Genomic DNA, 70426 nt, shown 5'->3' with positions numbered 1-70426 from the left:
CTCTGAGGCTCGTTCATAGAAAGCCCTGGAACTTCAGCCTCTGTCCCTAGAATTCTCGATCTTGATGCATTCACCTACTAGGTGAGAGGGTTGCTCAGCTTGAAGAAGTCACTTGCTTGGTAGATGGTAGTTCTAAATGAACGTGGCCTTCAAGTCATCTTAATGTGTGCTCTAACATTGGAAGTGGGGAAGACACTAGATCTGCAGGTTTAGCATTTTGATGATGAGCCTAAGGCAGCTAATGAGTACTTGACTGGTGTAGCCTAGATCAAATTTCACTGAGAGTGTGAACTGCATATGCATGGGGTATCAAAGATTTAGTACTTCAAATAAAATGCAAAATATCTCAGTAATTTGGTACATTGATCATAAACTGAAGTGGTGATATTTTGAATACACTACGTTAAATACAATATTATTAAAATGAATTTAATCTGTTTCCTTTAACTTGTTGAACTATAGCTACAGGAGGGCAGAGGATGTGGCTCAATTGGTAGGATGCTTGCCTAACACACAGGAAGCTCTGGGTTTGATACCCAGCATCACATAAAACTGACCTGGTAGTCCATGCCTGTAATGCCAACCCTCAGGAGGTAGAGTTAGGAAGATCAAAAGATGAAGGCTAGCCTCTGCTGTAGATAGTAAGCTCCAGCCATGTCCAGGATTCCTGAGACCTTGTCTCGAAAAACAACAGCAACATCAACAAAACAAACAAATGACAGCAGCAAAAACCTACTAGAAAATTAAAGTTATTTGTGTAACTTGCCTTCAAGTTTTACTCAGCAGCACTGGTGTAGACGATTCCAGCCAATTATTTGAGTAATTTCTTGCTACTTGTGTCTTAAGTAGGGACCCAATAATCATGAAGTAGAGACAAGGTCTCTCCTACCATGCCCCGTGGGAACTCCTTTCCCACAGAAAGGATGAGCACGCACACACAATGAAGCAGGTGCCGTTCGACACCACTGCCCTTTGGGTGGTTTGCTCCAGGGAGAAGGACAGCGAATCTCCCACTTTAATTTCTTCCTATTTCTGGTGTGTGCACACATGGATGTTGGGCACGTTTCTGAAGGTTTATATCTCAGAATCAGAGAAGCCCTGGGACAGGAAGGAAGAGTGAGGAAGTATAGGTTGTTGTGGGGGCATCTCTAGGAGGGTCATCTGAGTCTAAGGAGGCTGAGGCACTGGCTGTGGTATCAATGGGAGGTGATTCATGATTACAACCCGCTCTGCTTCTCTCTGGTAGGCTACCATCTGGAGTATGTCTGATCTTTCCCTAAGCATCCATCAGGTTGGATGAATTAGTTCTGTCAGGTTTGGGGTAACCCAAATCGTGGACTTACCTGTCCATTGCCTCCTACCAAGCCCAGCAATCAAGAACTCTAAGCCAGTAGGGTATAATGTCACTCTTACTTCCCGTGTGTGCCAGCAAATGGAGATATAACACAATATGCCAGAGCATACACTGCATCCTGGACTACAAGCTCCCACTCTGAAACTTTTATTATTACCTAAGTTAGCAACACTCTGTTGCAAGGTACTATCCACCCCCCAGCCGCACTACCACCATCTTTATGAGATCAGCTGTGCCTACTTGCAAGACTTCATTATGATAGAGCTTGTGAATTGTTATCCAATCCTTCCTAGAAGGAATGGGCAGGGAGGATCATTGGACCCTCATCTGAGTATCCGGCCATTTGTATGCAGTTCTGTAGACTAGGGAAAGAGAGTTCCATCTCTGAGGATGTGGAGAAGCCATCATCAATGCTGAGTGAAGACTTGCCAGTGTGGCTGCTTTGGGGTCACCCACACTCCTGACAGTTACCCCTCAGTCCTGCTTTTTGAGTAAACCCAATAAATTCATTGGTTCCCCGGGGTAAATTGTGGTGGAATTGTAATTTGGTTTGTCACTGGCACCTTAGAATCTATGCTGCAGGCCTTGTAGACATCCCACTATGAGTTTTTCTCGTAGTTGTTTGTTTTGTAATGTTGCCTAGCACACCCCACAGCTTCTGCCTTTACAGAAATACCAAATACCCTGTCGACATAGCCTTTACCACATCCCATGACGCAAGCTTGCACAGAAATCCATCTTATAACATTGCATGAGAGTATAGGTCAAGGGTCAGAATATGTGAATGAAAATGTCCCCTCCCAAATGTCCTTCAGTCATACCACAAGGACATGTGCTCAGCTATGTTCATAGCAGCATTATTTGTCATAGCCAGAACCCGGAAACAACCTAAATGGCCCTTGACCAAAGATTGGATAAGGAAAATGTGGTACATTTACACAATGGAGCACTACACAGTGGAAAAAAATGGCATCTTGAATTTACGGGCAAATGGATGGATCTAGAAAACATCATATTGAGTGAGTAACCCAGACCTAGAAAGACAAATAAAATATGTACTTACTCATAGTGGCTTTTAGATATAAAGCAAAGAAAAAACAGCCTACAATTCACAATCCCAGAGAACGTAGAAAACAGAGGACCCTGGGAGAGGTATACATAGATCTAATCTACATGGGAAGTAAAAAAAGACAAGATCTCCTGAGTAAACTGGGAGCATGGGGACCATGGGAGAGTGTAGATGGGGAGGGGAGCAGAAAAAATATACAGTTTAATAAAAACAATTAAAAAAAGAATCTAAAGGCAAAGCAAAGAAAATGTCTCCTCCCTGGGTAGCCTACCTTCAGACATGTAGTTAATATAAAACTTTTCTTCTATTATTTTTTTTAAAAGATTCATTTATGTGTGAGTGTTCTACTTGTGTGTATGTATGTGAACCATGTGTACGCCTGATGCCTGTGGAGGTCAGAAGACATTAGATCTCCTAGAAATGGATTTACAGAGAGTTACGAGCCATAGTGTGGGAGCTGGGAACTGAACCCAGGTCCCTTGCAAGAGCAACAGCTGCTCTTTAGCCCTTTCTATCTTTTCCAATTTCACCTCTCATTCCTTTCTTATTGGTTCATATAATGGGTGTCTGCGCCACCAGTTTGTCCCCAAGTCCCAGAATGACTGTCACAAAGACAGCTCTTCACAAAGGAAAGGAACTGGCTGGCACCAGGTCTGCCTTGGACAGGCTTCTGTTCCTGGAGTTTCCAGGTGGAACTGTTTCAGGTGCCTGAGCTCATCAGGGAACTGGGAATTATATAGTGGCCACTAAAGATGCCCGTGAAAGGTAAGAGTAGGATGTGAGTCAAGCCACACCCTCTGAGATGACGCAGCGAGAACTCTGCCTGCTAGACATTAAAGGTTATAGAGCCACTCTGTGTGACCCTACAGCCCAAACATTCTTTTAGCTGTGAAGTCAAAAATCGTGGTGAAGAAGGTTCCCGTGAGCTCAAGTTTCTTGTCCCAAGACAAGACAAGGAACTCTCTCTCTCTCTCTCTCTCTCTCTTTCTCTCTCTCTCTCTCTCGCTCTGTCTCTGTCTCTGTCTCTATGAGAAAGGAGCCATATGCATGCAGGCTTTGGAACATTGTACAGAAGGACACATAAGGTCTTGGTTCTAAAACCCTTCCTTGCCAACAGGTGAGGAACTCTCATAGACGGAAGGATTAGTCCTTTGCTCCTTCTAAATACTTGCATCATTTGGCACCTGGCCAACCCCACGACCGTGCCTATTACTGATGAGGAAGAATATTTTTATTTTTTTAGACACCCGTTCATTAGCCATGGGGCATCAAAGCTCATTACTGAAGTTGATCCTCCTATTCCTCTTCCTGTGAGTGAAGGGCTGTTCTGTCCAGTGCCTGCATAAGCAATGTTTTTTTTTTTGGACAGTCCCAACAGCTATAAATTCTGCATTAGGTAAACACCCTGAGACTGCAGTTCCAGGCAGGGCCCCATGCGTTAGGGAACTCATCCTATCCAAACACACTGCTAGATAGTATAACAAAGTATCCGAGAAAAGCAACTTAAAGGAGGGAAGGTTCCTGGGCTCACGGTCTCATAGGCTTCAGCCCATGGTCTGCTGGCTCCGTGACTGTGAGCCTGTGGTGAGCCAAGTCATCATGGCTGCTGAAGCGTGTCCCGGTGGAGGCTGCTGGCCTCATGGAGGACGGGAGGTGGAGAGGTTCTGAGAAACGGCCTGAGGATAAAGACAAAGACACCCTAGTGACTTCCTCCAGTGAAGCTCCACCTCTTAACCACCCATTACTCTATGAATTCTTTAATGGCTGATGAAGTTAATGCCTTCACGATCCTGATAGTTTTAATAGCACAACTTGATGTAGACTAAGCTTTCATCACACGAGCTTTTGGGGGGACTCCTCATAGCTTACCCCCGCTCGTGTATAACAAATGTGTCCGGGAGCACAAAGGACCTAGCACTCAGGTCTGTCACAGCGTGACTCAAGGTCCACCTATCCACTCCTGGGATGAACACGGAAATGCTTGCACCAAGACCATCAGTGGAAATGCCCAATGCATGCTGGGAGGGTTTCTGAATGGTGGCAACATACCGCTAAAGGTTGGACTGTAGGGAGGAGCTGAAAACCTGCAGTGGGAAGGCCGTCAAGGAAGCCGCCAAAGTCTCACCTTCCGAAGGCGAGTACACAATCTATCCTGGCATGCTGGGGACTTGTTCCCTCCGGGTGCTCTCTGCCCATTTACCTTCTCTCCGTGTTCCAATCTGTGCAGTGACACTCAAAATCAGCAGCGGACATGCAGTACTTGCCATATTAAGCAATCGTTTTTGCTTTTAAATTGTGTATTAGCTTTATTCAACCAGGGAGACTCTTTGTGGATTCTTGCTCTGGGTCCTGTAGATATGGGAACAGACCCAGCCAGGACCTATAAAGACAGGGTGGTTGGTGAGGAGAATCCTTGGGCCAAACCACTTCCCATCTGTCCTTATCACAAACACTAGTGATTGGAAGTCATCAGATATAACTTCTTTCTTGGTTGTGATCTTAAATGACCTGACTATTGCCTAAGGAAAGCTTTCTTCATCAATAAGGTGAGTCATGAAGCTAACCAAGACATCTTCTTGTCTCTCTTGCTGTCTGTATGTCTGGGCTCAGGTTTTCCTTAGAGAGAAGCAAAACAAATCCAAGCTGAGTGCGGCGGTGCCCACCTTTGATCCCAGCACCCAAGAGGCAGAGACAGGTGGATCTCTGAGTTCGAGACCAGCCTGGTGTAGAGTGAGTTCCAGGACAGCCAGGGCTACATGGAGAAACCCGTCTCAAAAAAACAAAAACTAAGCAAACAACAAACGAATGCAAGCAGACTCTCTGAGCCGCACCACTGAGCTGACCCTGGCTGGCAAGGAGGACAAGCCACCTAATCCACAGAACTTTGACGATAAGAGATGATCATCGCCTGTTAAGCCACCAAATTGCAGGCGAATTGATCACCCTCTTTCGTGGCCATGGAAGATGGATTTGTCTTATCTGTGGGTTGGTGAAAATAATAGTTTCTCATTCAGGAAGTCATGTCCTACTTTAAATGAAGCCAGCACTGGCTGCAGGGGGACAACATTAATGTTAGCAAAGATGCTTTCTTCTAGTTCAGGTGGAGATGGAAAGGAATGACGCATGGAAAAGAGGGGACTGGAACCAGGGGGAGGAGGGAAGAGGGAAAGGGTAGCCTTTGTGCCCACCAACCTGTGTGTGTGTGTGTGTGTGTGTGTGTGTGTGTGTGAAGCGTCCATTTCTTTGGGAGGAATTTCATGTTTAGGAGGCAATCAATCCTTAACATGATCACAATTCTCTAAATCTGTTTTGTGAAGTGGTGGGCATGTGTTTGTTTCTTCCTGCACCCACTTTTCCATGAAGAGATGAGGTTCCCTTCCCTGAGGAAAACATTCCATGCAGTGGTTATTCCCCAAAGCCCTGCAGCCGGTCACGATGCCTACTTCTTTGCTGTGGCATGGACCCACTTCCCGAGTTGGAGGGTAGGGATGCTTTGGGGGCGGTTTTTCAGACTGTCAGGAAGGGAGAGCTGCATTGCCTCTGGCAGTGAAGGACTGGTGACAGCAACTGCATCCTGTCAATCTACAAATGCACAAACAGAGCTGACCTCAGAGTTTCACGGACAGCTTGTCCTGAGCTCCCTGCCTCCCTGCCACCCCTGTCATTCTCAGAGTATAAACCCGTAAACTGTTTTTCCCTTAGTGCATTTTGAGGGTGCTTTATGGGGTGTGAAATGAAAACTCAAGGATTTCCCATTTCCCACTCCTGGACTCTTACCTGGTCCCCGCTCAGGGAAATTTACTGCCTGGGTTGGGACTCTTCGAGAGGATTGTACCCTGATCTCCAGGACCCAGACACACCCAACCCAGTATCCTCCTCTCTTTCTATCTTCCCTCCTCCCCCTGGTTCCAGTTCCTCTCTTTTCTGTGCTGTCTTTATCCAAGATAAAAAGAAGCTGCCCTGCCTGTCACTTTGTCCTCGCCTGACAGGAGTTCACGTCCCTGGAAAGTACCCAAGACTCCCTGCTGTCCCCAGATCTTGTTGTCCCCTTATCAGTTCCTGAGACCAGCAAGAAAGGTCAAATTTGCTTCTCTCTAAAGCCTGTCATTGTCCTGATATCATATCTTGTTCTTGGTGTGGTGGCATTTGAATGTTTGTTGACATTTATTAAGTCCTCATTCTGGGCAGGTCAGAACCAGGGTGTGGTGTGAGTCTGTAGTGTTGGACACCAAAACACAAAACAAAACTAAGTCCACTTGGTAATCAAGATAAGCAATAGTTTATTGCAAAGTGATAATTAAATGCAAAATTTTAAAAATATCAAAATCATCGCTACCAGTCTTTTCTTTCCTGTCTGTTCTGTTACACCAAAGTTTGCAACATACTTCTTGGATCTGGACCCCCAGAAGTCTAAAGAGGAACAGAGCAGAATCCCTGCTTTACCTAGCCTGTCCCTGTTCTGATATTAGTCTTCTCTGACCCATTGGCACCAGGGCCCTTCCAACTAAAGAGAAACAAACTGATCCGTCACAAAGACACAGCTATCGTTTTCTAAAGGGCACAGAGGAGAAGCCTCACCCAAGGGTTTAGAGGCTGAATTTTATGATCTGTACTTTCCCCTTGACAGCCAGGCAGGAAGAGGGCCCTGCTACAGAACATCGTTATCCCTGGAGACCCTGGCTGCACAGAGGAACCCTGCACAACCCTGTGCCTTGTTTAACTTCGTCTGGGGTTGCAATTTAGAAGATGTCATATCGGGCAACCAGAGACAGATGTCAAGTAAGCAACACCCTCCATTCCCTGGCACCCCTGAATCCACCAATTAGTTGGTCCTTTGTAAAGAATGTATTTGAGCTGGGCAGTGGTGGCACATGCCTTTAATTCCAACATTTGGGAGGCAGAGGCAGGTGGATCTCTGTGAGTTCGAGGCCAGCCTGGTCTACAAGAGCTAGTTCCAGGACAGGCTTCAAAGCTACAGAGAAACCCTGTCTCAAAAAACAAAAAACAAAACAAAAAGAAAGAACTGAAATGAAGGACAGAGTAACCTGCACCCATGATTTCTCTGAATGTCTCTAATTAAAAATAGTCTATATGCCAGTGCAGCATATTTTCAAATAGTATATCCTTAACTCCCTCACACCTTGTGAAGCTTATTGACTGTCCACTACAAAAGGATGCGGTGCTTGGTTAAATATGAGTGAAGGATAAAGAAGCTGACACAGAGAGAAAGGGCAGATTCTGGGAGCTGCAAGTCAATACTGGTGTTGCTGTTTTGACTTACTGTTTTATTTGTTCGGCTGATTTTTGGTTTAGACCCATTTCTAATCTGAGACTAAGTCACCTCCAGCCATTTCAGGGAAACAGAGTAGCTTGTTTGAGTTCCTAAGGGAATAGCTTAGCCTGGCTCTTCCCACTTCCACCCAGCTATGAAAAAGGACAGTAGCAATTGCTGCTGTATCTCCTGGAGGATTCCAGAAGGTTCCGGATAGCTAATGCATTGTTTTCTGTCAAATCCAAAAAGCATGGCTCAAGACCACCCTCTGTGAGCCTTGTCACTGGCCTGGTTATGAAGTAGCTGAGAACTGAAGATGGCGTGTCAATTCTGAGGTTCCAAAGTTAATTCCCTGAATTAACATCAAAGGTTCGTTTGTCTATAAAGGTCATAAAACCTTTTCAAATTAGCTTCCATACTTATGAGAAGGTAGCTGATTCATTCTGTCTGCTCTCTCTTTTTCTGGTAGGACAATTGTGGTGCTTAGAAATAAGGCAGTCACTAAGTGTAGTTCTCTGCACTGCAGACATTTTTATTAAGTGATTATCAGAAGTCAAAGGTGATCTTGTGGGAAGGACTTGGATTCTCCACTTGGGCCTGATGGGTAATAACAAGCAGGATAAATCTTGGAGTCTCTGCCCTCATTTTGCATCTGTCTCCACTGTCCTAGAACCTTGGGTTAGATTCCTGCTTGACCCTGCGTGTTGGTGTGTTAATCATTTGAGGGTGTCTGTCTCAACACGAGTGATAAAAGATTGGTTTTTCTCCAAACTGACGTAGCCTTTCTCAACTCACCTCGAGACTGAAGACATCAAAAAAGTGTGACTACAGTGTTTCATTGCTCACTTTTACAACATCCTGTGCCATGATCCCTGGGAAGAAGGCATTGGCCAAACCCCAGGTCATCAGGTGGTATTCCAGGAACAATGAGCTCAGACAGACCAGCACATGGTAAGACTGCCCTCCCACTCAGTGGGGCAACAACCACAGGATAGTAACTGGCACTGTCTCTCCACACAGGAATGATTACTTCATGAGGACAGAGCTGCCTCCTCGAGTGACAGCAGAAGTGACATCTGCTGAGCCACCTCTGTTCACCCAGGCTGTGTCTCAGGCGCAGCTCTTACCCTTTGTGCCAATTCTTCCCCTATGTAAACCTTAGGTTCATGTCAGGACCTGAAGATGCCTAGGATGTCTGGTCTCCTGTCTTTCCAATGTGGCCATACTGGTTGATCCTTTCCTGCTTTCCATCACAAATCTTCCTGTTGGTTTACATATGCCCTTGTTTAGAAATATCATTGTGCACATGCTAACTCAGAAAAAGACATTACATTATTTTTAGTTGGGGGCTAGTTGCAAGTGGGGCCCTCTATGACTCTTTGTATATAGAATTTAAAAAGCAATTAATATTAGCTTTAATAGCTGTTTATTTCTTGATTTACAGAACTAGACCTAAACCGTACAGAAAAAGAGCTGGTCAAAATACCAGAAAAATCTAACTCGCTTCTATTCTAACAATAAAAATAAAACATCAAATGCGAAGACTTTATGAAAAGTATACACATTACTGCTTGGATATTAAACAAGGCAAAACTTAAAAAATGAAATCCAAACAAAAAGCTCATTTTTCCTTCCAAATCATAATTCAGAATAAAATGTTGAGATAGTATTTATTGCCATTTGGCTTATTGATTAGTGGATGGTTGATTAAAACTGGCTCACGGTTATTGAGACCAGAACTAGAAAATTAGAATCTAGAGGTGGATGAAAGGGATATACATTCTCTTGAAAGTTAGATGGCAAAGGAATGGTTATGTGAAACACTTAAATCGCAAACCATGTTGAGTGGCTGGAAGGAAAAGCCCAGGGTGCTTTGCGAGAGGATACCAGAAAACCCTAAAGTGGATTTCAGGGGCAGGGAAGACTTCTCCTGGGACCCACCTTTTAACCTAAGAGCTGCAGAGCGAAAGTAAGTTAGGGTCAGAATAGGAGAGAGCCCCCCAAAAGGAGAGTTGAGAAAAAATGTGAAAGACTTTGAAGGGAGCCCCACCCTCCCCAGAAAAGACCAATGCATGTCCTCGGATTTCCCTTTGGTTTTTCTTGTTCTATGAAGACTTGCCCCTTTATTGTCTTAGAATTATCTTAGGAACTTGTAAATGGGAGAAACTTACAATGAGGTAGAAAGTTTCATCTGGAAAGAACCAATCTGGATCAGTCTGTAAATTTATTTCAGTTTTCCTGATGACTAGTAAAAGTGTGTGTGTGGATTCTCCATTGAGTTATTTTTCTTTTGCATATGAATATCCAAATGTTCCAGCGACATTTGCTCAAGGGATTCTCCTCCTTCCCCACACCCCTGGCTTGGCTTGCATTCTTGTTTAAAACATATGTGCTATATAGAGAGGGAAAATGTGCTCTAAAAGGAAGGGTTTCTAGACTCTTAATTCTGTTCCATTGATCAAAATCTTGGTCCTTATGTCTCAACCATACCATCTCCCTTGCTGTAGTTTTGTGGTAAGTTGCAAAATCAGGAAGGGCGAGTGCTCTGGCCCTAATCTTTGTTAAGTCAGAGAATCTCATGAAAGGTCTGAACCTTCTGGGGAGGCAGTGGCTTTTCTCAGGAGTGGTTCTCTGAGCCAACCTCTGTCTACCCATGCTGCCAGAGAGAAACGAGGATGACTCCAACTGAGCACATCGTAAGTGTGGGCCACTACGAACTGTTACCAGAGGAAGCCAGCGCATAAACGGAGAGTGGGCATTTACAAGTGTGCACAGCCTGGGGCTGGAGAGATCAGTGGTTAGGAGCACTGGTTGCTCTTCCAGAGGACGCAGGTTCAATTTCCATCACCCACATGGTAGCTCAAAACTGTCTACAATTCCAGTCCCAGATGATCCAACACCCTCATACAGATGCACATGCAGGCAAAATACCAATACATATAAAATAAAAGTAATATCTGTGAAAGTGTGCATAGCCATCGGGCAGGAATATCACTCTAGTCCCTGAACAGCAAACCCTTGCCTTGCAAGCGAGTGCCTATCAGGCCAATCATCACCTATTCATGCTCCAAGAAACCAAGCTGAGCACAGTGAGAATCTGAGGCTAGTTTGTCAATTGCAACTATAAGAGATTAATCTTACATTACCTTATCAAGTGTAATCTAAAAATATTAAAACTGGAAACCCTTTTTTAGAGCAAAGATCCTCTAAACTTACCCATAGTTGTGTGAAATAATCTCTGAAACTGGCGGAGGTTTGGTGATGGATTGGAATCTAGTTTTCTAGGACTTTATTTTGGAAAAAAAATTTAAATGCATTTTCTGAGCTGAAACTGCTTTAGCATGCCCATTTCACACTGACTAAAACCAGATACCCTTTCCATTGTCCTCAGCGTCCCTTTGGAAGTTCTCTGGTATGGATGTCACTAAATCAGAATCTCAAACAGCCCAAGTGTACGCCATCCACAGCCCTGAGGTGAGCTACCAGCTATCCCAGCCGCTGGCAGACAGGCCAAATGAGCAGGAAGGAAACCAATCTGCAAGGCAAACTCCACCGACAGAACAGCATGTGTTCACAGCACGCATAAAGACGTTCAACTGGGGTAATCAGTTTGCAGTCTAACATTCTGTCTAGTTATATTGGGAATTGGAAATTAACAAGCACAATAGTGATTTTATGACCGCATGCTTTTAATGAACATGAACAAATTTTATCTTTTTGCATTATATTGTACTACTTCTAACAATATTTACTGAAACATAATTTTATTTGTTGTCTCTAAAATTAACTTTTAAGATTTGGATTGTACTTTATGTGCCTTTTATTTGTTTATTTTTTCTTATAAAAGTATTAAGTTCATGACAGATTGGAAATAAGAAAGATCTATACATGGGTTGGGAAGCAGAAATGCGCTCCCAGCAATCAAGCTAGCTCCTTCCCTGGGGTGAGATGTGCCTAGCTCTAAGGTATGTGAGTCCCTTGTTCTTATTATTTAATTGTATATTGACACAATGCATTTTATATGAAGACATAACATGTTAGTTCAGGAAAATTGATATTTCTATGGGAACGAAGCTGAACACTTGAATGATGATTGAGAATAATTCAATACAACAGAACTATGGAAATAACTACCATTATATTCAGTGTGTGGCAGAGATGGCAGGAACTAAAAGGCAAAACGAAAACCTGGGATTTTGCCATCACGGTATTTCACAAGTGTCTTAGGGTTCTTTTCCTATGATTCAGGAGTTGAACAGGATTTTTCTATTCTTTTTATCTGTCTGTCTGTCTGTCTGTCTGTCTGTCTGTCTGTCTGTCTGTCTGTCTAGAGGCAGGTTCCTTAAACCAGCTACGTAGCCCAGCCTGGCCTGAAACTTACATGTCTACACCTTAGCGTATTAGTGTTCTCATAGAACTTTGAAACAGCGCAAACTGAAAGTGGGCAGACTTCACTTTGCCATTGTTGTGGCTTATGTAAAAATCAACACAGAAAACTCTTACTTGTGCAAAACAGATATGAATGCAACATTTTTTAAAGTATGTATTTGTGTTTGTCTGCATGGATACATGTGCACCACATGCTTGAAGTGTCTGCAAAGGCCAGAAGGGGGCATCAGACCCCTGGAGTTGGAGTTACAGATGGTCATGAGAGCTTCTCAGCAAGAGCAGGTGCTCGGAACAGCCGAGCCACCTCTCCAGCCCTAAAGGCGACATTCTTTACATTTCTCCACTTTGAATAAGAGATCAGCTGTTTGTCCTAACAACCCAGACAAAAGAGTTCATACTGCAAATACAAAATTCCATATAGAATATCCAAGAGATTCTGGCCCCCTGGCTCACACTGAGATATAAATGGTTAGGCGATAAAAGACAAAATACGATGTATGGGGAGAGTTGTACCAATCAAGAAGGCACAAGGAATCCAAAAAGAGATCCTAACCAAAGAAAGACAATTGTTTTCTTTGTGAAACTGCAAACTGGTGTCTCTTTCTCAGTAACCTTCTGTGCACAGCCCTGTGCTGCGGAGGATGTATGTGGTAGCAGGCAGCAACATTAAACAAATCAAAGCAGAGTCCTCGGCGGATGAACACGGCTAACACCACAGAAAAAAAAAAGCATCGTTTTCCAGGCAGGGCCCAAAGGTCAAAAAACAAAAGCAGAATCGAAAAGTAATATATAAAATGTCTCCGATGAAATACCATGAAGCATCTCTCTTACTGTTGCCACAATAAATAAATAAATAAATACAATAAAAGCCAATGGAATCCTGAGCCATAAACCAAATTGATCCAAAGTTGGGGTTTAGCTTCGATTTGACTTTTTGGAGACTTCTACACTGGCCCAGGGTTGAGGATTTAATTTTTAATTTAGTCCTAAGAAAAATAAGTCAAACAAATGGGAAATGCGACGAGAGACAGTAACTATGGAGGCTCATTGCTCACAACATTTTTAATTGGCAAAAACTAAAAGAACAGGAAAACAATATAACTTCTTCCTGTCAATTACAGTGCACTTATGCAATAGAATGGAAACAATAGAAGACAGATATACACATACACATACACACACACACACACACACACACACACACACACACACACACACCCTCCCTCCCTTATCCCTGCCCCACCCACCCCATCTACTCTCTCTACCACTCACAGTAACCAGCTGCAAAGGCTTGAACAAATGGTACAGACACTGGGCGGATGCTCTGGTGCCGCTACCTGTGTTGGTTCTGGACAAGACGGACCCGACCAGTCCAGACTAGTCTAGACCGGACCAGACTGGACTCGACCAGACCAGATGGGTCCAGACTGGTCTCAACCAGACCAGACCGGTTCCAACCAGACCAGACCAGACTAGACCAGTCCAGACCGGACCAGACTGGTCTCAACCAGACCTGACCAGTCCAGATGGGACTTGACCAGTCCAGACTGGACTGAACCCGTCTAGACCAGAGCAGACTGCTCTTGAACGGATTCTACCAGACCAGACCAGTCTTGACCAGACCAGACCAGTATCAAGTGGAACAGACAGGACCAGACTTGTTTTGACTGGTCCAGACAAGACCAGACTGGACCAAACCAGACTGGACCAGTCTAGACTGGACCAGACCAGTCTCAACCAGACCAGACTGGTCTCGACCAGACCACACAGCTGCCTAAAAACCGATAACCATAGCCGGGGCCTTGAGGAGTCTGGACCCCAGAAACCGTACCCTGAACTCCTCTGAGGCACTGGCCCCAGTGCCAAACCAGCCTCGCTGAGTATGTTCCTAGACAAGAACCCAGAATCAAAATTCCCTTGTTGTCTTTCATAGGAGCCTCTGAGAAAGTCTTGGGTCTGTCTGTCTCCCCACAGATTATGCTGAGTGTGTCAATTTCTGGGGGTAGGAAGAAGCTGGGATTTTTATAATAATTGTATTGCTTCTGTAGCATGATTAGGGGAACTCCATCATTTTAATAAGATTGTCTTCAAGTTCATGAATATGGGCTATCATTATATTTACTTAACTTTAATTTCTTTTCATTTCTTTTTTAGTTTTCAGTATCCAAATCTTGTACTTCATTTTAAAATTAATTTTAGAGTCAGCATTCAGAGTAGTGGACTTAGGTATAGCATCTTCGTGCATATGCCTCATTATGACTTGTTCAGAGCCATTTCCTTCTCCTGCTGTCCTTTCCTGTGTCCCCTGCTTCCCCTCTGGTTGCTTCTCCTCCACCCTTCAAGGAGTTCTCACTTCTGCTTTTGTGCCATGTGTATCTGCCACCCTCTTGGTTCTCCTTTTTCATATGTATTTTATTCAATTCGATGTTATTATAAACAAAACTCAATTTCACATTGGAACTTTTGTTGGTATTATGTGAAAATATGTTTGACTTTTGCATATCAGTCTAGAATCCTGTAACCTTGGTGGATCCATTTATTAGGAATAGTAATTTTTAGTGGATTCCTGTGGGTTTTTCTTTGTATAAAGCTGTGTTTGAATTCTTCACTTACCTGGTTATACCAGCCTACTGTTTACCTTATAAATAGCTTAAAAGCAATCTTGCTACTTTTTAAAATGTCCATATGGATATCATTATTTTGATGGGAAGAAGTCATTACCGTTCACCAGGAAGCAGCTCACTGGGGGGATCACAAGAAGAAGCTAATGAATTTAGGAACTAAATCTGAGTTGGTTGGAGAGTTGGAAAACGGGGCAGAGGAGATGGAAGGAAGGGCAAAGGCTGTGCTGCACTAGACACAGGAGACCAGGATAAAAAAAAAAATTGTTTCTCTCCTAAAAGCAAAGACATACAGCTGAAGTGTTTCAAGCCCAGAATTATCTCCAGGGAAAGAACTGGAGACAGAGCCTCATGTAGCTGGAAGCTCTGTGTGGATGCAGATGCTGGCTGGACTACACTAGACACGTCAGGGATGGAGGGGGGGGGGGAGAATTAGAGATGTAGGGTGTTTCAGAAAATAGGTGACTTGAGAATTACTTGTTGAGAATGAAGGCTGAAAGGGTTGACTACTAACTTCTTCTGCTGTTATCTAGCTGAATGAGATGCCTCTGATAGAAATATTTAAGATATTTTTTTTTTTTTTTTGGTTTTTCGAGACAGGGTTTCTCTGTGGCTTTGGAGCCTGTCCTGGAACTAGCTCTTGTAGACCAGGCTGGTCTCGAACTCACAGAGATCCGCCTGCCTCTGCCTCCCGAGTGCTGGGATTAAAGGCGTGCGCCACCACCGCCCGGCCTTAAGATATTTTTAATACCTGAACTATAACAAATATTAATACGGCAGCAAGGAATTCCTTTTCTTGCTAAGCCTAAAGAATAGCACGCAGACTTGTTCCCACCTAAGTATTCGTACCACATAAATGAAGACAAGATTCTTTTGTGTGTTCTAAAGAGTTGCTAAGCATCAACTCACTTAATCCACAAAACAAATCAAGATATGGTGTTATAAGGTTATTAAGGGTCACAGAGTCCATGACAAAGGTGAATCGGAAGCCACTATGTTGGGTGTCACTCTCACACTCGAACACCCACGACTGGGTAAGCCTAGGTAAATATATTATCTTTCCTTAGCTTTGTTTTTCATACCTGTGCAATGAACCAAATAGTATCCACCTTACTGAGTCTCTCTGATGAACAGAGACAATATTTAATTGGGGATCAGCATGAATTCCTAGTATGTAGTTGGTACCAAAAATATACAGAGCTCTTGATAAATTATGATTATGATGGTGATCTTTCAAAGTACCCAGTGGCTTTCTTCCTTGCTGTGAGGTGCTTTTGAGTTTGCAGTGGGTAACTGTGGTCTACTTATAAAACGTCTCTCTTGACCTTTTGCTGCAGGCGTGTGTACTGTTCACTCCACACCACTCTGTCTTCCCACATTACCATTGTACCTCCGGGCTGTAGCTGACGGCACAAAGATAATCCCTACAGAGACATCTTCCCACGCCATTTCACAGTCTTTCTGACCCTCTGGGTCCCTGGACATCACCAGCCGGGAGTAGAAGACTGTAGAGAGAGCATTTCTCAGTGGTGTTTCCACAGTTCAATGCAACGAACAGCTGCCTCTACCACCATTGGCACGGCAGTGCTGACCAAGGGGTTCCTTGTCTTTTTAAAGATTTTATTCTTTTACTGAAAATAAAAGAATCACCAGAGAAGGACGAAACAAGATATTTCATGACAGAACCAGATTTAACCAATACCTAGCCACAAACCCAGCCCTACACAAAGTACTAGAAGGAAAACTACAACCCAAGGAAGTTGGTTACATCAACAAAAACACAGACAATAGATGATCTCACAGCAGCAAATCCCAAAGAAGGGAAAAACACACAAAACATCACCAACAACGAAAACTAAAGTAACAGGAGCTAACAGTCACTAGTCATTAATATTCCTTAATATAAAATGGACTCAATTCACCTATATAAAAAGCAAGCTAACATATTGGATACGAAAACAGAATCCATCCTTCTGCTGCATACAAGAAACACACCTCAACCTCAAAGACAGACATCACCTCTGAGTAAAGGGTTGGGAAAATATTTTTCAATCAAATGGACCTAAGAAACAAGCTGGTGTAGCTATCCTAATATCTAACAAAATAGACTTCAAACTAAAAGATACAAAGAAGGAAATTTCATATTAGTCACAGGAAAAATCTATCAAGAGAAAATATCAATACTGAATATTGAAAGCCTGGATACAAGGCCACCTTTGTATGTAAAAGAAACACTTCTAAAGTTTAAATCATACATTAAACCCACACACTAATAGTGGGAGATTTCAACACTCCCCTCTTACCCCTGGACAGGTCTGTCAGACAAAAAATTGACAGAGAAATAAGGGAACTAACAGATGTTATGACTCAAATGAACTTAACAGACATTTATAGAACATTCCATCCAAACATAAAATAATATACCTTCTTCTCAGCACCTCATGGAACCTTCTCATTTTCTTTTTTCTTTTTTCTTTTTTTTTTTTTGGTTTTTCGAGACAGGGTTTCTCTGCAGCTTTAGAGCCTGTCCTGGAACTAGCTCTTGTAGACCAGGCTGGCCTCGAACTCACAGAGATCCGCTTGTCTCTGCCTCCCGAGTGCTGGGATTAAAGGCGTGGGCCACCACCGCCCGGCTAAGCAACTAACTTGGCTCTTTTTTTTTTTTGTTTTGTTTTGTTTTGTTTTTTTTTTTTTTTGTTTTTCGAGACAGGGTTTCTCTGTAGCTTTGGAGCCTGTCCTGGAACTAGCTCTTGTAGACCAGGCTGGTCTCGAACTCACAGAGATCCGCCTGCCTCTGCCTCCCGAGTGCTGGGATTAAAGGCGTGCGCCACCACCGCCCGGCTAAGCAACTAACTTGGCTCTTTTTTTTTTTGTTTTGTTTTGTTTTGTTTTTTTTTTTTTTTTTTTTTTGTGACAGGGTTTCTCTGTAGCTTTGGAGCCTGTCCTGGAACTAGCTCTTGTAGACCAGGCTGGTCTCGAACTCACAGAGATCCGCCTGCCTCTGCCTCCCGAGTGCTGGGATTAAAGGCGTGCGCCACCGCCGCCCGGGAACCTTCTCAAAAATTGACCACACACTAGGTAACAAAACAAACATCAACAGATATAAAAAACCTGGAATAACCCCATGTATCTTATCAGATCATCATGGCTTACAATTAGAATTCAACAGCAACACTAATTCCAGAAAGTCCACAAACACATGGAAATTAAACAATGCTCACCTGAAGCTTCATTTGGGTCAAGAAAGAAATAAAGGAAGAAATTAAAGACTTCCTACAATTTAATGAAAATGACCACATAACATACCCAAATTTATGGGACACAATGAAAGCAGTGTTAGGAGGAAAATTCATAGCACTAAATGCCTACATAAAGAAGCTGGAAAAATTCCACACTAGTGAATTAACAGAGTATTTGAAAATTCTAGAACAAAAAGAAGCAAACTCACCTAGGAGAACTAGACAGCAGGAAATACAATCAAATTGAAAGAGGATCAACAAAACAGAAACAAAGAAAACAAAACAATCAATGAGGCAAAGAATTGGTTCTTCAAAGAAAATCAGCAAAATAGACAAACCCTTTTCCAAACTAACCACAAGGCAGAGAGAGAATATCCAAATTAACAAAATCAGAAATGAAAAGGGGAACATAACAACAGACATGGAGGAAATCCAGAGAATCATAAGATCATATTTCGAAAACCTGTACTCCACAAAATTGGAAAACTTAAAGGAAATGGGCAACTTTCTGGATAAATATCACTTACCAAAATTAAATCAAACCCAGATAAGCAATAAGTAGACCTATAACTGCTAAAGAAATATAAACAGTCATCAAAAGTCTCCCAACCAAAAAAAGTTCAGGACCAGATGATTTCAGCTCAGAATTCTACAAGATTTTCAAAGAAGAACTAATACCAATACTCCTCAAATTGTTCCACACAATAGAAACAGAAGCAGTATTGCCAAACTCTTTTTATGAGGCTACAATCACCCTGATATCCAAACCACATAAAGAGATTACTAAGAAAGAGAATTAAAGACCAATCTCATTCATGAACATTGATGCAAAAATGCTCAATAAAATACTGGCAAATTGAATCCCAGAACACATCAGAAAAATCATCCACCATGATCAAGTCAGCTTCATCCCAGAGATGCAGGGATGGTTCAACATACAAAAATCTATCAATGTAATCCACCATATAAACAAACAAAAAATAAAAACCTCACGATCATCTCATTAGATGCTGAAAAAGCCTTCGACAAAATACTGTAACATGAGGTCCTGCTTGTTGGGGTTTCTGTCCTCCCACCAGGCTCCACAGCCATCTGGCCCCAAAGAAAATCACACAGAGATCTATATAAGTTATTAACTGATTGGCCCATTAGCTCAGGCTTCTTATCAACTCTTATAACTTATATAGCCCATTATTCTTATCTAAGTTAGCCACATGGCTCGGTACTTTTTTCAGTGGGGCAGGTCACATCTTGTTTCTTAGGTGGTTGAGAGAGGCCTGCAGAATGAGGCTGAAATCTCAGAAATGGGCTAGATCCAGTCAAAGCCACAGCTTTAATCCTACCCATATTGCTTAGTAAATTAAAGACTCATGTAGTCAGAGAGAGAGAGATATATATACAGTAAAGAGAGATTCAAAGAAAATAAACATCTCTAAATGTTTTACTGTGTGTTAAAAATATATGCTGGCTTGGGAGAGAAAAGAAAAAGGTTAAAGTCCTTAAAATAAAAAAGAAAGAGAATAGTTGGGTGTGGTGGTACACACCTTTAATCCCAACACTTGAGAGACAGAGGTAGGCGGACCCCTGTGAGTTCAAGGTGTGGTGGCACACACCTTTAATCCCAATGCCTGGGAGGCAGAGGCAGGTAGATCTCTGAGTTCAACGACAGCCTGGTCTACAGAGGGAGTTCCAGGACAGCCAAAGATACACAGAGAACCTGTCTCAAAAAGTCAAAAATTAAAAGTAAAAATAAAAGAAATAGAGGTTAAAATAAAGCCAAGTAAAGATGAAAAATACACAGAGAATCTTGATACTGCATGTTATTATGCTCTCTTTGAATTGTTTGAATGCTGAGGAAGGAGCAACAGCTGCTAAAAGATACTTGTTTATAAATGCTGCTAAATTAATCCAAGATATGTATTTTGAAAATACCTTGACTTCAAAATTAAAGTAAAAAGATATGTTACTTTGGAGAAGAGATTTTGCTTTCATTTCCACGGGAAATGAGAGGCTGTGGATTCATTCTGAATTAAGAATGACTCAGTTTCTCCTGGCTTCAGAAGTTCTGTGGGTGAGATCAGAACGTTCCGCTCACCACAGAGCATCGGATCTGAGCCCCGTGAGGTTCTTCTTTTGGAAAAAAAAATATTATTTTTAATATATTTTAATATATATATGTGTGTGTGTGTGTGTGTGTGTGTGTTTTGCCTGTGTGTATGTATGTGTACCAGGTGTGTGCCTGGTGTTCATGGTGGCAGAAAAGCGCATCCCAGGGGAATGATCTGGTTAGCTAGAGCCAGGATGCCTCATTGTGGAAACTGGGTAAATTCTGTTCCTAAAATATCAACACTATGGAAATCCAACAAGCTGACATAGAAGAACCAAGCAGGGGCCTGTGCTCTTTAGGTGTCAGGGTTTCTAACTGACCTGTACCAATTAATACGATATGTTATTGATACAAGATAAACCAATGGAACGGGATGCAGAGTCCAGTGACAGATCACACATAGGTCTGTCTGAGGGACTACAGAGCGATGGGAAGTGACACTTAGTGACCGTTAAGTCTACACTTCAACTTGACTGGGCCAGAAAATTCCCAGATGAACGAGTGAGCATTTCTGTGAGGGCATTTTCAGATGAGATTAAGATCTACATCAGCGAGTCAAGTAGAACAGATTGCCATTCTTAACAGGATGGGCCTTGGTCAATCAGTTGATGGTTGGTTTAGAACAAAAAGCCTGACTCTCCTGTCTCCGAGGGGGTTGGTTGTTCTTATTTCTTTGGGCCAAACAATGGGACTACACTATTAGTTGTCAGCTTGCCAATTTACCCCAAAATATTGGGGTTCATCAACTTTCATGATTGCTTGAGACAGCTCCCCAAGTTCATATTAGGGTCCTTGGGGTGGTTCCCTGAACATCCCTGGCTAGTAAAATAAAAGATATTATCAAATAAAAGATGGTAGGTCATTGGATACTAACTGGTGGGTGTCCAAAGGCGTTTTCATCCATTCTTAGTTGTGCTTAGCCCATGCACCACCTTCTCCCCACCCTTACCCTCTTGGCTCATCCACACTTAATCCTTTAAAAGCCATCCCAGTATTCCCCCCTCTTCTTTCTTTCACACACAGTTTATTATCCCTCTAATTAGTTTTTTAGTTGGGCTGTGGGACAATAAGCTTCCTTGTGGGTTTTCATACGCTCTTCCTTTGCATTTTCTGTTAGTCCTCCTTTCCACCCCTGGTTTTCCCCACACTCCCAAATCCCTCCCTACTTATGCCTTTCCACCCACTGCTTTCATTTTGCTAATAACCCTGTGTAACACACACACACACACACACACACACACACACACACACACACACCTGTTTTGATAGCCTTGAACTCCCTCTTCTCCAGCCTCTACCTTCTAAGTCTTTAGACTTGGGATTACAGGTGCGTGCCACTATGGTAAACACAAGGCCTCCGTTTTCCCAATTGAAAATTGGCCCAAGCCCTCCCCTTGCTTTTCAGACCCAGAGACCAGGACAGATAAAGAATCTTTGGTGAGCAGCCCAGAACATGGCTACCTGAAGTGAAGGTCTTTGTTTTCTTCTTGGATAATTCGAACACAGGAATATATATGGTTCAAATATCCGACCAGAGCATAAGAAACAACTTTAAAATGAAGACCAAGCTTAAGAGAGCTTCAAGAGCTGGATGAGACTAAGCCAGTGGGTTGAGAGCCCACAGGGGTCGCATTTAGATATTACATTATGACTCCTACCTAGCAAAATTAAAGTAATGCAATAGCAACAAGATAATTTCGTGGCTGGGGGTCACCGCAGCATGAGGAACTGTGTTAAAGCGTCATAGCGTTAAAGGGTCACAGCATTAGGAAGGCTGAGAACCACCGGACTAAGCTAAAGGCTGCAGCGAGGAGGCTGTCAACAGAAACAGCTGTGTGAAGTCCGGCCCGCAGAGGATTGTGGGTAGGGCCAAGGGGAGGCTCTCAATGCAGACTGCACCCTCCTGGGGCTCCAGCCGTGTTCCCTAGTCAACTATGGACTAGGAGGAGTCGAAAGCTAGGACTGACCAGAGGAATTACGTAGTGCTGCACACGCTGGGATATGGGGAGCACCACGTGGTCAGGATGAACAAGAGGAGCTGAGTTGCTCACTTTTCAAGGCCGAATGTATGGAAACACCGACCACAGCGTGAGGAGGTGGGATGTTGGCTGATAGCAGTAAGTACACAGCGGGTCTACAGATGAATGCTCCCTCCCACAGAGCCAAACTCTGACCCGTGCTGGGATAACACCTCCCTCGCTACAGAGGCTGATGTACGTGGTGATGACATCATGACCTACGCGATAGAAGTAACATTTCCACCACATCCTGGGCGTGAAGGATTGTGGGTCACGTAACTTGGATGCTTCTAAGGAAAAAAATATGTTGACCAGTAAGGGAGCCAGGCTAAAGCCATAAGAACAATGAACTCAGCCTATAACCCCAGCATTCCTGAGGCACAGACAGGAGGATGTTTGGGCAAGTTTGAGGCCAGCTTGAGCTACAGAGCAAGACTCTGTCTCAAAGCAAAGAAAGGAGTGATAAACTCAGCCTTTAAATAACTGCTTATAACTCACCAAAGCAGTCAGTTTCTTATTATAAGCTGTTGTGGGTTTTGACTCTGGTTTATAATTATGAACTTGCATTAGATATGGGGCACACTTATGTTCTTTCGGAAAAGGTCTCTCTAAATACATACACACACACACACACACACACACACACACACACCAGACTGGCCTGGAAATTACTAGGTAGCACATGCTGGCCATGAATTCATGCAGCCCTCCTGCTTCCACCTCCCAAGTGGATTACAGACATGACATACCATACCCGTTGCCACCCTCAACCTTGCTTCACCTGCAGCTGTGGCTTCCCTAGTTCTGCTATCTCCACGCAAGGCGCGGTCTTGGCTTGGGTTGTGCTTTTCAGGACTCTGTGGCATTAGCCTCTGTGGCACATAGCACGCACGGTTGAGATAACTGGAGAGGCTGCCAGGAGGCTCTGTGGAAAGAGCTTGGTATGCAGATCTGCTCTGACGAGAAGTCCCCAGCTACCCAGCAACCCAACATCACACCTCCTCTCTGTGGAAACCATTTCCCCAGTGAGTAATCTGCTGAACTGGGCTTACAGACTGCCCGAGACTTAGCGGTGACCCGAGCCTCTCCTGGTCCATGCAGTGCAGGTGCCAGTAACATAGTTAAAAGTTCCTCTTGATTGCCCCGGTGTTTCATCTTCCAAATCCCGGGGTGCCTATAAAGAGAGTTGATGCCTTAGACCCAGGAGGCATGTTCCTCACTGAAACCCTCTTTTTTCTCACCTGTGCTGTCCCCTGTGAGACCGTCCTTCATGCCTGTGTCTGTCTATGGCTGGGACCACAATGCCCAAGTATGTGCTTGACACCCTCCAAGTGGGGAACCCCAGGGACTTCTAGATCACTTGCCAGAGAATTCTCTTTTGAGAAGGTTTTAGCAATTCTATTCTGTTCTGGGAGCCACAGGGAGTGAACGTCCTAGTTTCCAAATGGGAAATGGAAGCCCAACAGATTTTGTCAAGAAAAACGTTGGGTTCAACTAGCTCCTAGCAATGTGGCAGATCCTTGACTTTCCTGTGAGAGTCAGGCATTTCTCAAGGAGAAGCAGAAGAAATTTGGTCAAAAAACGAAATTCTCTATAGAGAGATGTAGAGTTTCAAACCAAAAAACAAGAAACACCCAAAGAAAGTAAAATAGATAAGTCTAATTAAAATGCCATGCAATAGATGTCAGCTTCCCTTGTCCTCACCATGAGCACTGTTGGCACACACTTCTACCCATTCCTCAAGGCGAGGGCACGGAGTGGCTATCTGATCTCTTCCTCTGCACGGCTCCTTAGGTTTCTTCATTCTGTCTCTCATAGAAAACATCCCTAACACACCCGCCTGCGGCTTCTTGATGAGCTCATGGATGATCCCGCAGAGATTGTGACTGGCGATCATATGACCAGGACGCTGGGAAGGGGAGCTGAGAGGTGCTCTGTGGTTCCCTAAGGCCCATCAGGGAGGCTTCTGGGTGTTCAGACCTGGCCGAGGACCTGCATAATCCCTGGGCATTGAGAAGATGGGATTGAGAAGGAAACTGGCTTTCCAAAGACCTCACCGATGCTTAGAGCAGATCCACAATCCCTAAGATAGGGGGAGATTTGGGGAGCACGAAGTCAGGCCCTGAGATGTATGGGAAGAGAAGGATATAGGGGTCCCCTGTGGATGCCCCTAAGGTTCCACTTTTCTACCCTTCTCTGCAGGTTCCAGGTCCAGAGAGGTTGGCAGATCTGGGTCCAGGAAAACATCACTGACCTGGAACCAAACTCTGGAAGGGTCTGGAGGCTCCAAGGAAGTATAACATCTACGGGTCAAATGAGGAGATGTTTGACTGTGCAGTTCTGAAAGCCATCTCCTCTGTGGCCCCACCCTAAAGCCTACCCATCCTCTAGGTTCCTCTTTGACTTGCTTATGTATCTCATTTTGTGTTTGCGCCATATTTTTGTTTTGAAATGGTATTATGCAATGAACACTGTGTGGATATCTCATGGTTTGCTCTTCATCCTTCCCCCTTTCCTTCAGCTCTTCTCAGATAACCTCTACGAATCAATGAGTGTGACTAGCTTTGTGAGGGAGAAGTTGAACCACATTTATGAAGCAACAAATGCTTATTGAATAGCTTGACTTGGTGTTGCGTTTAACACATTGAAGGTGCTTCAGTAGAATGTCAGAGAGATTTTTCATTATGATTATTTTTGATTTTGTTTTCCTCACAAATCAGAATCACAGATCGACAGGAATACTGCAAGAGGACATGGAAATATGAGCTCCCAACAGCAAGCCATGTTCCCCACGGAATGCTTTCCTGAGAAATTGAAGCTGACACCAGTAGTTTATAAAGCAGATCATAATTGATATGGTCTAGGGCAGCGGCTCTCAACCTGTTGGTTGTTGTAGTAAGGAGCAGCCGGGCTGCATCCAGCCACTCGGCTGCGTTTTTAAATCCGCACGGGTTTTTTCCTGTTACGGCGGCTGAGTGAGGGAAATTTCTCTGTGGCACGCCAGCAAACAGCAAAAAGCTGTGTTAAAGTTTGTCTTTCCTTTATTTAAAGCCCTCTCAGGTTTTTAAGTGGATTTAGTCCATCACGTTGGGTGCCAATCTGTTGAAGGAGCAGACGGGCTGCGTCCAGCCACTCGGCTCCTGGTCACCGGGCTAGCTTTACCCCGAAATAATTACACGGAAACTGTATTCTTTTAAACACTGCCTGGCCCATTATTTTCAGCCTCTTACTCACATCTTGATTAACCCATATCTAAAAATCTGTGTAGCACCACGAATGGTGTCTTACCAGGAAAGATTCAGCACGTCTGACCTGGCTTCTAGCTTCATCGCGCCTCGCGCCTGGTTGTAGAGGCAGGGCAATTGTCTGAGCCATCTACCTCACTTCCTTCTTCCTGTTCTGTCTACTCCACCCACCTATGTTCTAACCTATTAGGCCAAGCAGTTTTCTTTATTAATTAACCAATGCAATCAACAGATTGATAGAAGACCCGCCTCCATCAGGTTGTGACCTCTTAGGTGGGGGGGTCAAATGACCCTTTCACAGGGGTCACCTAAGACCATTGGAAAACACAGATATTTACATTCTAAATTCATAGCCGTAACAAAATTACAGTTATGAAGCAGCATTGAAATAATTTTATAGTTGGGGGGTCACCATGACATGAGGGGCTATGTTAAAGGGTGGCAGCATTAGGAAGGTAGAGGACCACTGGTCTAGAGAAATGCTCCACTGGAATGAATACCAAAATGGTGTATTCTGTGTGTGTACACAAGCATGTTTCCATGAATGAACAACAGCTCATGTTTGTTGAGAACTTGTGAGGTGCGGGGTTCTGTGTCCAGTGCTTGCTAATATTAGTGCCAACCTAGCAAACCCACCTGCAGAAGGGAAGACTCCCTGCTGGTCATTAACCCAGAGGCATAGCAATATCCCCTGCAGTGAACTTTGTTTTCTAGGAGAATGTTTTCCATAGTTGTCTCTGTGGTGAGGCTCAGGTGGCAAACGAAAATACAGAATGAAAACTTTAAGGATAAGTATACCTCATGAATATTCAGAAATATAGAAATTGAGTTTTGTTCGGAATTTGAATATTGCTGGGTCTTTCTGCACTGTCCCCGGCCACCCTCTTTGGAGTGAATACCTCTTATGCAAGCACCTGTTTCCTGATGCAGACACCTGCCCAAAGGGTTGGCTTAACTGTAGAGAGCTAATTCCAAAGTCGGGCTCACATTCAAGTCAGCCAAGACCTTTCTCCAAGTCCAATGCTGGCGCTTACTCTCAAAGTCACAAACTTCATTTGTACCTGGACCAGGTAACTTTAGGTCTCCCCCGGGGATATTAAAGGGAATCAACACTGAGAACCACAACAGGTTTACAATATGGACTGAGTCAGAGGCAAGTCAGGGCAGTCTCTTCTGAGCTTCAGTGCCTGAGACCTGTGGGCTTTGTTAATTCTGCTGCATGGCCAATGAGAGACACAGCCAGCTCCATGCACAGTGTACGTCTCCAGCAGGTTTGGGAGCCTCCCTGAGACCTGCCTATCCTCTAGTCTCTCCTTGTTATTGATTTCTATCCCCACGTTACCCCTGGCTGGTGGAACAGTGTCACGGGCAGGGCAGGCTGATCTGGTTGCTCCCTGACTGTTGTACACCAGCTGCACCTTCACAAAGACCACAATTGTTCGTTGTGACGGTTAGGTCTACTGTGTCAACTTTATAGAGCTAAGTATTACCTACATAAAACATTATTATCCCAGTGCATCTGGGAGGTGTTTCTAGAGGAGATTAGCAATCGAATCAGAGGGCAACCTGAACCTGATCCCTGGAATCCTTCCACAAAGTTGTCCTCTCACCTCCACACATGCAACTTGGCATGCACAAAATGATGATAATTATAACAATAATAATAGTAGTAGTAAAGTTAAATAAATTTTGAGAATGAAACTGTTAATTGGAAGGAAATTTTTGACTGCTTGTGACCAGAAAGTGATGAATATGCCAGAGATGCTCAGGCAGAGCCAATGATAGAAGAAAATTAAGCGCCTTGTAGTCTACTCTACAAGGGTCAGGGGAGGTTAGGCTAGCCCAGGTAGCAGAACCCAGCAGGTTTTTGTTATATATACAAGTTTCCTGTTCACGCATGATCTATGTGGGTTAGGTAATTGGGTTTCAATATTCAGCTACACCAGAATCCTCTTTAGGGTTTATTTCAAAAGAGTCCCAGAATTCTCCCAGGATACCCTGAGTCTACAGGTTGGGGACATGGCTCAAGCTTTTCTGTCTTTCTAGAGAGCACTCAGCGATGCTGCTACAGTGGGACCAAGGACTACTCTGTGTGATCCCCAGCTCATAGCAGCCCTCCTCCCAGTGGTGACTCGGGCCTTCAGGATGCTCTGTCTTCACCTCCAGACTCTGTGAGGGAAAGACTTGAAAGGTGCATGGACTTAACTGTGTTGGTTCAGAAGTGACACATTTCACTTAGGCTTCCAGTTCACAGGTTGGCCATAATTGGTCACGTGAGCTTCTTGGTAGTGAGATGAACCCCCAAATATAGGCCAGGGTAAGCTCCATCTTCAACAAGCTTCCATGCCGCTGAACTACATGCCAGACTGAAGCAAAGCAAGCCTCCCACAGCCAGACAGTGTTTGCTGAGGTCAGCAAAGTACCCCGTCAGGGCAGGGAGAGAGCACACCGAGACACGTAACCGTAACCACAGGGCAGGGAGAGAGCACACCGAGACACGTAACCGTAACCGCTAGAGTCTGGTTTGTCTCAGCCTGTCGTCACCTCTGCAGCTTTAACGCTAGCTCAAAGCTCTGAACCTAGGCTCGCACCAACCCTGCTGCAAAGTCACAGCCATTTAAACTAAGAGCTCAGTAGGTAGGGTAGCTGGTGACTTCAGGAAAATACTGCCATTTCGAGTTTTACACTGCTCTGTAAGAAAGCCCCAAGAAACTCATTTTACTTATCCAGAGGGATTTATACAATGGTGAACATTGAACAGACAAGGTTCTGGGCATTTCTGTGAGGAATTATCTATACATTTAGGTTAATGGAGGCAGGAAGACCCACCCTGCATGTGTTTGGGACCCTGAACTGCACCGAAAGGGGAAGCTTGACCGAGAGCTGGTATCAGTCTCTGCTTCCAGACTGCAGCTGCCATGAGGTCACTCACCTCCCACGCCTGTCACCCGGCCTTCCTCGCTGTGATGGACTGTGTCGCCTCAAACCGTCAGCCAAGACACACCCTTCCTCCCTCATCTGGCTTCTTGTCACAGCAATGAGGAAAGTAACTTGTATAGCGTGAAGAGCCGCTCTTTGTTCTTTCTGTGTGAGAACCTGTTTTGGATGAAACAGACGTTAATTCTTCATCTCCCCGGGCAGTCACTCAACAGTCTTCCAGCCTCCTGAGTAGCCTCTTCTGTTTACTCAATAAAAAGATTTACCAGTGAAAGGGATCCATCCAATGTGAACTCACATGCTAATAGAATCGCTTACTTCCATTTCCCTTCCCCCCTGATTATCACAGGATGTCAGTTTAGTATTCTTGCTGCATATGGATACTTCGTGAAATATTCTTGACTTTGCCCTTTTTATGCATTTTATAAAAAGGATCTTGGCTCTGCCTGATTTTCTTCTACTTAAAAACACAATATAGGCCTTACGTCCTCAAACTTTACCTGTAAATATTTTTACCTTTGCATCCACGTAGTTTCTGTCACAGCTGTTCATTTGTATCTTGCTAGTGAAGAAGTAAACACAACACTGAATGAATAGGCATGACCCTGTTTCAATAAAATATTATATTTACAAATATACAGTGTGCTGGATTTCTTCTGAGGACCAGTGTTGGTGAGCTCTGATCTAGGCAACTGGTTTAATAGAAAATTTGACTGCAGCAAAAGCAGTATTTTTGTGTATTGCTATAGGGTGACTGAGTTTCCCGCAAATGCTCATGGATTAAAGACTAGTCACCAGCCTGTTATGCTATGGGGAAGTGGCTAAGGAATTGCAGTCCTAGTCCGTCTTTGCTTCCTGAGGTAAAAATGTGAGTAGTCAGTATTTTTTGAAATGTGTTCCCACCATGATATACCATGCTGCCACCAGTCCAGAGCTATAGGACTGAATAGCCAGCAACTGAAATCTCTCAATTAGTTCAAAATAAAACTTTCTTTCTTTTAAAGTTGATTATCTTGTGTATTTAGTCACAGCAATGGAAAGTCGACTAACACATAGGTTGTCCAATTGTCCTTTCTTTAATGAAAACCACTGATTTTTGTAGAACATGGATTTTAGGAAAATAATATTGCAAAACATACCCATTTCCAGAAGTACCTTGTTTTCTTTTATATTTAAAAAAAATAGTTAAATCCTGAGTGTTAGTGTCCAGGCTTACCTTGGCCCTGGCCCTTGGGAACCTGGCACAGTGTGTCATGCCCTGTGCCCTGCTTCACACCTGCATTCCTGGCAGACAGTACCCTGTTCCTTTAAGAGACAAGCCCCACCTACTCCCACTCCTCTTTCTTTCTGCCATTTTCTCTGAGGAGGCAGAAAGCTGCCTCCCCGCTTCCTCTCTCTCTCTCTCTCTCTCTCTCTCTCTCTCTCTCTCTCTCTCTCTCCTCTCCTCTCCTTTATCCTTCTATCAATAAACTCCACTCTCAAGCTCTGTCTGTTTGGCATATCTGTCTCCTGCCTGTGGTCCTCACCCTCCATGAGACCTGTTAGGGTCCCACTCGTGCCATGATCGTAACACTTGAGTGATTAAGCCAGTAGTTTTTGGTCTTTGGTCTACATGTAAATCACTTAGGGAACTGGGGGAAAAGTCCTAGATCCAAACTTAAGAAATTCTGTTTAAAATTCAGTATTTTAAATGAGCATTTTACGTGATTCTGAAAGTCACAATCAAGCAATTTAAATATAACGTGTTAGTTTTGTTATTAATGAGCTACACGGTCGTGGATCCTGGACACATTATTTTAACTTCTTAGACAGCATTTAGATTTCCATCAGTTCTGTACTTAGTCATTCATGGACTTGATAGAATTTAAAAACGGAATGAAACTTTTTCTCCTTTTTGAGAGAAGATTTTGCTACACCGTCCAAGCTAGTCTTAAATGTGAGATCCTCCTGTCTCAGCCTCTCAAGTGCTGGGATTACAGGTATGTAGCAATGAACCAAGAAAAGCTGCAGGATTCTTAGAAATGTGAATCTAGAAGAAAAAAAATAAAACTCAAGTTCATAAGATCAAGTTTGAATTTGTCAGGGCTGGAGAGACCACTCAGTGGGTAAGTGGATTTTGAAAACCTGGGTTTGGTTCTTTTGGTCTCCACAGGCACCAAGCTTGTGCCAACACAGTGCACTATCTAGCCATGCACACACATGCAGGCAAAGCACCCATATATGTGAGATTAACAATTTTAAAAGATTGACTTTATCCGGTACAGAAACAACATAGACTAGATGTACAGTATTTTATAAGATAATCATTGTTTCATAGAATGATGTTTTATCTGTTTCATGAATCTGAAACTAGAGGCACTATGGCCATTTCCTGTCACCTACTCCTCCTTCAGATTTTCCCATTCATCCCCGCTCCCCTCCCTCCCATTTTTCCTACCAGTGATGATGAATTTGCAGAACAAAGGCAATAGAATCATCAGTCTTAGGAGTGGGTCATTCAAAAAAAAATAAGTTACTATCTCACACCTCTGGGGTCAGAAATGGTAACTGACAAGCTATAAACGTGTTAGTTGGTGGCTTTGGAATAAGATCTTAGAGAAAAAAGCCAAACAGATACTCAACTATACATAGAGTAGGTGTCAACCACTTTGTTATTGGCAGGACTAGGGGAGGGGTGGCATAGTCAGTTACAGGAATCTCTTCAGCAGGCAGCTAGAACATGCAGACATGCTCTACAAAGATCTTAGACTAACCTGGGCATGCTGATGCAGATCTGTGCTGCACCTAGGGAGGAGTGGCAGGAAGACTGGGGGCTCAAAGCTGATCTAAACTCTATAGTAAGTTTGAGTTTAATCAAGAGCAGTGTTTCTCAGCCTGTGGGTCTCAACCCCTTTGGGGAGTCAAATGACCCATTCACAGAAGTCACTTAAGACCATCAGAAAACAGATATTTACACTGCTATTCATTACAGTAGCAAAATTATAGTTATGAGGTAACCATGAAAATAATTTCATGGTTGGGAGTCATCCCAACATGAAGGACTGTATTAAAGGGTCACAGCATTAGGAAGGTTGAGAACCACTGAATTAGACTACATGAGACCCTTTATAATGTATTTTATATTGGCAGATGGTTGTATACTGTTTAAACTCATTGAAAAGCTGAAATGGAAGGAGGGTTGCCCCCTCCTCTGTGACAGCTAAGAGTGCTTATGGCAAGTGTCCTCCACAACCCTTTGTCTGAGGCTTGGTTGGGCGCCACCTCCTGCCCAAACAGGAGAAGAGGACAGCAAAGCCGTCCCAGATTAAAACCATTGTGCCACTGAGAGCAGCTACAAAGTAAACTATTTCTAACCAATGTAGCTGTTGTTTAACCCATAACGTAAAAGTGCCTAGTGATGGAAAGGGAAGGCAGAGGCTCATCCTGGACCCAGAGCTCTGGATGGGGAACTGCAGTAAGACGGCTTGGAAGGGGTCCCCAGTTGTTTCTGTTCAATGATACTGATGACGCTACCTTTTGTGCGCTTTCTCCATTGAACTACTCCAGCTGTAGAGACAGTTTGCTCTCCGCTGTTTCTGTCTGCTTCCTTTCTGTGCGTTCTTTCACTTTGCTTGTTACATATTTAACAAACTTGTTCAGAATGAGTTTATGCCACAGCTGTTGCAGATCCTTCTTTGGATCTCACAGAACATCTGTCCCAAGGCAATGACAACAAAATTAGTAGTAGCAATAACTAGGCTACACAGAATGGGATAAAACATCTCTGCTGGGCTCTTCATATAACAGAGGATTAGTATCCAGAATAAATAAGGAAGTAAGATTAGTTAACCCAAAAAATTCCCAAATAACTCAGCCAATAAATGAGTAAATAAACTGGACAGACGCTTCTTAAAACAAACACCAGTGGCAGTAAATACAGAAAAAGATGTTCAATATTTAGCTGTCAGCGAGAGACCCCATCTCGGTCCAGTCAGGATGGCTGAAACCACAAAGGTAGGTGAGGAGGTGGAGGCCAAGTCCCTGGTACAGTGCTGGCAGGGCCATGATGGAAACCAATACAGGGATTCTTCAAAAATGAAGGGAACCACTGCACAATTCAGCTGCACTAATTTTGGTATAAGCTCAAAGGTATCTAAGTCAGCATACAGCAGAGGCACCTCAAACCCAGGTCTATCACGACACTATTCACAAAAGCCGAGTTTTGTAATCAGCCTATGTGTATATCAACAGCTAATGAATAAAAAAAATGTTAGCCAGGTGTGGTGACCCACACCTTTAATCCCAGCACTCAGGAGGCAGAGGCAGGCAGATTTCTGACTTTGAGGCCAGCCTGGTCTATACAGTGAGTTCCAGGGCAGTCAGGGCTATACAGAGAAACCTTGTCTCAGAACACCACCCCCAAAAAAAAGGAAGAAAGAAAGAAAGAAAGGAAGGAAGGAAGACAGGAAGAAGAAAGAAAATGTGGTGCATATATATATATATATATATATATATATATATATTTACATGCATAATATTATTCTTCCATAAAGAACAAAGTCACACCATTTGCAGGAAAATGGAACTAAAGATCATCAAAATAAATGAAAAGAGCCAGCCTTTGGAAACAAGGGTCTCATGTTTTCTCTTATATACAGAACATAATGGGAGGGGAAAGACCAAAAGAAAGCAGGTGGGGTCCTATCAGGGAAGAGGCAGGGAAGAGAAGGTAACAGGAGTGTGTATATAATCAAAATAGTCATACACGATGAAAATGTCCCAGTCAAGTTCATAGTTTTGTACAATTAATGTGCACTGATAAATTTTTAGTTAATTTGGCTAAACAAATTAATCTTTGCTAAGTATCCGGAGTGCAGTTTCTTGGCAACCAGCTCATCCTTGGGTCTCTGTTCCCTAACCTGTCTACAGATGTAGCTGGCACTTTTCCTGTTTCCAGGACTCAGGTGTTCAGTTCTGTGTGTCCTTGATTGACAGCAGTGCCAGGTAGAGTTGGTATAGACCTATCAGTTTTGACTAAGAAGCCGTGGAGACTAAGGAATAGGCAAGGGAATTTCTGGTTTCACCTTTCTCTGCACCTCCTCTGGCTTGGGAGGCTAAGCTCAGGTTCATTCCAATGTCTCAGGACTGTCTCCCCAGCCTATCATCCCTAGACCTTCCCAAAATGACCTGGGTGGTGGCGGTGGTTGTCTCATAAGCCAGCCTCTTCTTCTTCTGTCTGAGACAGCTCCTCCCTGACTCCCTGCTGCTCTCAGGCCAGGCCAGAAGACCCCTGGCCTTTCTTTGCACCCTCAAAGGTCAGGATCCCATAAGCCCACCCACAGCCCCCCTGGGGGCCTTTCAGACTCTCCTACCCTCATTCCCAGTGACTTTACATTTCCTGCCTCTTCCACAGATGGACAGGAAGACCTGTTTCTACCTGGCCTTGCCTAGTACTTTCCTAACAACCACCTACCAGCTTGTTAGGAGCCAGCTGGAGGTTGATGTGTGGTCACAGAAAAAGCCACAGATGCTTGAGGGTCTGGGGCAACTCTAAGGGTTGGACCCAAGGCAGTGTTCATTGAAACAAATGAATCACTTCCATTTTTTTAAGTGTACTTTTTTAAACCAAGGATAAAATCAGAAGAAAGTAGACGGAACAATGCCGCTCAAGGGTGAGGACTGGGGAGAACTGGAAGGCAATTGGAGGTTGCTCTTTAATCATCTGGCTGCTCTCATTTCCTTTTCTGCTTTGCAGCTGGTCCACTGCGGGAAAGTGCTGCTGAGTGGATGGATAGCCAGCTTCTTGTTCCAGCTCTTCTGAGGAACTCCAGTCTAAGAAGAGACTCACCCTGCAGATCACACGTGACACGGGCTGAGGAACCTTGTTACTCAGATGGCAGCTGGGAAGCAACTGTCCCAAAGAGGACAAGATTCAACCCTTCTTCTGAGATATAGGAAATAGAAAGCTAAAGTCTTTTGGAAAGGAAACCACCCAAAACCTAGAGCCTAAGGCATTTTGAAAAACCCCTTAGGAAGTTGTTTCACATGGCTACTTTTGTCTATACGATTTTGGCGATGTGGTCTTACCCAAGCTAGAGACATGAATCGCCGTTGAAGGGAGACTTGCCTGAGGAGGCCCAGGAACAGAGATGGGAGGCAAGTGAGCTAGGACCTCAGAGTACAGGCAGGATGAGATGAGGTCTGGGCACTCACTTGCCATCGTCCTTCTCGGAGCCAACTTGCATCCTAGTCTCTTAATAGGTAAACCCTGGGCTGGGGGAGCTGGAAGCTGGGGGGGGAGGTGACAGAGAGGAAGTGTTTTTAGCACAGCTGTGTCCTGTTGACTTGTACATGCAAAGAGGGGTCTTGGGTAACCACGGGGCTCAGAATGGCTGCACACATCGGTCAGGTGCTCGCTCGACTTGGGCTGTTTACAGGGAAGTGGTTTCCACAGGACGAGGAGGTGAAATGGTGGTGCCATCCCATAGTCACACTTTGAGGGCTCCTTCTCGCCAGGGTTCTGCAATCATCGTTTCCCCCACAGAGCAGAAACTTCTCTCATATTCCACAGCTGTTCTAACCACACAGATGTGAATACGCAAAGATGCCCCAACTCTTGGAGAATACAACCCATATGATTTCACCCCGACCTGGTTCCAGCAGTACCTGCGAAGGGCTGAACTAGCAAGCAATGAGAATACAGACAGCCTTTTAGATGACTGTTCCTTCCAGAAAGATTCCCCCAGGAGCCTCCCCTAAACCCATCTTCCACACAAAATACTCTAACCAAATGGCATTAAGCCCTGTCAGATATGGGATTTCATGTTCTCTTAGCCTTTGACCAAGGAAGTCTGAACCTAAGAATTTATCTCAGGACTGTCTCCCCAGCCTATCATCACTAGACCTTCGCAAAATGACCTGGGTGGTGGTGGTGGTTGTCTCATAAGCCAGCCTCTTCTTCCTCTGCCCGAGAGAGCTCCTCCCTGACTCCCTGCTGCTCCGTCTACTTTCTTCTGATTTTATCCTTGGTTTTAAAAAGTACACTTAAAAAATGGAAGTGATTCATTTGTTTCAATGAACACTGCCTTGGGTCCAACCCTTAGAGTTGGCCCAGACCCTCAAGCATCCTTGGCTTTTTCTGTGACCACACATGTTTAATCTCCAGCCATTTGCATCAATTTAATATTGGATGTAATTTCAATCATTTACAACGTAGAAATGGCAAAGAAAAATTCTGTTGTTTGTAAGATAGCCTTTATGACCGGCATGATGACGTGAGAAAAGCTTACATTAGGATAACACATTTGAAAAACCCAAGGTGCAGATTGTAACTCATTTTAAGCAAGACCCATCCACCCAGGATCTGGGGATCTGATGACTCTTATAGAATCCTTTTTTGTAGATGTTGCTCCCACAAAAGAAGGGCACTAGAAGCTGCAGGTATATCCCAATGTGTGTTCACTACTAAAGGACTCCCCTGTGTTCCTCAATACGAGCAATCTTTACCAGTGATTCATTGCTTTAAGTTCTCTTACTTCCCCATCTTCCACCATCTGCCAGTGGAAGTGAGTGGTGCTGGCGACAGACCATCTCTGCCCCCTCTGTGTGTTCCAAAGTGGGCAACACCATTTTCTAGTGGTTACCACACCAGAAAGAGTAGCAATGTCCCTTTAGTCTCAGATTTAGACAGTAGTCTCTTCTGAGGCAATAGGAAGTACACAACTCAACACCTCCGAGATAAAGGGCCCACAATGATTGAGCTTTTCTACTCTACAGCGCAGAACAGAAGAAATAAATACATCACATACAAAATGCCAATGCCCTTCATATGCAAACAAAGAAAATGAACAAGAGCCCACCCCTCAATCTATTCTATATCCTTCCCCCAGAAGAGAGGCCTGCACTTCCTTTGGGAAGATTCCCTTCCTTTTCTTTCTCCAACTTTAAACTGATATGAAATTATGTAGATACATATGTACCTTGATTAACCTCAGCAAACAGCAAAACCCATCACAAGTAATTGGTTAGCAAGTCAAATTTAAAAGACCCTGAAGTTTTGTTTTGTTTTTCTCAACAATAGCACACTCTTCCTTGAGCACCAATCAAAAAAAAAAAAAAAAAAAAAAAAGGATTCCTGTACTGTAAGTGTGTCAGGGTCTGGCTGTCTTCCTAGAAACCCATCTAAGGGAGAAATTCCAAACCAGAAGCTGCATCTGGGTTGCCTGGGGCCACAGCTCACTTTGTACGTGACAGGGTTCATTAGCTCAGGCTTAGGTTGGATTGGCTTCCTCCTCAAAACAATTACCAAGCACCCTGAGAAAGCCAGAGCACTCTACCATATAGACATATGGCCCTGGCTGAAGTCTGGAATGTATAAATAGGAAAAGGCCAGTAAGTGGTTTTAGTGTGCACCAGCATGGCCCAGAGGCTCTTGAAATCACGGCTTGATTGGCCCACTGTCTAAAGGTAGGAAAAGCTTGCAACTTGTGTTTCTGGTTCCCAGGTGATGCTCACCTTTGGAGGGAAAGCCACCATTGCCTTAGCAGTCTGCCTTGTGCCCTTTGGTTCTATTCAGATGGAAGCAACAGAGAGCCACGGGGAGCCCCTCAGGGTCAGGAAGGCTCTGCCTTGAGTGGCTGGCCCAACACCAGCTTAGCAATGATGTTTACAGCTCTGTCAGTCAGCTTCCACCACTTTTGCAGTCTCATGGTTTTCTGAGGCCTCTCTTCGTTCTCTGTGGTCTCTCACCTTCTCTGCACTTCTGCTGTTGTTTGAAGACACAGTTTAAAGGTGCTGCTTCGAGACATGCTCTGAAGCCCTTTGACTCCATTCTAGCTACTGGAGGAGCCTAGAGCTGGTAGCCCTACCCTTGTCTGTGTTTTCTGTTACCAACTCAGTCCACTCTATCAGTGATAATTGATCACAAGCCATGAATAAAACCTGTTGGATGAGACTTTACTGGGTCTTAGCTGCAGGACATTTTGGGGTCTTTTGGATTAGATGTACAAGGAGGGCTGTTTGTTTGACCAGCCATGCAGATGGATGGTCTCCTGTTTGCTAACCACAAATCTTTCGCTAATTGCCCCCAGTCCAACAAGTTGTACTGGTCTTGTCCATTCCAGCTGTCATGAACACATGCTTCTCCCCTTTCTATTAAAGACATCTTAAGATGCACAGAGGCATCAGAACAGCTACAGACAGTGTCATCTGAAGCTGCTGGGCTCTTAGAGGCAAACATAGCTTTTGGGGCTATCTCAGGTTATCTGGAATGATGGTGAGTGAAACAGACACCCACATAATGTCGCTTAGAGCTGATGCAAGAGATTTCCCCAGTGACCTTGACAGCTCTGGCAGTTTCTGCAGGTAAACTGAGGTCTCCTACTGTTTGGGTAACTGGACTAGTGTCTCACTGGACAGCCAGGAGATATTTAAAGCGCTCAAAGCTCTCAGGTCAGCTTCCCTCATTAGAACCATAATAAGGTTGTTTGCAGGTAAAGTAAGTTCCCCATTTGCTGGTGGAACTTCAGGATAGCAACAATGTCACTTACAGCTCTGCCAACTTGGGGACAAGGAGACTTCAGTAATGGTAGCCTTTCCTTTTTAAAGAATACTTTTGATTTGTTCATTTTCTGTGCATGTGGAGATCAGAGGACTATTTGAAGAAGTTGGTTCTCTCTCTACCACAGAGGACCTGGAGCTAAACCATGTCATGAGGCTTGGTGGCAGGTACCTTTATCCATCCTGCCAGCCCCAGGAGTGCTTCTCTATTGGACCGCTGACTTGCCTGATCAGGGGTAGTTGCTTGACTGGGCAGTTGCTGCAGGTCAGTAGAATAGAAGAGTCTGCAAGTAAAAGTTGGGTGTGTTGACTTGGTTGTTTCATTTATGTTCTGATTTTGGCCGAGTAGTTTAAGCTCTCTGAGCCTTGCTTTCCCTTTCTGTCAGGTGGGGATGTTGATTGTGCAGTCTCAGGTGCACTGCCGCACTGGCAGGTGCTTTAGTCTGCTCTCGATCGCCATGACAACACACACGAGGAGCTCAGTTCAATGGAAGAAAGGTTTATTTCCTCTCATGATTTCTGAAGTTGGTCAGGGTATTTTCAGCCAAATGGTGAGGCCTCATCATGGCAGAGGAATGCGAAGAAAAGCAACGAAGAAATAGTTCTTGCCGCTACCACAGAAATCCCACCCAACCCTCTAAACCCATTAAAGTATGACTTCAATACAATCCACGAGTCAGAGCCCTCATCACCAATCACCTCTGAACACTGCTGTACTGGGGACTAATATTTTAATACATAAGCTTTGGGACGGGAAAGGATGTGTGGCATGGTGGTGCCTTTAATCTCAGCAATTAGGAGGCAAAGGCACTCAGATCTCTGAGCTTCGGGCTAGATAGGACTATAGAGTGAGACTTGACTCAAAACAACAACAACAACCACCACAACAACAAAGAGCCAGATCAAATGGACATGGTATAAAACACGCCGAGTTTGGAGCAATCCTCAAAACTGTTCTTAAAAAAGCTTGGTTAAGCCGGGCGGTGGTTGCGCATGCTTTTAATCCCAGCACTTGGGAGGCAGAAGCAGGCAGATCTCTGTGAGTTCGAGGCCAGCCTGGTCTACAAGAGCTAGTTCTAGGACAGGCTCTAAAGGTACAGAGAAACCCTGTCTCGAACCTTCCCTCCACCCTGGGATTCTATTTTACATCTTTTTATTATTTGCTGTTATTCCTCTTCATCTGTAATTCTGATTTTCCAGTAAAAGAAAAAATAAAATAAAACTCAATTCCAGTCACTTATATAAGATCATATTTATTATTCCTTTGTGTAAACAAAGCATCCATTGTTTCTTTGTCACTGTGGGACCTTGTCACTGTATCTACCTAGAACAGGCTGGTGACAGCCACTCCCACTGTCACCAAACACAGTGTGAGCAAGGGGAGGGGGAATGGGTGTTGGAAAGTACCCTGAGGTCGTTCAGAACTAAGAGTCACAAACACAAGTGTGACAATTAAATAAATTAAAAAATTAAATTAGAATTCAAGTTGAGAGTCCCTGTGTGTGGCTACTCGGCAGCAAACAGTTTACAGGAGATGCAGCTGTAGAGGTGACCGGGCTGTTTTGAGGCTTAGATCCCTGCTTCACACAGGGCTTATAGGTTTCTGATTGCCTCACTGACAGGGGCTACTGAGTCCCAGCCTCAGCTCTCCCTCCGGATCCAGAATGATGTCTACAGCAAGTGAAAACTTTCTGGGCAATGGGATCTGAGGGGTAGAACAAACAGAGTCGAGCACGTTTCTTCTGCAGGTTTCTTTATTCCTTGGGCGAGGAAGGAAAAGGATCATTCCCCACAAGACTTTCATTTTTTATATATCATACAGACAAATCAACAATTCGATAGGCAGTTACAATAGTATCAAGCATGCCTTTCACAGACTCTCAGAAAGAGATACAGGAAGCCTCTTTTTACATCTCAGAGGGAGAGGCAGACTATGAAACTCCCCGGCAGATATCGGGAGGACTGATTGAGAATGGGACTTTAAATCATGACAGAATTCTAAGAAGACATTTTCGTGCATTAACTACATTTCTTAAATGTAGCTGGAAGTTTATGGTTAAAAATTGTAGAAAAGCCCAGCACTGCTGCTGTGCTTTCTGAACATTTCTGCTTCCTTCCATGGTGACTGGTAATAAGGCTTTGGTAACCATAGCAACTACTCATGGGCTTGGGAGGAAGGCAAGGTGTTTGATTCTCAACAGCATCTAACTGGCTGAGTTAAAGGGAATCTCTCTCTGGAGACTTCTGGCTCCAGCAGGGTGCCTGCCAACACCCGGGTGAGAACTGATTTCTTTCTGAGGCTGGTATATGGACTCAAGCCTTTCTCCTGTATCTCTAGTGGTAAAGGCATAAACAGTTAATGTCCTTGGCTATGATATTGTGTTAATTGAAACCATGAAGAAGCATAAATACAGAACATTAGTAGCTTGTTGGGTTAGAGCAAAAGGCCAGTAGATTCCACCTTCCTGAGTCTGATGTTAGAGAATTCAGGGCCACCCAGACCTGTTTATCGGTAAGAGCAGACATAGTGTCTCTGTGCTCAGTGCCTCCTGCCTCGGGCTCCATTCTTGGCAATGAACCTTGTCAATAAGGGTAGTTGTGGGGGACTAACTTATGTAGATTACACTATTAGAACAAAGGGTTGGCTGAGTGAATGTTTTCAAACCAGAACTTCACAATGTGGAAAAATGTATCCAGTTACCTGCAGAGGAAAAGTCAGATTATCTCAATGAACGATTTATCCACTCCTCCACAAGACGTCTACAGAATTGACAGTGACTTTCCAAAAGGCAAGTGTCCCCGAAGTGTCCCTGAAGCTCTGCAGTCGGGTTCTCAACTTGGGACACCGCACTGCCTCCAAGCCTCTCAGGCATTCAGCTCCAGGTCAGCGATGTATTCTTGCACCCAGGTTTCTTTGGGGTCAGCGCAGACCTGCCGGTTTCTCTTGGTTATGAAACTGTGGAGAGAGATGAGGGTCAAGAACTAGAACATATATTGGACAGTCTGAGGTCCTCTGTGGAGTCTCCATCCCACCCATCATCAGTGATGTTCTAGAGAGCCTCTCTCACTGGTCCCCCACACCTAAGGCTGTGAAACCTCCTTAATCCTCTTCCACAACCTACAATATCAGAGAAAGCAGGAGAATAGAACTTACATGACACCTGGCTGAGAGCAAAGTGTGCTGGTCTCAAAATAGTCAGCAATGAATTTGCGGTTAATCTGCCGGCTGTAGGAGAAGCAGCAGGAGGTTGGGGTGTCAGCATCATCTGCAGGGGGAAAGGCAGAAAGTGTTCAAGTTACCATTGAGCAGGAAAATCAGCCAACACTACTTCTTGACAGGGTAAGGAAGGTTAGGGCTCTGACCATATTTGGGACCAGAAATGTCCTCTGTATCTGTCTTTGTTTCTGTTTCTGGTCTCTCTCTTGCTCTACACTGTGGGCTTTCTCTTTCTCTGTGGGTTACCCCATGTCCCTTCCACAGCTTTCTCTGATACAAGAAATTAGCAAAGGACACCTGGAGCATGGCCTAAGGCATCAGAGACAGAGCTCCCTAGGCATCCCAGAGACAGAGTTAGGCATCCTAGGGCTGGCTGGTAAGTGATTGACACCACTCCCCTCGCTCACTGTGACTCCAAGTCCCAGGTACCTACAAGAGGTTAGACATCCCCACCCTACAGAGAGAAAAATAAAAATCTTAAAGAGGAAAATCAGTTTCTTCTCTCTTGTAGACTCTGAAGCCACAGAAAAGATTGCTGTGGTCTGCCAAAGACCAGAGTGGGGATACCGGCTGTAGCCATGTGGACTCACATCGAGCTGAGAAGACTTGGTCACAAAGAGCCATGGTGCAGAGAAGGAGAGCAAGGGCAGCTGTGGGGACCTTCATGATGCAGAGCAGTTGATGGAGCTGGGGCTTGTCAGCAGAGACCGGTCCTCACTGCCGCTTGTGTCCTGCTGGCATCTGAAGCCATATGCCCCTTGTCTTTATAGGCAGCCCTGGCAGAAGGGGAAATGAAATCCGGGGGTGTGGAGGGAAAGTTGTCAGCACAGCAATGGTGTCGTGTTGGATATTGCACAACCCAGGGTCCTCGGTGAATACATGGGGCTCAGGATCCCCAAGAATAGAATCCCCAAGATGTAGTCCCAGCTCTCAACTCGTGACCTATTCTTATAGACTTTAAAGCACACAGGCTGTTTCCATTCCTCCTGGTGATTCCTAAAGCTGGTAGCAAGAGGCATAAAGAAAAGTGAAGATCAAGGGCAATGGTGGTTTCACCAGGGATCAGGCATCCAAGTTTCTTCCCATTTGCTATCAATTCTAAAGAAAAGTGTCATAATCGCTAGTTTCATTAGAAACTACATCCCAGGAAAACCAGGAGTGGGGAGACATGTCTGTAATCCCAGCACTCTCAAGCTGGAGGCATCAGAACCAGAAGTTCACGGTCATCCTCAGCTACATCATTGGCTTGAGGCTAACCATGGGTATGTGAGACCCTGTCTCCCAAAACAATACACCTTGACTGCGTCCAGTCTCATCAGGACCTTCTTAACAGTCCATGTTCTTTATCTCCTTACTGTTTCTGCTAGAAACCATCAGACATCCACCCCCATCACTCTCTCACTTCTTAGGAAGCCACGTTCGTACCTACGATTTAGTTTCTGAGAGCTGGGAGAGGAAGTGAAAACTGCCACGTCAGCCACTTTCAGCCCGGGACACTTTCTATTTCCAGCCTAACAACACTTACTGCAGTGGGTCCTCAGTCATCCATGTAAAGTTTTGTTTTAAATTTGAATGATGTCCCATTGGCTTTAAATAAATTCAAACCATGTCTTACTGGTAGAGTCTGGATAACAAATCTTAGCACATGATGAGTCTAACAGGGTGAGTGGATTTCCTGTTCTAGTCTCTAATTTAATTCTTTTGAATGAAGACAATTGATGAAATATACAGTTGTAAGACTTTTCATATGAATCTCTAAACCAGGAAATTGTCTTTCACCATGTGTTTTGACTTGGATTGGAAAATGGCATGCTTACATGCATAGTATGTGTTCTGTACACACATTGGGTGAGTGATGGAAGGGTTGAGTTAGAAGAGTCTTAGAAATGCTTAGATGGCGGATTAATGTTTTTAGGAACAATGGCTTAGAGTCACACATCGAACTGGTCAGCAAGACAGTTCACCGTCAGCAATATTTTCCGCTCAATCTGCAACAAAGCCAGACGGCCTGACACATAGTGAGGCTTAATGCATGTTTGGTAAATGAATAAATCACAGATTGACTAAAATGTATTATGCTTAAAAACTCATCATAGAGCCGGGCGGTGGTGGCGCACGCCTTTAATCCCAGCACTCGGGAGGCAGAGGCAGGCGGATCTCTGAGTTCGAGGCCAGCCTGGTCTAAAAGAGCTAGTTCCAGGACAGGCTCTAGAAACTACAGGGAAACCCTGTCTCGAAAAACAAACAAACAAACAAAACAAAACAAAACAAAACAAAACAAACAAACAAAAAAACTCATCATACAGCTAAATACTGATGGGAAGAGAAGGAAAAGAAAGACCATAGTGGCAAGATCTTAATCTTTACAGGAAACACCAAGCTATTAGGTTGCCATAACAGAAAGCAGCCAGTACTCAACACAATGAACTCCCCTTCACTTAGTATGGAGGGGCTTAATCTGTGTCCTAGCTTTACCGTTCACTCAGCCTTCCCACAGCCCCACCACAGCTCAGCATCCTACTTATGAGTCCAGGGAGTCTGGTGGGGCAACTCCTCTTCTCTGTCCTTCCCTCCGACTGCTCTGCTCGCCTCGTCTCACTTCCCGCACTTCTCATGATCCAGCTCTGTCTATTGATTTCTTTCTAGTTTCTCCACCGTGGTTTCATTTCCCTGAGTATTAGTCTCTGCTCTTGTTTGGCAACAGTGGCCCCATGAATGGGCTAATTGATAATAATACCTTGTTAGTCTACCTCGGGCTGTCCATAGGTCTCGGTAGGCAAGGACCCATCACTCATGAAGGCAGAAACAGCATCCTGGAGTCAGGCTTCCTTCTCACATCCAGAAGATTCCATCCCTTCATTTTGTGGTGAGCCCTTTCTTCATTTCCTTCCTTCTTGCCATTTCCTCTGGTGTATGTGGTGTGTGTGTGTGTGTGTGTTCATCCACTGTAGATCTGATTCTATATCTTGGTACTTGACTCCATCCAGCCATTGAATCATGTATCATCTGTCCTCCAAAAACATCTTGTCTTATCCAGCTTCCAAGTAAGACGTCAGGAAATCACAGTCGCTTTGACCCCTCTCTCTGCTCCCACAACTTCCAACTTCCTACATCTATGTAGTCACCTACCCTAGTCTACATTGGAAACTGAAGCTGGTGTGGGGATGTGCTGGAGAGATGACTCAATGCTTTGGGAACTCCTTCAGCCAATAGCCTTTAAGATACCAGCCCACTATGGGCGTGGTTTCATGTACTATAAATGCAGATGTAAAGTGTAGTGGGCCTCTTGACTGCTGGATTTGAATCCAGTTCCTAGCACATGCAGAGAACTGTAGATCACTACTCTTTCTGTGAGTTTACCCCTTAATCAAGAAACATTTGTTATAGTCTATTACAGGTTAGTGTGAAACTCTTTTGTACTCCAATAAATTGCTACCCAACATAGGGCAACTACATCCACATAAAAACTGAGAGAGCTTGGGAAGGAGTTCTAGACAGAAAAGAACAGAGTTAAGCACAGCTTCTTGGTAACTGCAGTTTTTCAGATAGACTCTCTTGGTTGGCAGCAAGCAGAGGCATGGCTCCTTTAAGAAAAGTCTTCCTGACTGAGACCCTCATGAGTTCCTGATAGCAGGAGAGTGGTTTCTGGTGGGCTTGCAGCTGAAAATTCTCAGGAGCTAGGGCGTGGCTGTTAGTCAAGGAGAGTCCCTATATAAACTACCCTGGAACACAATAAAATTAGCATTCTTGTTTCAAGGATGACACCTCTCTCTCTCTCTCTCTCTCTCTCTCTCTCTCTCTCTCTCTCTCTCTCTCTCTCTCTCTCTCTGTGTGTGTGTGTGTGTGTGTGTGTGTGTGTTTCAATCACCAGCCCCTTACCCGACATGTGAACCATCCCGTAGTGTAGGCATGACACTACATTTTTGGATGATGATTCATCTCCTGTCCTAAAAACAAGATACACACACACACACACACACACACACACACACATATATATATATGATTCAAAATATTAAAGCTGCTCCTCAATGCTTTTATACACAAAAATGTACCTTGCTCTGGCAGTTAAACTTTGTAATTTAGAGTCACCCAGGCAATAACAGCTTTAAAGACATAAAGAGATCATAGGGAACAGCTGAGACTAGAGTCCCAAAGAAAGTCCAGTTGCAAGGATGGACCTTCACAGTGTTAGAAATGCCAGTGCCAGGTGATAGTAACCAGAAGTACCAGCTAAAATGGAAAGCAGCAAGCTAGGGGACTTTTGTGCTTCTTCCCAGGAGCCAGGACAGCTGGCTCCCTACTTGTTCTGTTTTTACTCTCAGAATGGCTAATTTAGGTTCTTTATTACCTTCAATTCAAAAATCATTAATTCATAGTCGGGCATTGGTGGCTCACACCTTTAATCTATAATCCTGTACCTTGGGCGGGGGCAGAGGCACGTGGATCTCCATGCAGATATCCTGACAACAATTTGTGTAGCTTTGTTAGGGTTGTGTGCCCCCCAAAATGACCACTGGTTTCAAAAATCTTCTTTACCCAATCCCAAGATTGGGTACCCACATTACCCAATCCCAAGATGCCATGACGTGTACTCCCCAGTTGTGACAATCCCCCTTTAAAAGCTTGTCTTTTTCTGAACTCGGGCAGCGTCCCTCTTTTCTCTCACCAGTGTGCTGGAGTCTGGTGGCCCGAGCTAACGCTTGCTAAACTAAGACTCTTGTGTATTTGGCATCAGATAACGACCCTGTGAGGTTCATTGATATGGGCATAACAAAGTTTTGAACTCTACAGAGCAAAAGTGAAGAAATATACACATCACATACAAAATGTGAATGCCCTTCATATGCCAACAAAGTAAATCAATGATAGCCCACCCCTCAAACATTTCGAAGTCCTTCCCTAGAACACAGGCTTGTATTTCCTTTGGGAAGACGCGCTTCCTTTTATTTGTCCAACTTTAAATTGATATGAAATTATGTAGATACATATGTACCTTGATTAAGCTCAGCAAACAGCAAAATCAATCACAAGAAATTAGATAGAAAGTCAAATTTAAAGGAATCTGAAAGTTTGGGTTTTTTTCACAGTGAAAACACACTCTTCCCTTAGTACTAACAAAAAAAATGGATTCCTGTACGTCTGTCAGGGTGTGCCTGTCTTCCTAGAAACCAATCTAAGGGAGAGATTCCATCCTGGGCATCTGGGTTGCCTGGGGCCACAGCTCACTTTGTACGTGACAGGGTTCATTAGCTCAGGCTTAGGTTGGATTGGCTTCCTCCTCAAAACAGTTACCAAGCACCCTGAGAAAGCCAGAGCACTCTACCATATAGACATATGGTCCTGGCTGAAGTCTGGAACGTATAAATAGGAAAAGGCCAGTAAGTGGTTTTAGTGTGCACCAGCATGGCCCAGAGGCTCTTGAAATCACGGCTTGATGAGCCCACTGCCTAAAGGCTGGGGAAGGCTTACAACTTGTGTTTCTGGTTCCCAGGTGATGCTCACCTTTGGAGGGAAAGCCACCATTTCTTTAGCAGTCTGCCTTGTGCCCTTTGGTTCTATTCAGATGGAAGCAACAGAGAGCCACGGGGAGCCCCTCAGGGTCAGGAAGGCTCTGCCTTGAGTGGCTGGCCCAACACCAGCTTAGCAATGATGTTTACAGCTCTGTCAGTCAGCTTCCACCACAGATCTTGGCTTTTGCAGTCTCATGGTTTTCTGAGGCCTCTCTTCGTTCTCTGTGGTCTCTCACCTTCTCTGCACTTCTGCTGTTGTTTGAAGACACAGTTTAAAGGTGCTGCTTCCAGACACACTCTGAAGCTGATGAGGTCTCTTGGACTGACCTTAAAACATGAACAAGGAGGGCTGTTTGTTTGACCAGCCATGCAGATGGATAGTCTCCTGTTTGCTAACCACAAACCTTTTGCTAATTCCCCCAGTCCAACAAGTTGTACTGGTCCTGTCCATTCCAGCTGTCATGAACACATGCTTCTCCCCTTTCTATTAAAGACATCTTAAGATGCACAGAGGCATCAGAACAGCTACAGACAGTGTCATCTGAAGCTGCTGGGCTCCTAGAGGCAAACATAGCTTTTGGGGCTATCTCAGGTTATCTGGAATGATGGTGAGTGAAACAGACACCCACATAATGTCGCTTAGACCTGATGCAAGAGATTTCCACAGTGACCTTGACAGCTCTGGCAGTTTCTGCAGGTAAACTGAGGTCTCCTACTGTTTGGGTAGCTGGACTAGCATCTCACTGGACAGCCATGAGATATTTAAAGCACCCAAAGCTCTCAGGTCAGCTTCCCTCATTAGAACAGAAATGGCTGGTTGTTTGCAGGTAAAGTAAGTTCCCCGTTTGCTGGTGGAACTTCAGGATAGCAACAATGTCACTTACAGCCCTGCCAACTTGGGGACAAGGAGACTTCAGTAATGGTAGCCTCTCCTTTTTAAAGAATACTTTTGATTTGTTCGTTTTGTGTGCATGTGGAGATCAGAGGACTATTTGAAGAAGTTGGTTCTCTCTCTACCACAGAGGACCTGGATCTAAACCATGTCATGAGGCTTGGTGGCAGGTACCTTTATCCATCCTGCCAGCCCCAGGAGTGCTTCTCTATTGGACCGCTGACTTGCTTACTATGAGGTAGCTTGACTGGGCAGTTGCTGCAGGTTAGTAGAAGAGTCTGCAAGTAAAAGTGGTGACTTGGTTGTTTCATTTATGTTCTGATTTTGGCCGAGTAGTTTAAACTCTCTGAGCCTTGCTTTCCCTTTGTGTCAGGTGGGGATGTTGATTGTGCAGTCTCAGGTGCACTGCCGCACTGGCAGGTGCTTTAGTCTGCTCTCGATCGCCATGACAACACACACGAGGAGCTCAGTTCAATGGAAGAAAAGTTTATTTCCTCTCATGGTTTCTAAAGAAGATCAGAGTACTTTCAGGCAAATGGTGAGGCCTTATCACGGCAAAGCTGGCATGTGAAGAAAAGCAACAAAGAAATAGTTCTTGCTGCTACCACAGAAATCCCACCCAACCCTCTAAACCCATTAAAGTATGACTTCAATACAATCCACGAGTCAGAGCCCTCATCACCAATCACCTCTGAACACTGCTGTACTGGGGACTAATATTTTAATACATAAGCTTTGGGAGGGGAAGAGATGTGTGGCATGGTGGTGCCTTTAATCTCAGCAATTAGGAGGCAAAGGCACTCAAATCTCTGAGCTTCGGGTCAGAGCGGGTTATAGAGTGAGATTTGACTCAAAACAAAAAGAAAAAGCCAGACCAAATGGACAATGCACAAAAAATACCAAGTTTAGAGTAATCCTCAAAACTGTTCTTAAGAAAACTTATTTCCTGGGATGCAAAACTAATTTGTCACTGGATGATATTTCTTTAAATGTTGACCTTTTCTAGAGCAGGTTTATTATGAGTTGATTCACAATATAGCCATCATTCCAGTGGTCCAGAGCCATACTTCCATTATGAAGGGGAGATCCCCATGGAAGCCCACCCATCCCTTCCCACACCCCTGGATTCTATTTCATATCTCTTTATTATTTGCTGTTTTTCCTCTTCATCTGTAATCTGATTTTCCAGTAAATGAAAAAATAAAATAAAACTCAATTCCAGTCACTTTTATAAGAGCATATTTATTATTCCTCTGTGCAAACAAAGCATCCATTGTTTCTTTGTCACTGTGGGACCTTGTCACTGTATCTACCTAGAACAGGCTGGTGACAGCCACTCCCACTGTCACCAAACACAGTGTGAGCAAGGGGAGGGGGAATGGGTGTTGGAAAGTACCCTGAGATCGTTCAGAACTAAGCATCACAAGAACAAGTGTGACAATAAAATAAATTACAAAATTAAATAATATTAAATTAAATTAGAATTCAAGTTGATTGTCCCTGAGTGTAGCTACTTGGCAGCAAACAGTTTACAGGATATGGAGCTGTGGAGGTGGCTGGGATATTCTGAAACTTAGGACCCTGCTCGACACAGGGCCCATGAGAGTTTCCGGGTTCCTCACTGCCTCCAAACCTCTCAGGCATTCTTCTTCAGGTCAGCGATGTATTCTTGCACCCAGGTTTCTTTGGGGTCAGCACAGACCTGCCGGTTTCTCTTAGTTAGGAAACTGTGGAGAAAGAGCTGTGTCAAAAATAGGATCATCCTATAGAAGAGTCTGAGGTCCTCTGTGGCATCTCCATCCAGACCTCCTATCTGAAGAGATGCCCTAGAGAGCCTCTCTCACTGGCCCCCTGTGAGGATCCTGTGCTCCCCCCTCCATGGCTGATAAACCCACCCTCACCCTGTTCCATACCCCACCATGTAAGGGAAAGCAGGAGAATAGAACTTACACGACACCTGGCTGAGAGCAAAGGCTGCTGGTCTCAAAATAGTCAGCAATGAATCTGCGGTCAATCTGCCGGCTATAGGAGAAGCAGCAGGAGGTTGGGGTGTCAGCACCATCTGCAGGGGGAAAGGCAGAAAGTGTTCAAGTCAACATAGAGCAGGAAAATCAGCCAACACTACTTTCTTGACAGGGTAAGGAAGGCTATGGATCTGACAGCATTTGGGACCAGAAATGCCCTCCGTATCTGTCTTTCTGTTTCCTCTCTCTCTCTCTCTCTCTCTCTCTCTCTCTCTCTCTCTCTCTCTCTCTCTCTCTCCACTGTGGGCTTTCTCTTTCTCTGTGGGTTACCCCATGTCCCTTCCACAGCTTTTTCTGATACAAGAAATTAGCAAAGGACACCTGGGGTATGGCCCAAGGCATCAGAGAGAGAGCTCCCTAGGCATCCCAGGACTGGCTGGTAAGTGATTGGCACCACTCCCCTTGCTCACTGGGACTCCAAGTCCCAGGTACCTACAAGAGGTTAGACATCCCCACCCTACAGAGAGAAAAATAAAAGTCTTAAAGAGAAAGATCAGTTCCTTCTCTCTTGTAGATTCTGAAGCCACAGAAAAGATTGTTGTGGTCTGCTCAAGACCAGAGTAGGGACACCCCTTGTAGCAATGTGGACTCACATGGAGCTGAGAAGACTTGGTCACAGAGAGCCATGGTGCAGACAAGGACAGCAAGAACAGCTGTGGGGACCTTCATGATGCAGAGCAGGTGATGGAGCTGGGGCTTGTCAGCAGAGACCGGTCCTCACTGCCGCTTGTGTCCTGCTGGCATCTGAAGCCATATGCCCCTTCTCTTTATAGGCAGCCCTGGCAGAAGGGGAAATGGAATCCGGGGGTGTGGAGGGAAATTTTTAAGCACAGCAATGGTGTCGTGTTGGATATTGCACAACCCAGGGTCCTCGGTGACCCAATGGGGCTCAGGATCCCCAAAAATAGTATCTCTGAGGTATAGTCCCAGCTCTCAACTCGTGACCTCTTCTTACTTCTTGAGGGGAAATTAGTTTTTCTGGTGAGCGGGAGGAGCTCGGACAATGTCAACCCAGGGCTATTCTGAGCAGGTCCCTTCTGATAGAAACCGCTCTGTGAGTGAACACTGTAGCCCTGTTTCTCACCATGGAATGGAAACTCTGTCATTTTTCAGCTTCTCTAACCGCATGGATGGAAGAGTTGTGGATGGTGGCACAACAGCCCCTCCCCCACCACCATGAGCAGCTGAGTCAAAGCATTCGCAGCTAGAGCTGTAGGGACTTGAGGTCACATTTTGGGTATTTGCCCAATCATCAGCTAGGGAGTGATGATTGTGGGAGTTTCAGGTGTGGGTTTCGATATGTTAGGAGCCTAAAAATATTTATGTTCATTAATCTAGAAAAAGCCTTTTCTAAGAGTTTTGAGGAAACAGGCCAAATATGAAGGCATCTTTAAACATAGAGAGCAGCTGGCTCCAAACTCTCCGCTCAGGAGTTGGAGTTCATTGATTTGATACAATAAAACAGTGGAGGGCTTCAGGCATAAGCAAAACAATGACACACCTTAGGAAGTTGCTTCTTTCTAAGTGTCTATAGGGTAACATTTTTAAATTTTATTTTATACTGGTTATTATCAGTACATTGCATGTGTGCAGGGCACAACTGTGTTTATCTGTATATGAATGTGCCGTGTGATGTAACATGTATGTGGAAGCCTGAGGACAGGATTCATGCATCTTTCTCTTCTTTATTAATTTTTTTTCTGCTTTCAGGTTAGTGTTTTATCTTTCTCTTCTTTTCAGGAATTGAACTCAGAGAGTAAAGTATATGTAGAAATTGAGGCTGCTTGCTAAGAAATCTTGCCAGCCCTCTAATGCATTTTGAAACGAGGGACATTTCACAACCTGTCTCCCAAAGTGAACACCATCAGAACAATGTGAGGTGCTGCTGACAGCATCAAAGATTCGCTAAGATTGACCTTTCCTGATTCTAAGAATTTGTTTCAGGAATTCCCATATCAGGGGCTTGAGAGATGTCTCAGCAGTTAGAGCACTGGATGCTCTTGCAGAGGACCTGAGTCCAGTGTCCATCACCCACGGGCCAGCCCACAACCACCTGGAAATGTAGTTGCTGGGGATCCAAACCCTCTTCTGACTTTCTCAGGCTCATACATGCACCCAAACACTCACATGCATACAAAAAAATCAATAAAGTTTAAAAGAGAATTCTCATTTCATAGGAAATGAAAATTAATTGCTGGTGACGAGAGGCTAAGTTTAATGCCTTAAAATGTGCTCCATTCCTGTGTCCTAAGACATTTCTTATTGGTACAGCATAGCACTTCTTCACTTAAATACTTGAGAATTTCATATATTAGTAGTGTTGATGGGAGCACAAATGTCCTTTATCTCACAGGAAAGCTCTGGAAAACCGAGAGTGCTGAACACACAGGGTTGTCTCTGCAATGGGAGAGATGTATAGCCTGTTTTCCACCCAGAAGTCTGGGAATGGAGGTGGCTAATAGCCTGATGATCTCTGTTGTCTGTAGGGACAGCCCATACCAAGGTCCCACAAACAAGACCAGAGGTGGCCAATGGTCTAGGTGACTTTTGCATTATTTGTATGTCCAGGGGTTTTCCTGAGCCCCCACAATTACCACTGCAGATAGTTAATAGTCTCGGTGGCCTATGTGTTACCCGAATGTCCAGGGACTCCCCGAAGATCCCACAACTATGGCAGGAAGTGGCTAGTGGCCCAAATGATCTCAAGTGCTATCTGTGTGACCGAGACCACATCAGATCCTCCCCTAGTCCCATAAGATAATGCATGTAGCCTGTCTCTAGAACCCATCTTCATGGAAGAAGTGACATGTATTTTGAGAAGAGTTTCAATATATTCATGCTTCCTTGTGCAGAGGGGATTTTGTGTTACACTAGGAAACTTTTTCTTTCTCTTTCTTTCTTTCTTTCTTTCTTTCTTTCTTTCTTTCTTTCTTTCTTTCTTTCTTTCTTTCTTATATATACAATATTCTGCCTGCATGTATCCCTGTGGGGCAGAAGAGGACACCAGATCTCATTACAGATGGTTATGAGCCACCATGTGGTTGCTGGGATTTGAACTCAGGACCTCAGGAAGAACAGCCAGTGCTCTTAACCTCTGAGACATTTCACCAGCTCCGGAAACTTTTTTTCTAAACTGTACTATACTTTAATTTGCCCAAAATAAAGTGCCCTATATCAGACTCTAGAAGTTTTATCCAACACGGACTATTGAGTCACTCACATTGAACTAGAATTCCTCCCTTACTCATTCAGACTGACACTCCGCTCCCCCCGCCCCCCAGGATGTACACCATTTCCACTCCTCCCCCTCTCTAATTTCCCCCATGGTTCCCAACTCCTCCTCAAATTCACGACCTCTCCTTCTCTACTCATTTATGTTACTTACTGAGTCCATCTTGCATTGCTCTTACGTACATGTGTTTAGGGCAGATCGCTTGGATTTGGATAACCCATTGGAAGTTCATCCCCAGAGAAATCTGATTGTCCCTCACTGACAGCCATTGCTTGTCTGTAGTTTTTCATCTAGGGAGTGGGGCTTTGTGAAATTTCCTCCATTCACCTTGAGCTGTGGACTAGTGCTGTAGAGGCCTGTGTCCTAGTCCTCTGCTCTTAGAGTTGTTAAAGCACACAGGCTGTTTCCTTTTCTCCTGGTGATTGTGATTTCCAGCATAACAACACTTACTGCAGTGGGTCCTCAGTCATCCAAGTAAAGGTTTGTTTGAAAATTTGAATGATGTCCTGTTGGTTTTAAACAAATTCAGACCATGTCTTACTGGTAAAGTTGGATAACAAATCCTAGCACATGTGGAGTCTAACAGTGTGGGTTTCCTGACCAAGTCACTAATTTAGTTCTTTTGAATGAAGGCAATTGATGAAATATATAATCCTCGGTGTCTATACTGTTGTAAGACTTTTCATATGAATCTCTAAACCAGAAAATTGTCTTTCACCATGTGTTTTGACTTGGATTGAAAAATGGCATGCTTATATGCATAGTATGTGTTCTGTACACACATTGAATGAGTCATGGAAGGGTTGAGTTAGAAGAGTCTTAGAAATGCTGTAGGTGACAGACTGGTGTTTCCAGGAACAATGGCTTGCTTGGGGTCACACATAGAACTGGTCAGCAATACAGTTCACCATCAGCAATATTTTCCACTGCATCTTCCACAAAGCGAGACAGCCTGAAACATAGTGAGATTTAACACATATTTGGTAAATGAATAAATCACAGATTGGATAAAATGTATTATGCTTGAAAACTCATAATAGAGCTAAATACTGATGGGAAGAGATGGATAAAAAAAAAAGACCATAGTGACAAGATCTTTTCTTCTTTAGGGAAAACACCATGATCAATTAGCAACCATAACAGAAAGTAGCCAGTAGTCAACACAATGGACCCCTCCTTGGTGTCGAGGGCTTAATCTGTGTCCTAGCTTTACCGTTCACTCTGCCTTCCCACAGCCCCACCACAGCTCAGCATCCTACTTATGAGCCCAGGGAGTCTGGTGGGGCAACTCCTCTTCTCTGTCCTTTCCTCCGACTGCTCTGCTCACCTCGTCTCACTTCCCACACTTCCCATGATCCAGCTCTGTCCATTGATTTCTTTCTGGTTTCCCCACCGTGGTTCCACTTCCCTCAGTATCAGTCTCTGCTCTTGTTTGGCAGCTGTGGCCCCACGAATGGGCTAATTGATAATAATACCTTGTTAGGTCTACCTCTGCTTTCCATAGTTTGCAGTAGGCAAGGGCACATCACGTATGAAGACAGAAACAGTATCCTGGAGTCAGGCTTCCTTCTCACATCCAGGAGAGGCAAGGTTTCAATGAAGCCATCCCTTCATTTTGTTGTGAGCCCTTTATTTTCTACCTGAGTTCTTGCCGTTTCCTCTGGTGTGTGTGTGTGTGTGTGTGTGTGTGTGTGTGTGTGTGTATCCACCGTAGATCTGGTTGTATATTTTCAAATTGGACTCCATCCGCTCCCTGAATCCTGTATTATCTATCCTCTGATAACATCTTTTCTGATCAAGCTTCCAAGTCAGAGGCCAGGAAATCACAGTCGCTTTGACCCCTCTCTCTGCTCCCACAACTTCCAACTTCCTACATCTATTTAGACACCTACCCTAGTCTACACTAAAAATTGAAGCTGGTGTGGGGATGTGCTGGAGAGATGACTAAGTGTTAAGAAATGGCTCTTGCAGAAACCTGAGTTCAGTTCCCAGCACCCATGCTGGGCAGCTCACAACTGCCTACACTTCAGCTCCAGAGGCATCGGATGCACTGATCTCAGGTGCACATACACACACATAGAAACACACACAGACATAGACACACACACACACACATATAACTAAAAGTAAAATAAATCTTTAAAAAACAAAAACCAAACAAATAAATATAAAAAACTAAAATAAAATGAAAACAACCTGAATAATTTCTTTTAAAATATGTTTTAAATTGTCTGCTCTGTATTTTACATCCCAACCATAAAGTTCCTTTGCCTTTCCTCCTTGCTGCCCTGATCCATTCCTTCTCCATTTCTCTGCAGGACATGTTGTAGGCAGGACAAATTGTAGGTTGAAGGTTTTGTGGCTGGATTGGTGTCCCAGTCCCTCCACTGGAAGCCTTGCCTGGTTACAGGAGATGGCCAGTTCAGGCTCCACATCCTCCATTGCTAGCAGTTTTGGCTAGTGTTACCCGTGTGCATTCCTGGGAGTTTTCATTGCATTACATTTCTAGTTCGTTCCCGAGATGACCACCACCATTCCAATAGTCCTCCCAGTTCTCTCTTCCTCCATCCTTCCTAAAGTTATCCTTCCTGTTCCCATACCCCATCCTGCCCTCTCTCCCACACCACCAACCTGTGATATCCATTCTATTTCCCCTTCCCAGGAAGATTCCTATATCCCCACCTTGTTATAATTTATCGGAGAAGAAGAAGAAGGAGAAGGAGAAGGAGAAGGAGAAGGAGAAGGAGAAGGAGAAGGAGAAGAAGAAGAAGAAGAAGAAGAAGAAGAAGAAGAAGAAGAAGAAGAAGAAGAAGAAGAAGAAGAAGAAGAAGAAGAAGAAGAAGAAGAAGAAGAAGAAGAAACGGAGGTTCTACAGTCATCATCCCCACGCCTGAGCTCTGCCCTTTGAGTTACTCAGCAGGGCCACAAGCCGCGAACTAGAAGCAGGGTTTCCTCCCAGCTTCACCTAAGTGGTCTTGCTAAGGACCGCCACCGTTCCCCCGCCCCCCCCCCCCCCCCCCCCACAGTCTGATCTACCTGTGACATTCCTCAAATCCACCCCGCTGATGTTTCCAGTAACATGGAAACTTCCTGTGACCTGCCCCTTGCCTGCCTACCTGGCTTTCAAGCCGTCCTTCAGACTTGCTGATTGCCAAGACCATGACTTTGCGAACTGCCCGCAGCTGTCTGTGATGAGTGCCCACTGGGCAAGGCAGAGGATCACTGTTCTGCCCAGCACAGGGCAGAGTGAAAGAGCCTGGGCACGAGCCCGTCCCGTGGCAGCCGTGGGATCCACAGTGAGATCAATAAAGACAATTTCTATTTTTGGTATACATATAGTTTTACTACTTAAAAATATTTATTTATTTTATATTTATGTGTGTTTTGTCTGTATGTCTGTCTGAACACCAGAAGAGGAAACTGGATCCCATATAGTTATAGACAGCTATGAGCCACCAGGTGGGTTCTGGGAATTGAACCCTGGACCTCTGGAAGAGCAGTCGGTGCTCTTAACCACTGAGCCATCTCTCCAGCCTCCAATATCTTCATTCCTTACACGTAAAGGATTCTTCTCCACTCCCATTCCCTGCTGTCCCCATCCCTCCCTGGTGCCCCTTCTGCTGTCACATTACATGTGTCCATTTGCTCCCTCCCCTTGTCTTTGAAAGCTATTAAAATTACCAAACATTCTAAGCTTTTTTTTTAAAAAAAAAAAAAAAAAAAAAGAGAAGTTCATGGATTCTATTGCTCAAGACATGTGAACCGAGAGACCGCAGCACACTGACCGGACTTGGCCGTTAAGCTTTTAACAGAAATTTGCAAAGAAGTGAGTTTCCTTCTCAGACTTACTTATCTTAGCGCCAGACTTCCTTGGTTTCATTTCCAAATCTGTGGCGTATCAGCTGTGTGTTCTTCTGTAGGTTAGTCACCTCTCTGTGCTCAGAGCTTTCATGTGTGACAGAAACTAATAATGATACCGACTTCAAAGCACCCCTGGGAGACTAGAACAGGTTAGTACTTAGGCTGGTACTGACTCATGGTTAAGAGCTGTGTTAAGTCCTAACCACAAATACTATCATTCACTTGTATTTTGTAGATTCCAAGTTTTTTAATTAAAAATAATTTCAGTTATTTTAATTGGCTAATAACTGGAACACAGACTTTACATGTTTACAGGCACCATATAGTATTTTAATGTGAATAACTGTATGATTCCAAACCAGGGTCTGCATATCCATTGGGTAATTTCTTGATGGTGAAATCATGCATGATCTTTCTCCTTACTCTGTTGAAATATACAGTACATTACCATTGTCCTTGCCTATCCCACTATGACATAGGACATAATAAATACAGCTCACTTATAAGAGCTCATTTTATTCTGAATAACCAACACCCATTCTCTGGCTAGCTAGAGAGTTCTCAGCTCAATTTAGAGAAACAATCAAATGGATGGACCTACCTATGTATTAATGCATTAAACACAAATGTTAGTGCTTCCGAGTGATGGAATGCCACATATTCATCAATACTGTATTTCAGGAATGACTCAGTCTTCAGTAACTCTGCAGAATATGAACCAACAATGGGAAGACAGACATGCTGGAGTGAGAAAGAACATAATTGCTAACAGCTAGGTACATAATGATACAGAATTTTAAGTCTTAAGTCTTAAATCTTAAGAACTTTAACGTTCATGTCTTTTTATAGTTTTTAAAAGTTTTACAGCCACCATACATACAATCTAATATAATTTTCTTTTACAAATTCATAATTGCCATGAGTTCAAGGGTACAACAGCCAAGACAGCATCCCAGCACACCCCTCCCTACCCTCCCATTGCACTCATTTATTTAAATAGGAACCTCCAACACTGACACAACCCCTGAAACATAGTAGGTGCTCAGTCCTCCAACACTGACACAGCCCCTGATACATAGTAGGTGCTCAGTCCTCCAATGATGACACCACCCCTGCCACATAGTAGGCGCTTAGCTCTCCAACACTGACACACAGCCCCTGATACATAGTAGGTGCTCAGTCCTCCAATGCTGACACAGCCCCTGACACATGGTAGGTGCTCAGTCCTCCAACACAGATACAGCGCCTGTCACATAGTAGGTGCTCAGTAAAGCTTTACCAGACTGTTGTCTTGTCTCAGGAGAATGGGAAGAGGGCAGAAACACATGTACAAGCAGCAAAGGCAGAGGCTTCCTAAGAAAGGCTGAGAGTTTCCTGAGTCCACCCAAACTGGAGAGACTGGCAGCTTCTCTTGGGAATTTGACACCCTAAGAATCACTGCCCTCTACCCTGGACAGCCAAGGAGAAGACTGTGGTTGGGGACTAAGGCCTGGTGGCCAGGGTATGGCAGTAGCTGATGGGCTACTACAGCTGGTGCCCTCGGCTACAGATGCCACCCTGAACCTGCACTCTACGCAACCATCTACATTTCCCTTCCATCCACAATTCAATGTCTGCTCCCATTTCCCAAAGTGACTTAGATACCACACCGGCAATATCAATTCTTGGTTTACTATCTTTGCAAAATGACTCTGTGCAGTAGCCCACCGTGCTCTCCCATCTCAGCATTTGCCCTCTAGGAATACCCTAGTTCCAAGCATGCTCCCACTTTTGACCCCCTGTGTACAGTGGTCTCCCTAAAATTCCTAACCATCATACTGTTCGGAGGAGAAGCCAAGCTATCCACATGGACATTTCCTATCTCCTCCATGGATCTTGAATCTCTTCTAAGAGTCTACTTCCCTCTGGTACCCTGTAGACAGTCATAACACCCAAGTACCCTCTTATTGAACGTTATCAACCACTGAAAGAAAGGACCACTTGGAGTCAGACTGTGGATGGGCTCGACCCCACACTACTGGTTTAAGAGAGTCCTGCCCATGCCCTGGTGTTTCTGTCTGTAATATGAAGGCAATGTGATACAGTCTGAGACACACTCCAATTCTAACCTTCTGGAATAGCCTTCACCTTCTCTGAGGATGCTCTGCTTACAATGGGATCCATAGACCAATCATCCATTCATATCTGCCATCCTCCTGTGCCCCAGGGCAGATGGCTCCACAGCCCAACAGTGAAACCGAGATGAACACGCTGTCTGATGTAGGTAGAGGCTCCTCCTTAACCCAACAAGTTTCAGCCTTAGAACTCTCCATCTCCACATGAAGGACAGCCTTCATCCTCAGGCTCCCTGATGCCCTGTTCCTACCTCTCATGCCCACCTTATTTTCCACCTCAGGGGACGGTCGTTTCTGTCACTGTCCAGGCATCAACAGGCTAGGTCTCCTTGAGGGAACGATGAGACTGTATTCCAGGGTATCTGTCCTGACAAGCAGCAGACAAGGAGGATGTCGCCTGAATTGAAATGCCATGGAAAATGGACTCCATGCAGACCAAGAGGCCAAGACCCAAACCCTTGATGTGTGACCACGAAGCTGCATCAACCCTGAACGGTCCTGAGAGAGACCAGCTTGTATGCTGTCGGTGAACATAGAGCACATGACCAGGGAGTTAGGTGACAAGGCTGAGGACAGAAAGAACAGCAGAGACAGGTAAGAAGAGGAACAATGAGGTAGGAGAAGCTTGTACTTTGTGAAATGACCACAAAGGACCCCAGGATACTGCTATGCCCCTTCCACTTTTAAGTTGGAAACACCGAGGAGGTCTGGCTCCTTCTTTGATTATGTTCTGTCTTAGAGGAGCCTGCTGCACTGGGAGGACTGGGGCAAGCAGGTGAGCTGGGGTAATTGAGCCAAAGGTGAACAAGACTGGATCCATCGTCCAGCTTTCCTCATTTGCTCTACTTTGAGTCTGACTGTCCTCCCAGCCTTGGTAGGCTTATCTCCGACACAGGTCCCCAGAGGATAGGAACATGAGGCATTTCCTAGGAACTGGGTAAAAAACGGCTGTATGCTTAGGTGGGCTACACACTCTGTCGGGAGGATATACGCATCACTAGGTATCAATCCTTATTTGTGTACTAGAACATTCTTTGTCTGGGTTTCCCAAACTTGTTTTTTTTCTGCCTCGCTAGCAAGTGTGAACACTGCATCCTTCCTCTGGGGTTCTATCTCTCTCACACACACCCATCTCAGTCACCATCTTTGGTGTACCACTTCCCCCTCCAGCGTGCACCCCACTTCTCTGCTCCAGCTCTCTCCTTTCTCTTCCGTGATGTCACTGCTGGGAGAAGACAATCAGGGAGGAACTCTTCACTTTCAGCCAACTTCAGTTTCCTTCTTGATACCATGACATCATCTTTATTTAGGAAATTCCATTTTCCTCCCTACACCCCCAACCTCTGTCCCAAGCCCCAGAGTCCCTATAAAAAGGGGTTCCCAACTCAGACCAGCACAACACTCAGCCAGCTTCTGAAGCTTCTGGGCTCTGCAGTCTCAGCTCTGTACAAACCCCTCCTGCAGCAACACCATGAAGCTCTGCGCATATACCCTCTCTCTCCTCCTGTTTGCAGCTGCCTTCTGCACTCCAGCGCTCTCAGCACCAAGTAAGCTGATTCTCCCATTGCTGCTCTGAGACCCAGTGGGTTCAGTTTTCCAGCTGGGGCCAGCCCAACAGCAGGGTTTGGGCAGGGGGCAACAGGGAGCTGGGAGGATTCCAGAGTTTGCCATTAAACGTAGAGACTACCAAACATTACTACTTAAGCTCCTGTTTCTTTAAGATTTAACAGTCGAGCCAGGTGGTGGTTGTAGATGTCTTTAATCCCAGCATGGGGTGGGGGGGCAGAGGCAGGTGGATCTCTGTGAGTTCAAGGTCAGCCTGGTCTACAAGAGCTAGTTCCAGGACAGGCTCCAAAGCTACAGAGAAACCCTCTCTGGAAAAATTTTTTTTTAAAGAAAGAAAGAAAAATAATAATTAATAGCAAATAAGGGAAAATGGTGGGATGAAGCCAGGTATTGAATTGACTTAATCTCTAGTTTAAACTTGTCTGTCTTTTTGCCTTGATTTCCCCACCTGTAACATGAAGGAAATGGGAGATGTTTTGAGACTCATTCCAGTTTCAATCTTCTAGAATTTTTTTCTCTTCTTCGAGGATGGTCTTTTTAGAGCAAAAGTCCCACTCTGGGTGGATGGCCATGCATTCAGGGCACCATGTTTCCAGCTCTAGTAATAGGGATGCTCCGTGAGGATCTAGAGTGGATAGCACCAGGCACAGGTTTGACCTTGCCCTTGCTTTCTCTTCCAGTGGGCTCTGACCCTCCCACTTCCTGCTGCTTTACTTACACCTCTTCGAAGCTCCCTCGCAAATTTGTGACAGACTACTATGAGACCAGCAGCCTTTGCTCCAAGCCAGCTGTGGTGTAAGTATACACTGGAGTGAGGGCAAGACTCCAAAAGGGCCAGATGCAGGTGAAAGGACTATTGACCAGAAGGGATTCAGTTCTAAGGGTCGAAGCTGTGCCAGAGAACAGCGAGGTCATGAGTCACTTTTTGAGTTCTGATAATTGCTGGATGGTCATTAAAATGGGGGGACACTCTTGCGGTAGAAGATAGTATCTAGAGGCCATGAAACCAGAATCAAGTAAAAAAAAAAAAAAGATGTATACTATACGTGGAAAGGCAATTTCAAGGAGCAATGAAAAATTGGACGACCTAGTCATATTGATCCTAAAACCCATCGTTTCCTGATATAGGGAACCCCTGGGATCACAGCTACACACCCAGGGCTCAGAGTTACAGGAAGTCTAGACGGGTCAAGGTTATCCAGGAAGGATCCCATCTACTGTGGTTGCCCATAGAAGCAATATGCATAGAGTGGCATGCCTATCACAGCCAAAGGACAGTGGTAGATGTCCTCTAAGGTCCCATGGGATTCTCATCTGTCCTCTTCTTCTTCTCCAGATTCCTGACCAGAAAAGGCAAGCAAGTCTGTGCTGACCCCAGCCTGCCCTGGGTCAACGAGTACGTGAATGACTTGGAGATGAACTGAGCTGCAGGAGGAGCCGCGTCAGGGAGGGCCTCCTGAGCCCTGACACTTCCCGTGGAGAAGTGCCTTGCTCCTTCCATTAAGAATTCCTGTCCTACTTCTTAATTTAAATCTTCATAGAGACTTATTTTATTTGATATTATTTCTACTATTTATATTTAGTTGAAGGACATGTGTCTCCCATGGAGATGGTCCACCATTACTGTTTCTTTGCTATTGTGGATATGATCGTGTAATTGATTTCATGCATTTCATAATAAATCTTTTTTTAAAATATCGATTGTGATTTTAAATTGATTTTCATTTGGGTTGAAACTGCCTGGTGCTATTAGGGATAAACTCCAGTTGGCAAAATCAGCGAGAATGAGTAAATACTGAGACCTTAACGTGCCCCCTTGGCTACATGGACTCAATGAATTCTCTCAATGCATCTAATGAACCAAACTCAAGGTGGAGACACAACTATGACAGGAAGTGGCTAATAGCCCAAATGACCTCAAGTGTTGTCTGTGTGACCGAGACCACATCAGATCCTCCCCGAGGCCCATAAGATAATGCATGTAGCCTATCTCTAGAAGGAAGATTTGACATCTATTTTGAGAAGAGTTTTAGTATAATCATGCTTCCTTGTGCACAGGGGATTGTATGTTAAACCAGGAAACTTTTTTTCTAAACCGTACTATACTTTAATTTGCCCAAAATAAAGGACCCTATATCATCTCTAGATGTTTGATCCAACACGGGCTATTGAGTCCTGTTGAACTCGATTTCCTTCCTTCCTCATTCAGTCTGACACTCCGCTGGCCCCTAAGTACAGTGTATACCATTTCCACTCCTCCCCCTCTACCTGCTCCTGTGAAGGTTGCTGTCTCAGCTCTGCTCTGCCTGAGGTTGCTGGCTTAGTCCTGACTTCACAAATGTCCCTGGTCTGGATCTGCTCCTGCTTTCATGGAGTTCACTGTCCGAGGCCTGCTCTGGCCCAGGTTGCTGTCTCAGTCCTGCTGTTTTGGAGATCGCTGCCTCAGACTTGCTCTGGCCTAGGTCACTGGCTCAGTCTTGCCCCTATGGATATCACTTCCTCAGGCCTACTCTTTCCAGTCATGTTTGATTCTATCCATGGTCTCTGGGCTATGAAGCCTCTGGGTTCTGGCACCCCAGACATTGTCAGACAGATCTTGACACGTACAAAGAGGGTACAGTGCTGTTCCGTGGACCTGACCCCCCAACAGCTGTCAGGGTTGTATCCCTGCTTCTTTCCAGACTGTAACTCTCCCTGCTCTCTGAAACAGTTTATGGGCTCAGGCTAGCTAAGGCTGTGTACCAAGTCAACATGCCTAGTGGCACCATGGTGGTCCTTAAAGCAGTGGACTTAAGTGGCCAAGATCTGGCCAGTTGCATGTGTAAGCACAGAGGCATGCAAACTGAAGCAGGGGCCCGGACTGGAGCAGCTTGCTTCACCCACCTCTGTATGTCCTGTCTGTTTCTTGATGGCGGCCGTTTTGAAGGAGGGAAGGAGGGAGCTGCACTCTGAGGCTGATGGCAGAAGAGCCTCTGGGTGCTAAACTGAAGGAAACTACAGAAAGGTTTTGATAAAATTTTAAGTTAACTGGAAATCAAGAAAGAAGCAGGAGACAAAAATAATAACGAGGGAAATGGAAAGAGAAATTTGTCTAAAATAGCAATGTTGAAGAAATCAGAGAAACGGGCTGAAGGTATATAGGAAGTTGTAGAAGGCCAGGTGATGTGAAATATGTTTGCTGTGGTTTTTCATACCTGCACATACTAATTTGTCCTTCCCCAGAACAGAGGCCTGTACTTCCTTTCAGAAGACGCCCTTCCTTTTCTTTCTCCAACTTTAAACTGATATGAAATTATGTAGATACATATGTATCTTGATTAAGCTCAGCAAACAGCAAAATCCATCACAAGTAACTGGATAGAAAGTCAGATTTAAAAGAATCTGAAGTTTTGTTTTCTTCTCAGTGAAAACACAGTATTTCCTTAGCACCAACAAAAAATGGATTCCTGTAAGTCTGTCAGGGTCTGGCTGTCTTCCTAGAAACCCATCTAAGGGAGAGATTCCAACCTGGAAGCTGCTCTGGGTTGCCTGGGGCCACAGCTCACTTTGTACGTGACAGGGTTCATTAGCTCAGGCTTAGGTTGGATTGGCTTCCTCCTCAAAACAGCTACCAAACACCCTGAGAAAGCCAGAGCATTCTACCATATAGACATATGGCCCTGGTTGAAGTCTGGAATGTCTGAATAGGAAAAGGCCAGCAAGTGGTTTTAGTGTGCACCAGCATGGCCCAGAGGCTCTTGAAATCACGGCTTGATGGGCCCACTGCCTAAAGGTTGGTAAAGCCTTGCAACTTGTGTTTCTGGTTCCGGGTGATGCTCACCTTTGGAGGGAGAGCCACCATTGCCTTAGCAGTCTGCCTTGTGCCCTTTGGTTCTATTCAGATGGAAGCAACAGAAGATTCCATAGTGACCTTGACAACTCTGGCAGTTTCTGCAGGTAAACTGAGGTCTCCTACAGTTTGGGCAGCTGGACTAGCGTCTCAGTGGACAGCCAGGAGATATTTAAAGCGCTCAAAGCTCTCAGGTTAGCTTCCCTGTTCCATAGTTTGCAGGTAAAGTAAAAGGCTTAAGTAACTGTCCCCTTTGCTGGTAAAACTTCAGGAGAGCAACAATGTCACCAACAACCCTGCCAACTTGGGGACAAGTTTTAAAAAAATACATTTTTAAACAAATACATTTCATTTGTTCATTTTGTGTGCATGTGGAGATCAGAGGATTATTTGAAGAAGTTGGTTCTCGCTCTACCACAGAGGACCTGGAGCTAAACCATGTCATGAGGCTTGGTGGCAGGTACCTTTATCCATCCTGCCAGCCCCAGGAGTGCTTCTCTATTGGACCGCTGACTTGCCTGATCGGGGGTAGATGCTTGACTGGGCAGTTGCTGCAGGTCAGTAGAAAAGTCTACAAGTAAAAGTTGGGTGTGTTGACTTGGTTGTTTCATTTATGTTCTGATTTTGGCCGAGTAGTTTAAGCTCTCTGAGCCTTGCTTTCCCTTTCTGTCAGGTGGGGATGGTTGATTGTGCAGTCTCAGGTGCACTGCCGCACTGGCAGGTGCTTTAGTCTGCTCTCGATTGCCATGACAACACACACGAGAACCTCAGTTCAACGGAAGAAAGGTTTATTTCCTCTCATGGTTTCTAAAGATGACCAGGGTACTTTCAGGCAAATGGCGAGGCCTTATCACGGCAAAGCTGGGATGTGAAGAAAAGCAACGAAGAAATAGTTCTTGCTGCTACCACAGAAATCCCACCCAACCCTCTAAACCCATTAAAGTATGACTTCAATACAATCCATGAGGTCAGAGCCCTCATCACCTCTGAACACTGCTGAACTGGGGACTAATATTTTAATACATAAGCTTTGGGAGGGGAAGAGATGTGTGGCATGGTGGTGCCTTTAATCTCAGCAATTAGGAGGCAAAGGCACTCAGATCTCTGAGCTTCGGGTCAGAGCGGGTTATAGAGTGAGATTTGACTCAAAACAAAAACAAAAAGCCAGATCAAATGGACAACTTACAAAACCCACCAAATTTAGAGTAATCCTCAAAACTGTTCTTAAGAAAGCTTGATACCCAGGATGTAAAACTAAATTGCCACTTGATGATATTTCTTTAAATGTTGACCTTTTCTAGAGCAGGTTCATTATGAGTTGATTCACAAAATAGCCATCATTCCAGTGGTCGAGAGCCATACTTCCATTATGAAGGGGAGATCTCCATGGAAGCCCACCCATCCCTTCCCACACCCCTGGATTCTATTTCATATCTCTTTATTATTTGCTGTTTTTCCTCTTCATCTGTAATTCTGATTTTCCAGTAAATGAAATAAAACTCAATTCCAGTCACTTATATAAGATCATATTTATTATTCCTCTGTGCAAACAAAGCATCCATTGTTTCTTTGTCACTGTGGGACCTTGTCACTGTATCTACCTAGAACAGGCTGGTGACAGCCACTCCCACTGTCACCAAACACAGTGTGAGCAAGGGGAGGGGGAATGGGTGTTGGAAAGTACCCTGAGATCGTTCAGAACTAAGCATCACAAGAACAAGTGTGACAATAAAATAAATTACAAAATTAAATAATATGAAATTAAATTAGAATTCAAGTTGAGAGTCCCTGTGTGTGGCTACTTGGCAGCAAACAGTTTACAGGATATGGAGCTGTGGAGGTGGCTGGGATATTCTGAAACTTAGGACCCTGCTCCACACAGGGCCCAAGAATGTTTCATGGTTTCTCACTGCTTCCAAGCCTCTCAGGCATTCAGCTCCAGGTCAGTGATGTATTCTTGCACCCAGGTTTCTTTGGGGTCAGCACAGACCTGCCGGTTTCTCTTAGTTAGGAAACTGTGGAGAAAGAGCTGGGTCAAAAATAGGATCATCCTATAGAAGAGTCTGAGGTCCTCTGTGGCATCTCCATCCAGACCTCCTATCCGAAGAGATGCCCTAGAGAGCCTCTCTCACTGGCCCCCTGTGAGGATCCTGTGCTCCCCACTCCATGGCTGATAAACCAGCCCTCACCCTGTTCCATACCCCACCATGTAAGGGAAAGCAGGAGAATAGAACTTACATGACACCTGGCTGAGAGCAAAGGCTGCTGGTCTCAAAATAGTCAACAATGAATCTTCGGTCAATCTGCCGGCTATAGGAGAAGCAGCAGGAGGTTGGGGTGTCAGCACCATCTGCAGGGGGAAAGGCAGAAAGTGTTCAAGTCAACATAGAGCAGGAAAATCAGCCAACACTACTTTCTTGACAGGGTATGGAAGGCTATGGATCTGACAGCATTTGGGACCAGAAATGCCTTCTGTATCTGTCTTTGTTTCTGTTTCTGGTCTCTCTTTCTCCACTGTGGGCTTTCTCTTTCTCTGTGGGTTACCCCATGTCCCTTCCTCAGCTTTCTCTGATACAAGAAATTAGCAAAGGACACCTGAGGCATGGCCTAAGGCATCCCAGAGACAGAGCTCCCTAGGCATCCTAGGGCTGGCTGGTAATTGATTGACATCAGTCACCTCCCTCACTACGAATCCAAGTCCCAGGTACCTTCAAAAGGTTAGACATCCCCACCCCAAAGAGAGAAAAATAAAAGTCTTAAAGAGAAAGATCAGTTCCTTCTCTCTTGTAGACTCTGAAGCCACAGAAAAGACAGCTGTGGTCTGCTCAAGACCAGAGTAGGGACACCCCTTGTAGCAATGTGGACTCACATGGAGCTGAGAAGACTTGGTCACAAAGAGCCATGGTGCAGAGAAGGAGAGCAAGGGCAGCTGTGGGGACCTTCATGATGCAGAGCAGGTGATGGAGCTGGGGCTTGTCAGCAGAGACCGGTCCTCACTGCCGCTTGTGTCCTGCTGGCATCTGAAGCCATATGCCCCTTCTCTTTATAGGCAGCCCCGGCATAAGGGGAAATGGAATCCGGGGGTTTGGAGGGAAATTTTTAAGCACAGCAATGGTGTCGTGTTGGATATTGCACAACCCAGGGTCCTGGGTGACCCAATGGGGCTCAGGATATCCAAGAATAGAATCTCTGAGGTATAGTCCCAGCTCTCAACTCGTGACCTCTTCTTACTTCTTGAGGGGAAATTAGTTTTTCTGGTGAGCGGGAGGAGCTAGGACAATGTCAACCCAGGGCTATTCTGAGCAGGTCCCTTCTGAGAGAAACCGCTCTGTGAGTGAACACTGTAGCCCTGTTTCTCACCATGGAATGGAAACTCTGTCATTTTTCAGCTTCTCTAACCGCATGGATGGAAGAGTTGTGGATGGTGGCACAACAGCCCCTCCCCCACCACCATGAGCAGCTGAGTCAAAGCATTCGCAGCTAGAGCTGTAGGGACTTGAGGTCACATTTCGGGTATTTGTCTAATCATCAGCTAGGGAGTGAGTAGACCACTGGGGTAGGGAATATTTGGGGATCATAATGATACTTCAGGTGTGGGCGTCGATACGTGAGGAGCCTGAAAATATTTATGCTTATTAATCGAGAAAAAGCCTTTCTAGGAAAGGGTTTTGTGAAAACAGTCCAAATTGAAGGCATCTTTAAACATAGAGAGAGCTGGCTCCAAACTCTCCCCTCAGGAATTGGAGTTCATAGATTTGATACAATAAAACGGTGGAGGGCTTTAGGCATAAGCAAAACAAGGACACCCCACAGGAAGTCACTCCTTTCTAAGTGTCCATAGAGTTACATCTTAAATTTTATTTTATACTGGTTATTATTAGTACGATGCATGTGTGCAGGGCACAAATGTTTCTCTGTGTACGTGAATGTGCCCTGTGCTGTAATATGTATGTGGAAGCCTGAGGACAGGATTCATGCATCTTTCTCTTCTTTATTAATTTTTTTTCTGCTTTCAGGTTAGTGTTTTATCTTTCCCTTCTTTTCAGGAATTGAACTCAGAGAGTAAAGTATATGTAGAAATTGAGGCTGCTTGCTAAGAAATCTTGCCAGCCCTCTAATGCATTTTGAAACGAGGGACATTTCACAACCTGTCTCCCAAAGTGAACACCACCAGAACAATCTGAGGTGCTGCTGACAGCATCAAAGATTCGCTAAGATTGACCTTTCCTGATTCTAAGAATTTGTTTCAGGAATTCCCATATCAGGGGCTTGAGAGATGTCTCAGCAGTTAGAGCACTGGATGCTCTTGCAGAGGACCTGAGCCCAGTGTCCATCACCCACGGGCCAGCCCACAACCACCTGGAAATGTAGTTGCTGGGGATCCAAGCCCTCTTCTGACTTTCTCAGGCTCATACATGCACCCAAACACTCACATGCATACAAAAAAAATCAATAAAGTTTAAAAGAGAATTCTCATTTCATAGAAAATGAAAATTAATTGCTGGTGACAAGAGGCTAAGTTTAATGCCTTAAAATGTGCTCCATTCCTGTGTCCTAAGACATTTCTTATGGGTACGGCATAGCATTATCTTCACTTAAATTCTTGAGAATTTCATACATTAGTAGTGTTGATGGGAGCACAAATGTCCTTTATCTCACAGGAAAGCTCTGGAAAAACAAGAGTGCTGAACACACAGGGTTGTCTCTGCAATGGGAGAGATGTATAGCCTGTTTTCCACCCAGAAGGCTGGGAATGGAGGTGGTTAATAGCCTGGTGATCTTTGTTGTCTGTAGGGACAGCCCATACCAAGTCCCAGAAGCAAGACCAGAGGTGGCCAATGGTCTAGGTGACTTTTGCATTATTTTTATGCCCAGAGGTTTTCCTGAGCCCCCACAACTACCACTGCAGATACTTTAGTAGTCTAGGTGGCCTGTGTGTTACCCGAATGTCCAGGGAGTCCCCCAAGATCCCAAAACTATGGCATGAAGTGGCTAATAGCCCAAATGATCTCAAGTGCTATCTGTGTGACCGAGACCACATCAGATCCTCCCCTAGGCTCAAAAGATAATGCATGTAGCCTGTCTCTAGAATCCATCTTCATGGAAGAAGTGACATGTATTTTGAGAAGAGTTTCAATATAACATGCTTCCTTGTGCACAGGGGATTTTATGTTACACTAGGACACATTTTAATAAACTGTACTATAGTTTAATTTGCCCAAAATAAAGTGCCCTATATCAGACTCTAGAAGTTTTATCCAACACGGACTATTGAGTCACTCATGTTGAACTAGAATTCCTTCCTTCCTCATGCAGACTGACACTCTGCTGGACGCCACATAAGAGGTTACATCATTTCCACACCTCCCCCTCTCTAACTTCCCCCATGGCTCCCAACTCGCTCTGAAATTCATGACCTCTCCTTCTCTACTCATTTCTGTTACCTACTGAGTCCATCTCACACTGCTCTTACGTACATGTGTTTGCGGCAGAGCAGTTGGATTTGGATAACTCATTGGAAGTTTATCCCCAGAGAAAGTCCCTCTCTTGACAGCCATAACTTGCCTGTAGTTTTTCATCTAGGGAGTGGGGCTTTGTGAAATTTCCCCCATTCACCTTGGGATGTGGACTAGTGCTGTAGAGGCCTGTGTCCTAGTCCTCTGCTCTTACAGTCTTTAAAGCACACAGTCTGTTTCTGTTCCTCCTGGTGATTCCTAAAGCTGGTAGCAAGAGGCATAAAGAAAAGTGAAGATCAAGGGCAATGGTGGTTTCACCAGGGATCAGGCATCCAAGTTTCTTCCCATTTGCTATCAATTCTAAAGAAAAGTGTCATAATCGCTAGTTTCATTAGAAACTACATCCCAGGAAAACCAGGAGTGGGGAGACATGTCTGTAATCCCAGCACTCTCAAGCTGGAGGCATCAGAACCAGAAGTTCACGGTCATCCTCAGCTACATCATTGGCTTGAGGCTAACCATGGGTATGTGAGACCCTGTCTTCTAAAACAATACACCTTGACTGTGTCCAGTCTCATCAGGACCTTCTTAACAGTCCATGTTCTTTATCTCCTTACTGTTTCTGCTAGAAACCATCAGACATCCACCCCCATCACTCTCTCACTTCTTAGGAAGCCACGTTCGTACCTACGATTTAGTTTCTGAGAGCTGGGAGAGGAAGTGAAAACTGCCACGTCAGCCACTTTCAGCACGGGACACTTTCTATTTCCAGCCTAACAACACTTACTGCAGTGGGTCCTCAGTCATCCATGTAAAGTTTTGTTTTAAATTTGAATGATGTCCTTTTGGTTTTAAACAAATTCGAACAATGTCTTACTGGTAGAGTCTGGATAACACATCCTAGCACATGTAGAGTCTAACAGGATGGTTTTCC

General features: G+C 44.6%; 4 protein-coding genes across 4 annotated transcripts; 1 reads left to right on the top strand and 3 right to left on the bottom strand.

Moving 5' to 3' along the window:
* Positions 1–39524: 39524 nt before the first annotated feature.
* Positions 39525–41777, bottom strand: LOC119812410 (C-C motif chemokine 3-like). The gene is made up of 3 exons (XM_038327055.1): positions 41596–41777; positions 40943–41054; positions 39525–40744 (listed from the first exon to the last, which is right to left on the bottom strand). Exons 1-3 carry the CDS (start codon positions 41669–41671, stop codon positions 40654–40656), a joined length of 279 nt encoding a protein of 92 aa, XP_038182983.1. The 5' UTR covers positions 41672–41777; the 3' UTR covers positions 39525–40653.
* Positions 41778–48667: 6890 nt separating this feature from the next.
* On the bottom strand, positions 48668–50274 carry LOC119812982 (C-C motif chemokine 3-like). Its single transcript, XM_038328039.1, has 3 exons — positions 50028–50274; positions 49361–49472; positions 48668–49137 (listed from the first exon to the last, which is right to left on the bottom strand). Exons 1-3 carry the CDS (start codon positions 50101–50103, stop codon positions 49047–49049), a joined length of 279 nt encoding a protein of 92 aa, XP_038183967.1. The 5' UTR covers positions 50104–50274; the 3' UTR covers positions 48668–49046.
* Positions 50275–60052: 9778 nt separating this feature from the next.
* On the top strand, positions 60053–61746 carry LOC119813081 (C-C motif chemokine 4-like). The gene is made up of 3 exons (XM_038328198.1): positions 60053–60188; positions 60888–61002; positions 61544–61746. Exons 1-3 carry the CDS (start codon positions 60113–60115, stop codon positions 61629–61631), a joined length of 279 nt encoding a protein of 92 aa, XP_038184126.1. The 5' UTR covers positions 60053–60112; the 3' UTR covers positions 61632–61746.
* A 3804-nt stretch (positions 61747–65550) lies between these two features.
* On the bottom strand, positions 65551–67280 carry LOC119812946 (C-C motif chemokine 3). The gene is made up of 3 exons (XM_038327991.1): positions 66906–67280; positions 66275–66386; positions 65551–66051 (listed from the first exon to the last, which is right to left on the bottom strand). Exons 1-3 carry the CDS (start codon positions 66979–66981, stop codon positions 65961–65963), a joined length of 279 nt encoding a protein of 92 aa, XP_038183919.1. The 5' UTR covers positions 66982–67280; the 3' UTR covers positions 65551–65960.
* Between the last annotated feature and the right edge of the window lie 3146 nt (positions 67281–70426).

This window comes from Arvicola amphibius, chromosome 4 (assembly GCF_903992535.2).
Source record: "Arvicola amphibius chromosome 4, mArvAmp1.2, whole genome shotgun sequence".
Classification (NCBI taxonomy): Eukaryota; Metazoa; Chordata; class Mammalia; order Rodentia; family Cricetidae; genus Arvicola; species Arvicola amphibius.
This window is presented reverse-complemented; position numbering and strand designations above follow the sequence as displayed.

What these genes read in the sequence shown, in the direction of transcription:
- LOC119812982 (XM_038328039.1), bottom strand. Translation starts at nt 50,103, where the DNA reads ATGAAGGTCCCCACAGCTGTTCTTGCTGTCCTTGTCTGCACCATGGCT. An exon ending in CCAAGTCTTCTCAGCTCCAT is followed by an intron (nt 49,473 to 50,027) that starts GTGAGTCCACAT and finishes TTCCCCCTGCAG; the next exon opens with ATGGTGCTGACACCCCAACC. An exon ending in TGCTCTCAGCCAGGTGTCGT is followed by an intron (nt 49,138 to 49,360) that starts GTAAGTTCTATT and finishes CTTTCTCCACAG; the next exon opens with TTTCCTAACTAAGAGAAACC.
- LOC119812946 (XM_038327991.1), bottom strand. Translation starts at nt 66,981, where the DNA reads ATGAAGGTCCCCACAGCTGCCCTTGCTCTCCTTCTCTGCACCATGGCT. An exon ending in CCAAGTCTTCTCAGCTCCAT is followed by an intron (nt 66,387 to 66,905) that starts GTGAGTCCACAT and finishes TTCCCCCTGCAG; the next exon opens with ATGGTGCTGACACCCCAACC. An exon ending in TGCTCTCAGCCAGGTGTCAT is followed by an intron (nt 66,052 to 66,274) that starts GTAAGTTCTATT and finishes CTTTCTCCACAG; the next exon opens with TTTCCTAACTAAGAGAAACC.
- LOC119812410 (XM_038327055.1), bottom strand. Translation starts at nt 41,671, where the DNA reads ATGAAGGTCCCCACAGCTGCCCTTGCTCTCCTTCTCTGCACCATGGCT. An exon ending in CCAAGTCTTCTCAGCTCGAT is followed by an intron (nt 41,055 to 41,595) that starts GTGAGTCCACAT and finishes TTCCCCCTGCAG; the next exon opens with ATGATGCTGACACCCCAACC. An exon ending in TGCTCTCAGCCAGGTGTCAT is followed by an intron (nt 40,745 to 40,942) that starts GTAAGTTCTATT and finishes CTCTCTCCACAG; the next exon opens with TTTCATAACCAAGAGAAACC.
- LOC119813081 (XM_038328198.1), top strand. Translation starts at nt 60,113, where the DNA reads ATGAAGCTCTGCGCATATACCCTCTCTCTCCTCCTGTTTGCAGCTGCC. An exon ending in TCCAGCGCTCTCAGCACCAA is followed by an intron (nt 60,189 to 60,887) that starts GTAAGCTGATTC and finishes TTTCTCTTCCAG; the next exon opens with TGGGCTCTGACCCTCCCACT. An exon ending in TGCTCCAAGCCAGCTGTGGT is followed by an intron (nt 61,003 to 61,543) that starts GTAAGTATACAC and finishes CTTCTTCTCCAG; the next exon opens with ATTCCTGACCAGAAAAGGCA.